The sequence below is a fragment of the Triticum aestivum genome, chromosome 2D, assembly GCF_018294505.1.
Source record: "Triticum aestivum cultivar Chinese Spring chromosome 2D, IWGSC CS RefSeq v2.1, whole genome shotgun sequence".
NCBI classification, from domain to species: Eukaryota; Viridiplantae; Streptophyta; class Magnoliopsida; order Poales; family Poaceae; genus Triticum; species Triticum aestivum.
This window is the reverse complement of record NC_057799.1, coordinates 540008774-540064461: the sequence shown is the minus strand read 5'-3', so window position 1 is coordinate 540064461 and position 55688 is coordinate 540008774. Positions and strand designations below refer to the sequence as shown.

The 55688-nt window shown below is 47.0% G+C and overlaps 4 protein-coding genes and 1 pseudogene across 4 annotated transcripts; 4 read left to right on the top strand and 1 right to left on the bottom strand.

The window, feature by feature from the left end:
• The first annotated feature begins 24093 nt into the window (after positions 1 to 24093).
• LOC123054338 (oxygen-dependent coproporphyrinogen-III oxidase, chloroplastic) lies at positions 24094 to 28207 on the top strand. Its single transcript, XM_044478092.1, has 8 exons — positions 24094 to 24829; positions 25527 to 25602; positions 25986 to 26080; positions 26633 to 26716; positions 27017 to 27104; positions 27336 to 27460; positions 27546 to 27644; positions 27846 to 28207. The coding sequence occupies exons 1-8, from the start codon at positions 24287 to 24289 to the stop codon at positions 27912 to 27914; spliced, it is 1179 nt and encodes a 392-aa protein (XP_044334027.1). The 5' UTR covers positions 24094 to 24286; the 3' UTR covers positions 27915 to 28207.
• A 1335-nt stretch (positions 28208 to 29542) lies between these two features.
• On the top strand, positions 29543 to 30275 carry LOC123049857 (uncharacterized). Its single transcript, XM_044472723.1, has one exon. The coding sequence runs from the start codon at positions 29615 to 29617 to the stop codon at positions 29822 to 29824; it is 210 nt and encodes a 69-aa protein (XP_044328658.1). The 5' UTR covers positions 29543 to 29614; the 3' UTR covers positions 29825 to 30275.
• A 2350-nt stretch (positions 30276 to 32625) lies between these two features.
• Positions 32626 to 34552, bottom strand: LOC123055904 (uncharacterized). The gene is made up of 2 exons (XM_044479716.1): positions 34363 to 34552; positions 32626 to 33503 (listed from the first exon to the last, which is right to left on the bottom strand). The coding sequence occupies exons 1-2, from the start codon at positions 34550 to 34552 to the stop codon at positions 32626 to 32628; spliced, it is 1068 nt and encodes a 355-aa protein (XP_044335651.1).
• Positions 34553 to 38010: 3458 nt separating this feature from the next.
• LOC123049856 (uncharacterized) lies at positions 38011 to 38591 on the top strand. Its single transcript, XM_044472722.1, has one exon. It carries the CDS (start codon positions 38159 to 38161, stop codon positions 38366 to 38368), a length of 210 nt encoding a protein of 69 aa, XP_044328657.1. The 5' UTR covers positions 38011 to 38158; the 3' UTR covers positions 38369 to 38591.
• Positions 38592 to 39403: 812 nt separating this feature from the next.
• On the top strand, positions 39404 to 48786 carry LOC123055903 (uncharacterized; annotated as a pseudogene).
• Positions 48787 to 55688: the final 6902 nt, after the last annotated feature.

The following is a 55688-nucleotide window of genomic DNA, read 5'->3' as shown; positions in this document are numbered from 1 at the left end:
CTCAAATATTTCATCTCTGCGATCTTATCGTAGAAACTTTTATTTTCTTGTTACGATGATTCTCCACTTCACTCTGAAATTCTTTGAACTTTTCAAATGTTTCAGACTTGTGTTTCATCAAGTAGATATACCCATATCTGCTCAAATCATCTGTGAAGGTCAGAAAATAACGATACTTGCCGCGAGCCTTAACACTCATCGGACCGCATACATCAGTATGTATTATTTCCAATAAGTCAGTTGCTCGTTCCGTTGTTCCGGAGAACGGAGTCTTAGTCATCTTGCCCATGAGGCATGGTTCGCAAGCATCAAGTGATTCATAATCAAGTGATTCCAAAAGTCCATCAGCATGGAGTTTCTTCATGCGCTTTACACCAATATGACCTAAACGGCAGTGCCACAAATAAGTTGCACTATCATTATTAACTTTGCATCTTTTGGCTTCAATATTATGAAAATGTGTATCACCACGATCGAGATCCAACAAACCATTTTCATTGGGTGTATGACCGTAGAAGGTTTTATTCATGTAAACAGAACAACAATTATTCTCCAACTTACATGAATAACCGTTTTGCAATAAACATGATCCAATCATATTCATGCTCAACGTAAACACCAAATAACACTTATTTAGGTTCAACACTAATCCCGAAAGTTATATGGATTGTGCGATGATGATCACATCAATCTTGGAACTACTTCCAACACACATCGTCACTTCATCCTTAACTAGTCTCTGTTCATTTTGCAACTCCTGTTTTAAGTTACTACTCTTAGCAACTAAACCAGTATCAAATACTGAGGGGTTGCTATAAACACTAGTAAAGTACACATCAATAACATGTATATCAAATATACTTTTGTTCACTTTGCCATCCTTCTTATCCGCCAATTATTTGGGGTAGTTCTGCTTCCAGTGACCAGTCCTTTTGCAGTAGAAGCACTCAGTCTCAGGCTTAGGTCCAAACTTGGGCTTCTTCACTTCAGCAGCAACTTGCTTGCTGTTCTACATGAAGTTCCCTTTCTTTCCCTTTGCCCTTTTCTTGAAACTAGTGATCTTGTTAATCATCAACACTTGATGCTCTTTCTTGATTTCTGATTTCATCATCATGAAAAGCTCGGGAATCATCTACGTTATCCCTTGCATACTATAGTTCATCACAAAGTTCTACTAACTTGGTGATGGTGACTAGAGAATTCTGTCAATCACTATCTTATCTGGAAGATTAACTCCCACTTGATTCAATCGATTGTAGTACCCAGACAATCTGAGCACATGCTCATTGCTTGAGCTATTCTCCTCCATCTTTTAGCTATAGAACTTGCTGGAGACTTCATATCTCTCAACTCGGGTATTTGCTTGAAATATTAACTTCAACTCCTGGAACATCTCATGTGGTCCATGATGTTCAAAACATCTTTAAAGTCCCGATTGTTGGAAATATGCCCTAGAGGCAATAATAAAATGGTTATTATTATATTTCCTTGTTCATGATAATTGTCTATTGTTCATGCTATAATTGTGTTATCCGGAAATCGTAATACATGTGTGAATACATAGACCACAACATGTCCCTAGTGAGCCTCTAGTTGACTAGCTCGTTGATCAACAGATAGTCATGGTTTCCTGACTATGGACATTGGATGTCATTGATAACGGGATCACATCATTAGGAGAATGATGTGATGGACAAGACCCAATCCTAAGCATAGCACAAAGATCGTGTAGTTCGTTTGCTAGAGCTTTTCCAATGTCAAGTATCATTTCCTTAGACCATGAGATTGTTGTTGGAAATATGCCCTAGAGGCAATAATAAATGGTTATTATTATATTTCTTTGTTCATGGTAATTGTCTATTATTCATGCTATAATTGTATTGTCCGGAAATCGTAATACATGTGTGAATACATAGACCACAACCTGTCCCTAGTAAGCCTCTAGTTGACTAGCTCGTTGATCAACAGATAGTCATGGTTTCCTGACTATGGACATTGGATGTCATTGATAACGGGATCACATCATTAGGAGAATGATGTGATGGACAAGACCCAATCCTAAGCATAGCATAAAAGATCGTGTAGTTTCGTTTGCTAGAGCTTTTCCAATGTCAAGTATCTTTTCCTTAGACCATGAGATCGTGCAACTCCCGGATACCGTAGGAGTGCTTTGGGTGTGCCAAACGTCACAACGTAACTGGGTGACTATAAAGGTGCACTACGGGTATCTCCGAAAGTGTCTGTTGGGTTGGCACGGATCGAGACTGGGATTTGTCACTCCGTGTGACGGAGAGGTATCTCTGGGCCCACTCGGTAATGCATCATCATAATGAGCTCAATGTGACTAAGGCGTTAGTCACGGGATCATGCATTGCGGTACGAGTAAAGAGACTTGCCGGTAACGAGATTGAACAAGGTACTGGGATACCGACGATCGAATCTCGGGCAAGTAACATACCGATTGACAAAGGGAATTGCATACGGATTGATTGAATCCTCGACACCGTGGTTCATCCGATGAGATCATCGTGGAGCATGTGGGAGCCAACATGGGTATCCAGATCCCGCTGTTGGTTATTGACCGGAGAGGCGTCTCGGTCATGTCTGCATGTCTCCCGAACCCGTAGGGTCTACACACTTAAGGTCCGGTGACGCTAGGGTTGTAGAGATATATGTATGCGGAAACCCGAAAGTTGTTCGGAGTCCCGGATGAGATCCCGGACGTCACGAGAGGTTCCGGAATGGTCCGGAGAAGAATTATATATAGGAAGTCAAGTTTCGGCCACCGGGAAAGTTTCGGGGGTTACCGGTATTGTACTGGGACCACCGGAAGGGTCCCGGGGGTCCACCGGGTGGGGCCACCTATCCCGGAGGGCCCCGTGGGCTGAAAGTGGAAGGGAACCAACCCTTAGTGGGCTGGGGCGCCCCCCTTGGGCCTCCCCCCATGCGCCTAGGGTTGGGAACCCTAGGGGGGGAGCTTCCCCCTTGCCTTGGGGGGCAAGGCACCCCTTTTCCCCACTTGGCCGCCGCCCCCCCTTGGAGATCTGATCTCCCAAGGGCTGCCCCCCCCCAGGGGTCCTATAAATAGTGGGGGGGAGGGAGGGCAGCAACACACAACCTTGGGCGCCTCCCTCCTCCCCTGCAACACCTCTCTCTCTCTCGCAGAAGCTTGGCGAAGCCCTGCCGGAGACCCGCTACATCCACCACCACGCCGTCGTGCTGCTGGATCTCCATCAACCTCTCCTTCCCCCTTGCTGGATCAAGAAGGAGGAGACGTCGCTGCACCGTACGTGTGTTGAACGCGGAGGTGCCGTCCGTTCGGCACTCGGTCATCGGTGATTTGGATCACGGCGAGTACGACTCCGTCATCCACGTTCATTGGAACGCTTCCGCTCGCGATCTACAAGGGTATGTAGATGCACTCCTTTCCCCTCGTTGCTAGTAGACTCCATAGATGCATCTTGGTGAACGTAGGAAAATTTTAAATTATGCTACGATTCCCAATAGTGGCATCATGAGCCAGGTCTATGCGTAGTTACTATGCACGAGTAGAACACAAAGCAGTTGTGGGCGTTGAGTTTGCCAATTCTTCTTGCCGCTACTAGTCTTTTCTTGTTTCGGCGGCATTGTAGGATGAAGCGGCCCGGACCGACCTTACACGTACACTTACGTGAGACAGGTTCCACCGACTGACATGCACAAGTTGCATAAGGTGGCTAGCGGGTGTCTGTCTCTCCTACTTTAGTCGGAACGGATTCGATGAAAAGGGTCCTTATGAAGGGTAAATAGAAATTGGCAAATCACGTTGTGGTCATACGTAGGTAAGAAATGTTCTTGCTAGAAACCTACAAACCACGTAAAAAACTTGCAACAACAATTAGAGGACGTCTAACTTGTTTTTGCAGCAAGTGCTATGTGATGTGATATGGCCAGAAGATGTGATGAATGATATATGTGATGTATGAGATTGATCATATTCTTGTAATAGGAATCACGACTTGCATGTCGATGAGTATGACAACCGGCAGGAGCCATAGGAGTTGTCTTTATTATTTTGTATGACCCGCGTGTCATTGAATAACGCCATGTAAATTACTTTACTTTATTGCTAAACGCGTTAGCCATAGAAGTAGAAGTAATCGTTGGCGTGACGACTTCAAAAGACACAATGATGGAGATCATGATGATGGAGATCATGGTGTCATGCCGGTGACAAAGATGATCATGGTGCCACGAAGATGGAGATCAAAGGAGCATGATGATATTGGCCATATCATGTCACTATTTGATTGCATGTGATGTTTATCATGTTTTGCATCTTATTTGCTTAGAACGACGGTAGCAAGTAGGATGATCCCTTATAATAATTTCAAGAAAGTGTTCACCCTAACTGTGCACCGTTGCGAAGGTTCGTTGTTTCGAAGCACCACGTGATGATCGGGTGTGATAGATTCTAACGTTCGAATACAACAGGTGTTGACGAGCCTAGCATGTACAGACATGGCCTCGGAACACACGCAATACACTTAGGTTGACTTGACGAGCCTAGCATGTACAGACATGGCCTCGGAACACGGAGTACCGAAAGGTCGAGCATGAGTCATATAGAAGATACGATCAACATGGAGATGTTCACCGTTCTTGACTAGTCCGTCTCACGTGATGATCGGACACGGCCTAGTTAAACTCGGATCATGTTTCACTTAGATGACTAGAGGGATGTCTATCTGAGTGGGAGTTCATAATCAGATGAACTTCATTATCATGAACATAGTCAAAAGGTATTTGCAAATTATGTCATAGCTTGCGCTTTAGTTCTACTGGTTAAGATATGTTCCTAGAGAAAATTTAGTTGAAAGTTGGTAGTAGCAATTATGCGGACTGGGTCCGTAAACTGAGGATTGTCCTCATTACTGCACAGAAGGCTTATGTCCTTAATGCACCGCTCGGTGTGCTGAACCTCAGCGTCGTCTGTAGATGTTACGAAACATCTGACATACACGTTTTGATGACTACGTGATAGTTCAGTGCGGTTTAGAATTGTGGCACCAAAGACGTTTTTGAAACATCGTAGAACATGTGAGATGTTCCGAAGACTGAAATTGGGATTTCAGACTAGTGCCCACGTCAAGAGGTATGAGACCTCTGACAAGTTTCTTAAGCCTGCAAACTAAGGGAGAAAAGCTCAATCGTTGAGCGTGTGCTCAGATTGTCTGAGTGCCACAATCGCTTGAATCGAGTGGGAGTTAATCTCCCAGATGAGATAGTGATAGTTCTCCATAGTCACTGCCACCAAGCTAGTAGAGCTTCGTGATGAACTATAACATATCAAGGATAATTATGATGATCCTTGAGCTATTCGCGATGTTTGACACCGCGAGAGTAGAAATCAAGAAGGAGCATCAATTGTTGATGGTTAGTAAAACCACTAGTTTAAGAAGGGCAAGGGCAAAAGGGATACTTCATGAAACAGCAAGTCATTTGCTGCTCTAGTGAAGAATCCCAAGGTTGAACCCAAACCCGAGACTAAGTGCTTCTGTAATGAGAGGAACGGTCGCTGAAGCAGTACTACCCTAGATACTTGGTAGATGAGAAGGCAGGCAAGGTCGACAGAAGTATATTGGATATACGTTATATGAATGTGTACTTTACTAGTACTCCTAGCAGCACCAGGGTATTAGATACCGGTTCGGTTGCTAAGTGTTAGTAACTCGAAATAAAAGCTGCGGAATAAATGGAGACTAGCTAAAGGTGAGATGACGATATGTGTTGGAAGTGTTTCCAAGGTTGATGTGATCAAGCATCGCATGCTCCCTCTACCATCGAGATTTGGTGTTTGCGTTGAACATGATTGGATTATGTTTACCGCAAAACGGTTATTCATTTAAGGAGAATAATGGTTACTCTGTTTATTTGAATAATACCTTCAATGGTCTTGCACCTAAAATGAATCTCGATCGTAGTGATACACATGTTCATGCCAAAAGATATAAGATAGTAATGATAGTACCACATACTTGTGGCACTGCCACTTGAGTCATATTGGTGTAGAACGCATGAAGAAGCTCCATGTAGGTGGATCTTTGGACTCACTCATTTTTGAAAAGATTGAGACATGCGAACCATGTCTATTGGTATATATGCATGAAGAAACTCCATACAGATGGATCGTTTGGACTCACTTGATTATGAATCACTTGAGACATGCAAATCATACCACATGGGCAAAATGACTGAAAGTCCTCGTTTTCAGTGAGATGGAACAAGAGAGCAACTTATTGGAAGTAATACATTTTGATGTACGCAGTCCAATGAGTGCTGAGGCACGCAGTGGATATCGTTATGTTCTTACTTCACAGATGATTTGAGTAGATGCTTAGTGTATTTACTTGATGAAACACTAGTCTGAATTATTGAAAGGTTCAAGTAATTTCAGAGTGAAGTTGAAGATCGTCGTGACAAGAAGATAAAATGTCTGTGATATGATCATAGAGATGAGTATCTGAGATACGAGTTTGGCACACAATTGAGACATTGTGGAAAGTGTTTTCACAATTAATACCGCCTGGAACACCATAGTGTGATGGTGTGTCCGAACATCATAACTGCACCCTATTGGATATGGTGCATACCATGATGTTTCTTATCAAATTACCACTATCGTTTATGGGTTAGGCATTAGAGACAACCGCATTCACTTTAAAAGGGGCACCACGCAATTCCGTTGAGACGACACCGTTTATAGAAACCTAAGTTGTCGTTTCTTAAAAGTTTGGGGCTGCGATGCTTATGTGAAAAAGTTTCAGGCTGATAAGCTCGAACCCAAAGCGGATAAATGCATCTTCATAGAATACCCAAAAACAGTTGGGTATACCTCCTATTTCAGATCTGGAAGCAAAAGTAATTGCTTCTAGAAACGAGTCCTTTCTCGAGGAAAAGTTTCTCTCGAAAGAATTGAGTGGGAGGATGGTGGAGACTTGATAAGGTTATTGAACCGTCGCTTCAACTAGTGTGTAGCAGGGCACAGGAAGTTGTTCCTGTGGCACCTACACCAATTGAAGTGGAAGCTTATGATGGTGATCATGAAACTTCGGATCAAGTCACTACCAAACCTCGTAGGACGACGAGGATGCGCACTACTTCAGAGTAATGCGTGATCCTGTCTTGGAAGTCATGTTGCTAGACAACAATGAACCTACGAGCTATGGAGAAGCGATGGTGGGCCCATATTCCGACGAATGGCTCGAGGCCATGAAATCCGAGATAGAATCCATGTATCAGAACAAAGCATGGACTTTGGTGAACTTGCCCGATGATCGGCAAGCCATTGAGATAAATGGATCTTTAAGAAGAAGACGGACATGGACGGTAATGTTACCGTCTATGAAGCTCGACTTGTGGCAAAGAGTATTTTCACAAGTTCAAGGAGTTGACTACGATGAGTTTTTCTCATCCGTAGCGATGCTTAGGTCCGTCGGAATCATGTTAGCATTAGCTACATTTATGAAATCTGGCAGATGGATGTCAAAACAAGTTTCCTTACCAGTTTTCGCAAGGAAAGGTTGTATGTGATACAATCAGAAAGGTTTTGTCGATCCTAAGGATGCTAAAAGGTATGCTAGCTCCAGCGATCCTTCCATGGATTAGAGCAAGCATCTCGGAGTCAGAATATACGCTTTGATGGGGTGATCAAAGTTTTGGGTTTATACAAAGTTTGTTAGAAACTTGTATTTACAATAAAGTGAGTGGGAGCGCTACAACATTTCTGATAAGTATATGTGAATGACATATTGTTGATCCGAAATGATGTAAAATTTCTGGAAAGCATAAAGGGTTGTTTGAAAGGAGTTTTTCAAAGGAAGACCTGGATAAAGCTGCTTACATATTGGGCATCAAGATCCATAGAGATAGATCAAGACACCTGATGATACTTTCAAAAGAAAGCACACCTTGACATGATTTTGAAAGGGTTCAAAATAGATCAGCAAAGAAAGGAGTTCTTGGCTGTGTTACAAGGTGTGAGTATTGAGTGAGACTCAAGACCTGACCACAGCAGAAGATAGAGAAAGGACGAAGGTCGTCCCCTATGCTTTAGACATAGGCTCTATAGTATGCTATGCTGTGTACCGCACATGTAGTGTGCCTTGCCATGAGTTGGTCAAGAGGGTACAATGGTGATCCGGGAAAGGATCTCATGACAGCGGTCGAACTTATCCTTAGTACCTAGTGGATTAAGGAATTTTCTCGATTATGGAGGTGGAAAGGAGTTCGTCGTAAAGGGTTACGTCGATGCGAACTTTGACACTAATTCGGATGACTCTGAGTAGTAAACCGGATTCGTATAGTAGAGCAATTATTTGAAATGGCTCCAAATAGCGCGTGGTAGCATCCACAAGATGACATAGATATTCGTAAAGCACACAGTTCTGAAAGGTTCAGACCCGTTGACTAATAACCTCTCTCACAAGCATAACATGACCAAACCAGAACACATTGAGTGATAATCACATAGTGATGTGAACTAGATTGTTGACTCTAGTAAACTCTTTAGATGTTGGTCATATGGTGATGTGACCAGTGAGTGTTAATCACATGGTGATGTGAACTAGATTATTGACTCTAGTGCAAGTGGGAGTCTGTTGGAAATATGCCCTAGAGGCAATAATAAATGGTTATTATTATATTTCTTTGTTCATGGTAATTGTCTATTATTCATGCTATAATTGTATTGTCCGGAAATCGTAATACATGTGTGAATACATAGACCACAACCTGTCCCTAGTAAGCCTCTAGTTGACTAGCTCGTTGATCAACAGATAGTCATGGTTTCCTGACTATGGACATTGGATGTCATTGATAACGGGATCACATCATTAGGAGAATGATGTGATGGACAAGACCCAATCCTAAGCATAGCATAAAAGATCGTGTAGTTTCGTTTGCTAGAGCTTTTCCAATGTCAAGTATCTTTTCCTTAGACCATGAGATCGTGCAACTCCCGGATACCGTAGGAGTGCTTTGGGTGTGCCAAACGTCACAACGTAACTGGGTGACTATAAAGGTGCATTACGGGTATCTCCGAAAGTGTCTGTTGGGTTGGCACGGATTGAGACTGGGATTTGTCACTCCGTGTGACGGAGAGGTATCTCTGGGCCCACTCGGTAATGCATCATCATAATGAGCTCAATGTGACTAAGGCGTTAGTCACAGGATCATGCATTGCGGTACGAGTAAAGAGACTTGCCGGTAACGAGATTGAACAAGGTATTGGGATACCGACGATCGAATCTCGGGCAAGTAACATACCGATTGACAAAGGGAATTGCATACGGATTGATTGAATCCTCGACACCGTGGTTCATCCGATGAGATCATCGTGGAGCATGTGGGAGCCAACATGGGTATCCAGATCCCGCTGTTGGTTATTGACCGGAGAGGCGTCTCGGTCATGTCTGCATGTCTCCCGAACCCGTAGGGTCTACACACTTAAGGTCCGGTGACGCTAGGGTTGTAGAGATATATGTATGCGGAAACCCGAAAGTTGTTCGGAGTCCCGGATGAGATCCCGGACGTCACGAGAGGTTCTGGAATGGTCCGGAGGTGAAGAATTATATATAGGAAGTCAAGTTTCGGCCACCGGGAAAGTTTCGGGGGTTACCGGTATTGTACCGGGACCACCGGAAGGGTCCCGGGGGTCCATCGGGTGGGGCCACCTATCCCGGAGGGCCCCGTGGGCTGAAAGTGGAAGGGAACCAGCCCTTAGTGGGCTGGGGCGCCCCCCTTGGGCCTCCCCCCATGCGCCTAGGGTTGGGAACCCTAGGGGGGGAGCTTCCCCCTTGCCTTGGGGGGCAAGGCACCCCTTTTCCCCACTTGGCCGCCGCCCCCCCTTGGAGATCTGATCTCCCAAGGGCTGGCGCCCCCCCAGGGGTCCTATAAATAGTGGGGGGGAGGGAGGGCAGCAACACACAGCCTTGGGCGCCTCCCTCCTCCCCTGCAACACCTCTCTCTCTCTCTGGCAGAAGCTTGGCGAAGCCCTGCCGGAGACCCGCTACATCCACCACCACGCCATCGTTCTGCTGGATCTCCATCAACCTCTCCTTCCCCCTTGCTGGATCAAGAAGGAGGAGACATCGCTGCACCGTACGTGTGTTGAACGCGGAGGTGCCGTCCGTTCGGCACTCGGTCATCGGTGATTTGGATCACGGCGAGTACGACTCCGTCATCCACGTTCATTGGAACGCTTCCGCTCGCGATCTACAAGGGTATGTAGATGCACTCCTTTCCCCTCGTTGCTAGTAGACTCCATACATGCATCTTGGTGAACGTAGGAAAATTTTAAATTATGCTACGATTCCCAACAATTGTGTAACTCCCGGATGCCGTAGGAGTGCTTTGGGTGTACCAAACGTCACAACATAACTGGGTGACTATAAAGGTACACTACAGGTATCTCTGAAAGTGTCTGTTGGGTTGACACGGATCGAGACTGGGATTTGTCACTCCGTATGACGGAGAGGTATCTCTGGGCCCACTCGGTAATGCATCATCATAATGAGCTCAAAGTGACCAAGTGGTTGGTCATGGGATCATGCATTACGGTATGAGTAAAGTGACTTGCCGGTAACGAGATTGAACAAGGTATTGGGATACCGACGATCGAATCTCGGGCAAGTAACGTACCGATTGACAAAGGGAATTGTATACGGGATTGATTGAATCCTCGACATCGTGGTTCATCCGATGAGATCATCGTGGAACATGTGGGAGCCAACATGGGTATCCAGATCCCGCTGTTGGTTATTGACCGGAGAGTCGTCTCGGTCATGTCTGCGTGTCTCCCGAACCCGTAGGGTCTACACACTTAAGGTTCGGTGACGCTAGGGTTGTAGAGATATTAGTATGCGGTAACCTGAAAGTTGTTCGAAGTCCCGGATTAGATCCCGGACGTCACGAGGAGTTCCGGAATGGTCCGGAGGTGAAGAATTATATATAGGAAGTCCAGTTTCGGCCACCGGGAAAGTTTCGGGGGTTACCGGTATTGTACCGGGACCACCGGAAGGGTCCCGGGGGTCCACCGGGTGGGGCCACCTATCCCGGAGGGCCCCATGGGCTGAAGTGGGAGGGGAACCAACCCCTGGTGGGCTGGTGCGCCCCCTGGGCCTCCCCCTGCGCCTAGGGTTGGAAACCCTAGGGGTGGGGGCGCCCCCCACTTGGCTTGGGGGGGAAGCCACCCCTTGGCCGCCGCCCCCTGGAGATCAGATCTCCCAGGGGCCGGCGCCCCCCCAAGGTCCCTATATATAGTGGAGGGGAGGGAGGGCAGCCGCACCACAGCCCCTGGCGCCTCCCTCTCCCTCCCGTGACACATCTCCCTCCTCCCGCAGCGCTCGGCGAAGCCCTGTAGGAATCCCGCTACTTCCACCACCACGCCGTCGTGCTGCTGGATCTCCATCAACCTCTCCTTCCCCCTTGCTGGATCAAGAAGGAGGAGACGTCGCTGCTCCGTACGTGTGTTGAATGCGGAGATGCCGTCCGTTCGGCGCTCGGTCATCGGTGATTTGGATCACGACGAGTACGACTCCATCAACCCCGTTCACTTGAACGCTTCCGCTCGTGATCTACAAGGGTATGTAGATGCACTCATCTCTCTCGTTGCTAGATGACTCCATCGATTGATCTTGGTGATGCGTAGAAAATTTTAAATTTCTGCTATGATCCCCAACAGTGGCATCATGAGCCAGGCCTATGCGTAGTTTCTATGCACGAGTAGAACACAAACTTGTTGTGGGCGTAGATGTTGTCAATTTTCTTGCCACTACTAGTCTTATCTTGTTTCGGCGGCATTGTGGGATGAAGCGGCCCGGACCGACCTTACACGTACGCTTATGTGAGACAGGTTCCACCGACTGACATGCACTAGTTGCATAAGGTGGCTAGCGGGTGTCTGTCTCTCCCACTTTAGTCGGAACGGATTCGATGAAAAGGGTCCTTATGAAGGGTAAATAGAAATTGGCATATCACGTTGTGGTTTTACGTAGGTAAGAAACGTTCTTGCTAGAAACCTATAGAAGCCACGTAAAAACATGCAACAACAATTAGAGGACGTCTAACTTGTTTTTGCAGCATATGCCTTGTGATGTGATATGGCCAAAAGGATGTGATGAATGAGATATATGTGATGTATGAGATTGATCATGTTCTTGTAATAGGAATCACGACTTGCATGTCGATGAGTATGACAACCGGCAGGAGCCATAGGAGTTGTCTTAATTTTTTGTATGACCTGCGAGTCATTGAATAACGCCATGTAAATTACTTTACTTTATTGCTAAACACGTTAGCCATAGAAGTAGAAGTAATCGTTGGCGTGACAACTTCATGAAGACACGATGATGGAGATCATGGTGTCATGCCGGTGACGAAGATGATCATGGCGCCCCGAAGATGGAGATCAAAAGGAGCAAAATGATATTGGCCATATCATGTCACTATTTGATTGCATGTGATGTTTATCATGTTTTACATCTTATTTGCTTAGAACGACGGTAGCTTAAATAAGATGATCCCTCGCAATAATTTCAAGAAAGTGTTCCCCCTAACTGTGCACCGTTGCGAAGGTTCGTTGTTTCGAAGCACCACGTGATGATCGGGTGTGATAGATTCTAACGTTCGAATACAACGGGTGTAAGCCAGATTTACACACGCAATACACTTAGGTTGACTTGACGAGCCTAGCATGTACAGACATGGCCTCGGAACACGGAAAACCGAAAGGTCGAGCATGAGTCGTATAGAAGATACGATCAACATGAAGATGTTCACCGATGTTGACTAGTCCGTCTCACGTGATGATCGGACACGGCCTAGTTGACTCGGATCATGTTTCACTTAGATGACTAGAGGGATGTCTATCTGAGTGGGAGTTCATTGAATAATTTGATTAGATGAACTTAATTATCATGAACTTAGTCTAAAATCTTTACAATATGTCTTGTAGATCAAATGGCCCACGTTGCCCTCAACTTCAATGCGTTCCTAGAGAAAACCAAGCTGAAAGATGATGGCAGCAACTATACGGACTGGGTCCGGAACCTGAGGATCATCCTCATAGCTGCCAAGAAAGATTATGTCCTAGAAGCACCGCTAGGTGAAGCACCCATCCCAGAGAACCAAGACGTTATGAACGCTTGGCAATCACGTGCTGATGATTACTCCCTCGTTCAGTGCGGCATGCTTTACAGCTTAGAACCGGGGCTCCAAAAGCGTTTTGAGCAACACGGAGCATATGAGATGTTCGAAGAGCTGAAAATGGTTTTCCAAGCTCATGCCCGGGTCGAGAGATATGAAGTCTCCGACAAGTTCTTCAGTTGTAAGATGGAGGAAAACAGTTCTGTCAGTGAGCACATACTCAAAATGTCTGGGTTGCACAACCGCTTGACTCAGCTGGGAGTTAATCTCCCGGATGACGCGGTCATTGACAGAATCCTTCAGTCGCTTCCACCAAGCTACAAGAGCTTTGTGATGAACTTCAATATGCAGGGGATGGAAAAGACCATTCCTGAGGTATATTCAATGCTGAAATCAGCGGAGGTGGAGATCAGAAAGGAACATCAAGTGTTGATGGTGAATAAAACCACTAAGTTCAAGAAAGGCAAGGGTAAGAAGGACGGCAAGGGAGTTGCCACGCCCGGTAAGCCGGTTGCCGAAGAAGCCAAAGAATGGACCCAAGCCTGAGACTGAGTGCTTTTATTGCAAGGGAAGTGGTCACTGGAAGCGGAACTGCCCCAAATACTTAGCGGACAAGAAGGCCGGCAACACCAAAGGTATATGTGATATACATGTAATTGATGTGTACCTTACCAGTACTCGTAGTAGCTCCTGGGTATTTGATACCGGTGCGGTTGCTCATATTTGTAACTCAAAACAGGAGCTGCGGAATAAGCGGAGACTGGCGAAGGACGAGGTGACGATGCGTGTCGGGAATGGTTCCAAGGTCGATGTGATCGCCGTCGGCACGCTACCTCTACATTTACCTACGGGATTAGTTTTAAACCTCAATAATTGTTATTTAGTGCCAGCTTTGAGCATAAACATTGTATCAGGATCTCGTTTAGTTCGAGATGGCTACTCATTTAAATCTGAGAATAATGGTTGTTCTATTTATATGAGAGATATGTTTTATGGTCATGCCCCGCTGGTTAATGGTTTATGAATCTCGAACGTAATGTTACACATATTCATAGTGTGAATACCAAAAGATGTAAGGTTGATAATGATAGTCCCACATACTTGTGGCACTGCCGTCTTGGTCACATTGGTGTCAAACGCATGAAGAAGCTCCATGCAGATGGACTTTTGGAGTCTCTTGATTATGAATCATTTGACACGTGCGAACCATGCCTCATGGGTAAGATGACCAAGACTCTGTTCTCCGGAACAATGGAGCGAGCAACCAACTTATTGGAAATCATACATACTGATGTGTGCGGTCCAATGAGTGTTGAGGCTCGCGGTGGCTACCGTTATGTTCTCACTCTCACTGATGACTTGAGTAGATATGGGTATGTTTACCTAATGAAACACAAGTCTGAAACCTTTGAAAAGTTCAAGGAATTTCAGAGTGAGGTTGAGAATCAACATGACAGGAAAATAAAGTTCTTACGATTAGATCGTGGAGGAGAATATTTGAGTCACGAATTTGGCACACACTTAAGGACATGTGGAATAGTTTCACAACTCATGCCGCCTGGAACACCTCAGCGAAATGGTGTGTCCGAACGTCGTAATCGCACTCTATTGGATATGGTGCGATCTATGATGTCTCTTACCGATCTACCGCTCTCATTTTGGGGCTATGCTTTAGAGACTGCCGCATTCACTTTAAATAGGGCTCCGTCGAAATCCGTTGAGACGACACCGTATGAATTATGGTTTGGGAAGAAACCTAAGCTGTCGTTTCTAAAAGTTTGGGGATGCGATGCTTATGTCATGAAACTTCAACCTGAAAAGCTCGAACCCAAGTCGGAAAAATGCGTCTTCATAGGATACCCTAAGGAAACCATTGGGTATACCTTCTACCTCAGATCCGAAGGCAAAATCTTTGTTGCCAAGAACGGGTCCTTTCTGGAGAAAGAGTTTCTCTCGAAAGAAGTGAGTGGGAGGAAAGTGGAACTTGATGAGGTGATAGTCACCCCTTCCGAACCGGAAAGTAGCACAGCGCGGGAAGATGTTCCTGTGGTGCCTGCACCAACTGGGGAGGAAGTTAATGATGATGATCATGAAGCTTCAGATCAAGTTACTGCTGAACTTCGTAGGTCCACAAGGACACGTTCCGCACCAGAGTGGTACGGCAACCCTGTCATGGAAATCATGTTGTTAGACAACGGTGAACCTTCGAACTATGAAGAAGCGATGGCGGGCCCGGATTCCAACAAATGGCTTGAAGCCATGCAATCCGAGATAGGATCCATGTATGAAAACGAAGTATGGACTTTGACTGACTTGCCCGATGATCGGCGAGCCATAGAAAATAAACGGATCTTTAAGAAGAAGACAGACGCGGATGGTAACATGACCATCTATAAGGCTCGACTTGTCGCTAAGGGTTATCGACAAGTTCAAGGGGTTGACTACGATGAGACTTTCTCACCTATAGCGAAGCTGAAGTCCGTCCGAATCATGTTAGCAATTGCCGCATTCTATGATTATGAGATATGGCAAATGGACGTCAAAACGGCATTCCTTAACGGCTTTCTTAAGGAAGAATTGTATATGATGCAGCCGGAAGGTTTTGTCGATCCTAAGAATGCTAACAAGGTATGCAAGCTCCAGCGCTCCATCTATGGGCTGGTGCAAGCATCTCGGAGTTGGAACATTCGATTTGATGAGATGATCAAAGCATTTGGGTTTACACAGACTTATGGAGAAGCCTGTGTTTACAAGAAAGTGAGTGGGAGCTCTGTAGCATTTCTCTTATTATATGTGGATGACATACTATTGATGGGAAATGATATAGAATTCTTGGAAAGTATAAAGGCCTATTTGAATAAGTGTTTTTCAATGAAGGACCTTAGAGAAGCTGCTTATATATTAGGCATCAAGATCTATAGAGATAGATCAAGACGCCTCATTGGTCTTTCACAAAGTACGTACCTTGACAAGATATTGAAGAAGTTCAATATGGATCAGCCCAAGAAGGGGTTCTTGCCTGTATTGCAAGGTGTGCAATTGAGCACGGCTCAATGCCCGACCACGGCGAAGATAGAGAAAAGATGAGTGTCATCCCCTATGCCTCGGCCATAGGGTCTATTATGTATGCCATGCTATGTACCAGAACTGATGTAAACCTTGCCGTAAGTTTGGTAGGAAGGTACCAAAGTAATCCCGGCATGGAACACTGGACAACGGTCAAGAATATCCTGAAGTACCTGAAAAGGACTAAGGATATGTTTCTCGTATATGGAGGTGACGAAGAGCTCGTCGTAAAGGGTTACGTCGACGCTAGCTTCGACACAGATCTGGATGACTCGAAGTCACAAACCGGATACATGTATATTTTGAATGGAGGGGCAGTAAGCTGGTGCAGTTGCAAGCAAAGCGTCGTGGCGGGATCTACTTGTGAAGCGTAGTACATGGCGGCCTCAGAGGCAGCGCAAGAAGCAATCTGGATGAAGGAGTTCATTACTGACCTAGGGGTGATTCCCAATGCGTCGGGCCCGATGACTCTCTTCTGTGACAACACTAGAGCTATTGGCCTTGCCAAGGAGCCCAGGTTTCTCAGGAAGACCAGGCATATCAAGCGTCGCTTCAACTCCATTCATGAAAGTGTTCAAAATGGAGACATAGATATTTGTAAAGTACATACGGACCTGAATGTAGCAGATTCGTTGACTAAACCTCTCCCTAGAGCAAAACAGGATCAACACCAGAACTCTATGGGTGTTCGATTCATCACAATGTAACTAGATTATTGACTCTAGTGCAAGTGGGAGACTGTTGGAAATATGCCCTAGAGGCAATAATAAAATGGTTATTATTATATTTCCTTGTTCATGATAATTGTCTATTGTTCATGCTATAATTGTGTTATCCGGAAATCGTAATACATGTGTGAATACATAGACCACAACATGTCCCTAGTGAGCCTCTAGTTGACTAGCTCGTTGATCAACAGATAGTCATGGTTTCCTGACTATGGACATTGGATGTCATTGATAACGGGATCACATCATTAGGAGAATGATGTGATGGACAAGACCCAATCCTAAGCATAGCACAAAGATCGTGTAGTTCGTTTGCTAGAGCTTTTCCAATGTCAAGTATCATTTCCTTAGACCATGAGATCGTGTAACTCCCGGATGTCGTAGGAGTGCTTTGGGTGTACCAAACGTCACAACATAACTGGGTGACTATAAAGGTACACTATAGGTATCTCTGAAAGTGTCTGTTGGGTTGACACGGATCGAGACTGGGATTTGTCACTCCGTATGACGGAGAGGTATCTCTGGGCCCACTCGGTAATGCATCATCATAATGAGCTCAAAGTGACCAAGTGGTTGGTCACGGGATCATGCATTACGGTACGAGTAAGTGACTTGCCGGTAACGAGATTGAACAAGGTATTGGGATACCGATGATCGAATCTCGGGCAAGTAACGTACCGATTGACAAAGGGAATTGTATACGGGATTGATTGAATCCTCGACATCGTGGTTCATCTGATGAGATCATCGTGGAACATGTGGGAGCCAACATGGGTATCCAAATCCCGCTGTTGGTTATTGACCGGAGAGTCGTCTCGGTCATGTCTGCGTGTCTCCCGAACCCGTAGGGTCTACACACTTAAGGTTCGGTGACGCTAGGGTTGTAGAGATATTAGTAGGCGGTAACCCGAAAGTTGTTCCGAGTCCCGGATGAGATCCCGGACGTCACGAGGAGTTCCGGAATGGTCCGGAGGTGAAGAATTATATATAGGAAGTCCAGTTTCGGCCACCGGGAAAGTTTTGGGGGTTACCGGTATTGTACTGGGACCACCGGAAGGGTCCCGGGGGTCCATCGGGTGGGGCCACCTATCCCGGAGGGCCCCATGGGCTGAAGTGGGAGGGGAACCAGCCCCTGGTGGGCTGGTGCGCCCCCCCTTGGGCCTCCCCCTGCGCCTAGGGTTGGAAACCCTAGGGGTGGGGGCGCCCCCCACTTGGCTTGGGGGGGAAGCCACCCCTTGGCCGCCGCCCCCCTGGAGATCAGATCTCCCAGGGGCCGGTGCCCCCCAGGGCCCCTATATATAGTGGAGGGGAGGGAGGGCAGCCGCACCACAGCCCCTGGCGCCTCCCTCTCCCTCCCATGACACATCTCCCTCCTCCCGCAGTGCTCGGCGAAGCCCTGTCGGAATCCCGCTACTTCCACCACCACGCCGTCGTGCTGCTGGATCTCCATCAACCTCTCCTTCCCCCTTGCTGGATCAAGAAGGAGGAGACGTCGCTGCTTCGTACGTGTGTTGAACGCGGAGGTGCCGTCCGTTCGGCGCTCGGCCATCGGTGATTTGGATCACGACGAGTACGACTCCATCAACCCCGTTCACTTGAACGCTTCCGCTCGCGATCTACAAGGGTATGTAGATGCACTCATCTCTCTCGTTGCTAGATGACTCCATAGATTGATCTTGGTGATGCGTAGAAAATTTTAAATTTCTGCTACGATCCCCAACACCGATTCTAAGCCGTTAAGCATGGTGCACTAAACTATCAAGTAGTAGTCATCATATTGAGCTAGCCAAACGTTCATAACGTCTGCATCTGCTCCTGCAATAGGTCTGTCACCTAGCGGTGCATCAAGGACATAATTCTTCTGTGCAGCAATGAGGATAAACCTGAGATCACGGATCCAATCCGCATCATTGCTACTAACATCTTTCAACTTAGTTTTCTCTAGGAACATATAAAATTTAAACGGGGAGCAACATCGCGAGCTATTGATCTACAACATAGATATGCTAATACTACCAGGACTAAGTTCATGATAAATTAAAGTTCAATTAATCATATTACTTAAGAACTCCCACTTAGATAGACATCCCTCTAATCCTCTAAGTGATCACGTGATCCATATCAACTAAACCATGTCCGATCATCACGTGAGATGGAGTAGTTTCAATAGTGAACATCATTTATGTTGATCAAATCTACTATATGATTCACGCTCGACCTTTCGGTCTCAGTGTTCCGAGGCCATATCTGTTATATGCTAGGCTCGTCAAGTTTAACCTGAGTATTCCGCGTGTGCAACTGTTTTGCACCCGTTGTATTTGAACGTAGAGCCTATCACACCCGATCATCACGTGGTGTCTCAGCACGAAGAACTTTCGCAACGGTGCATACTCAGGGAGAACACTTATACCTTGAAATTTAGTGAGATATCATCTTATAAAGCTACCGCCGAACTAAGCAAAATAAGATGTATAAAAGATAAACATCACATGCAATCATAATATGTGACATGATATGGCCATCATCATCTTGTGCCTTTGATCTCCATCTCCAAAGCATGGTCATGATCGCCATCGTCACCGGCATGACACCATGATCTCCATCATCTTGATCTATATCAATGTGTCGTCACATGGTCGTCTCGCCAACTATTGCTCTTGCAACTATTGCTATCGCATAGCGATAAAGTAAAGCAATTATTTGGCGCTTGCATCTTATGCAATAAAGAGACAACCATAAAGCTTTTGCCAGTTGCCGATAACTTCAACAAAACATGATCATCTCATACAACAACTTATATCTCATCACGTCTGGACCATATCACATCACAACATGCCCTGCAAAAACAAGTTAGACGTCCTCTACTTTGTTGTTGCAAATTTTATGTGGCTGCTACGGGCTTAGCAAGAACCGTTCTTACCTACGCATCAACACCACAACGATAGTTTGTCAAGTTGGTGCTGTTTTAACCTTCGCAAGGACCGGGCGTAGCCACACTCGGTTCAACTAAAGTTGGAGAAACTGACACCCGCCAGCCACCTGTGTGCAAAGCACGTCGGTAGAACCAGTCTCGCGTAAGCGTACGCGTAATGTCGGCCCGGGCCGCTTCATCCAACAATACCGCTGAACCAAAGTATGACATGCTGGTAAGCAATATGACTTGCATCGCCCACAACTCACTTGCGTTCTACTCGTGCACATAACATCAACGCATAAAACCTGGCTCGGATGCCACTGTTGGGGAACGCAGTAATTTCAAAAAATTTCCTACGCACACGCAGGATCATGGTGATGCATAGCAACGAGAGGGGAGAATGTTGTCCACGTACCCTCGTAGACCGAAAGCGGAAGCATTAGCACAACGCGGTTGATGTAGTCGTACGTCTTCACGATCCCACCGATCAAGTACCGAACGCACGGCACCTCCGAGTTCAGCCCGATGACGTCCCTCGAACTCCGATCCAGCCGAGTGTTGAGGGAGAGTTTCGTCAGCACGACGGCGTGGTGACGATGATGATGTTCTACCGACGCAGGGCCTCGCCTAAGCACCGCTATTATCGAGGTGGACTATGGTGGAGGGGGGCACCGCACACGGCTAAAAGATCAAATGATCAATTGTTGTGTATCTAGGGTGCCCCCTGCTCCGGTATATAAAGGAGCAAGGGGGATGGTGCGGCCGGCCAGGAGGGGCGCGCCAGGTGGAGTCCTACTCCCACCGGGAGTAGGACTCCCTCCCTTTTCCTAGTTGGATTAGGAGTGGAGGGGAAAGAGGAGGGAGAGAGGAAGGAAAGGGGGGGCACCGCCCCCCTCTCCTTGTCCTATTCGGACTAGGGGGGAGGGGCGCGCGGCCCTGCCCTGGCCGCCTCTCCTCTTCTCCACAAAGGCCCACTATGGCCCATTAAGCCCCCGGGGGGTTCCGATAACCCCTCGGTACTCCGGTAAAATCCCGATTTCACCCGAAACACTTTCGATATCCAAATATAGGCTTCCAATATATCAATCTTCATGTCTCGACCATTTCGAGACTCCTCGTCATGTCCGTGATCACATCCGGGACCCCGAACAACCTTCGGTACATCAAAACATATAAACTCATAATATAACTGTCATCGAAACGTTAAGCGTGCGGACCCTACGGGTTCGAGAACTATGTAGACATGACCGAGACACGTCTCCAGTCAATAACCAATAGCGGAACCTGGATGCTCATATTGTCTCCCACATATTCTACGAAGATCTTTATTGGTCAGACCGCATAACAACATACGTTGTTCCCTTTGTCATCAGTATGTTACTTGCCCGAGATTCGATCGTCGGTATCTCAATACCTAGTTCAATCTCGTTACCGGCAAGTCTCTTTACTCGTTCCGTAATACATCATCCCACAACTAACTCATTAGTTGCAATGCTTGCAAGGCTTAAGTGATGTGCATTACCGAGAGGGCCCAGAGATACCTCTCCGACAATCGGAGTGACAAATCCTAATCTCGAAATACGCCAACCCAACAAGTACCTTCGGAGACACCTGTAGAGCACCTTTATAATCACCCAGTTACGTTGTGACGTTTGGTAGCACACAAAGTGTTCCTCCGGTAAACGGGAGTTGCATAATCTCATAGTCATAGGAACATGTATAAGTCATGAAGAAAGCAATAGCAACATACTAAACGATCAAGTGCTAAGCTAACGAAATGGGTCAAGTCAATCACATCATTCTCCTAATGAAGTGATCCCGTTAATCAAATGACAACTCATGTCTACGGCTAGGAAACATAACCATCTTTGATCAACGAGCTAGTCAAGTAGAGGCATACTAGTGACACTCTGTTTGTCCATGTATTCACACAAGTATTATGTTTCCGGTTAATACAATTCTAGCATGAATAATAAACATTTATCATGAAATAAGGAAATAAATAATAACTTTATTATTGCCTCTAGTTCATATTTCCTTCAGAAACCTCCCCCCGTTGAGGCATTCCAGAGTTGGGTGGGAATCGTTGATAGAAATTTGGATTTTCCCTGAGGTACGATAGCGTCTGAACTAAAGAAAGGGCTGGTTGGGTTTGGTTGACGACATGAAGTCGTGCAACAAAGACAACAAGGAAACTGATTCTTGCGTGACAGACGAGGTTAGGTGATTCCACAAGTTAGATTCTACAACGACACACAAAAATGAGGCCACCCTGACGCGTTGTTTGGTGGAGTGTGAGTACATATGGGGAAGGCAACTGCGAGGGGGTGTGATGTAACCAACCAACCAGGTGTTGAGCTAAAAGTAAGCGTTCTGGCATTATTAGCGAGGACAAAGGAGATTTTCTGTAGTGGAGGAGCTTGTCGGTTGATAATTTTGCATAAAAATGAGTTGTTCGTGAGCGGTGAAATGAAGACGTTAAGATGTTGTAGGTTTACCTGGTCCAGTCAGGGGAGCTGGTAGGCAAGAGCGATTTAACGACAAACTTCGTTAACATGTAATTGTTTGTTGATGCAAGTTTTTTCAATACCCAAACAACCAAACCTTTTCAGTTTGCAAACATTGTTCCAAGAAATTAGTCACTCAGCACCGGTGCATGCTCTTAAACCACTCAAAAGAAGGTGTGACGAAAGGCATTGATAGTTTTTAACACTTTTGTAGGGTCTTGAAGACAAAGATAAAGGTGATAGCTAGGGAATCGGTGATCAAAGATAGGAAAATGAGCCCGCCACCCTTGGATAGGACCTTGGCCCGCCAACCTACTAGGAACTTATGACATCTTACCATGATAGGAAGGAAGGCATTAGGTGGTAGTCTTACTGGCGATAATGGTATCCCTAGGTAAATTTTTTTTGGGGGGGGGGGGAGTGAAGGGAGGAGATCGGGCACAGGCACTGTACAATGGTAGCTTTGGTGGTTGCCTGATCCATGGGTTAGTGTAGCGGTGCAAATGTGTTTTTTTAGAAGTTGATGGCAAGCGCAAAGTCCCTGAGAATGCTTTTTAGTAAAGAAACTACAACAGTGGAGGCCTCGACAATGATAAGGGTGTCATCGATGTATTATAGCGTAGTGGGTGGAACATGGCTGCAGTTGGATGGTGCATTACGAGTGTTTTTTTTCTTCTGATTAATTGTTGTAGAAGGTCCGCAACTATGATGAAGAGAAAGGGAAAAGGGAGCCGTCCTTTTCTTAGTCCTTTTTTTAGGTTAATCCAATTTCTTGGGACCCCGAAGTAGAATGGCAGTCTTGTCGGTGAAAAAGATGTTATTACATGAGCAACATAGGACGGGGAGTAGATCCTATATTGCAATCTTTCTGAGTAAAGGAGGAAAAATAATAATGTTTGAGAGCGATATTTCCTATCGAATTATTCTTAACAGTAATCCCAAACATTCGTTGTACAAACCAACACCAATGACTATGTAATGAAATTAGCCGTGTTAAACTGCAATGAACCGCCTAGTTTTCATGTACAATACACAAGAAGAGTCAAAGTTATGAAATTTGCACCACTTTATTTGTTTAGTACAAATCAACAGAGTCATTTCATCTTTGCATGGCCCCTTTGATTCAAAAGAACCATTAAGATTCTTATTAAGAACCATTAAGATTCTTATTCCTTGTGGATTTTTCCTATCGAAATATTTTGTGTAAGGATCCTATGACAAATCGAATGTTTTTCATGGCAAATTATATTCGACAAGGATGCCAAGTTTAGTCGGCGAGCATGACAAATCCATCTTAGTTTATTTTTTGGTCAAATTTTTTGCCATGCTTGCAAACTAAAATTGCCATCACCCCATCAATATAATTTGCCATGAAAAAAGTCAGCTTTGCCAATTTATCGTTTCCGTTTTCTTACATAGAGTACTGTGCATGTAATTATATAAAAAAAAGGAAAAGATACATTTGAGTTTACATTCTGGATTTTTTGTATATATGATGACTATGGCAAACCTCTATTCACTCAAAATTAGTCTTGTGTTTATACCCTTTGTATGACCAAACAACTTCTATTATGTTTTCAATCTACAAAGAATCATATCATGAGGTTCATGACATCTATTTTTTCACTGGAAAACCATTGATTGTTGCATGTACTGTGCTTGCATCTCTTTCATGAAATCCGGCCAAAACATGATCCATTTCCTTATCCCCTGGAATCCAGCGGCGGCATAAACCAGCTCCCCGCACCCCTCCTCGCCCGCTTTCCCTTCCTTTGACTCCTCCCACCACCAAAACCGCGGGCCGCATCCCGCGCCGCCCACCGGCGGCAGAGCCACCGCCGCTTAATAAACCGCCGCGACCGGCGCACACCAACCCCCACCAAGCGATGGCGTCCTCTCTCCTCACCACCCCGTCCCAGACCCTCGCCCCCACGCCCTCCGCGGCGCGCGCCCGCGGGTCCTCCCCGCCGGCGGCGGCCCAGGTGTCCTTCTCCTCGCCCCGCCTCCCTGCCCGCCGCGCGCTGCGCGTGCGCGCGTCGGTCGCGATCGAGAAGGAGGTGCCGGAAAACGAGGCGCCGACGACGTTCCTGCGGGAGGACGGCTCCGGGGCCGGGTCCGGGTCCGTGCGCGAGCGGTTCGAGGGCATGATCCGGCGGGTGCAGGGCGAGATCTGCGCCGCGCTCGAGGAGGCCGACGGCAGCGGGAAGCGGTTCGTGGAGGACGTCTGGTCGCGCCCCGGGGGCGGCGGGGGCATCAGCCGGGTGCTCCAGGACGGGAACGTGTTCGAGAAGGCCGGGGTGAACGTGTCGGTCGTGTACGGGGTCATGCCCCCGGACGCCTACCGCGCGGCCAAGGGGGCCGCGAAGAACGGGGCGGCCGATGGCCACAAGGCTGGGCCTGTGCCCTTCTTTGCCGCTGGCATCAGCTCGGTAAGAGCTTGTTTCCTTGTGCATTGACATGAAAAGTTGGATCTGCTTTGAATTAGGATGTAATGTCCCGGTTTTGGACATTGTAATGCCTTGCAATTTTTAGGATGTGTGACCAGAAGTGTGTTTATTTGTGGTACATTGTAGTTGCATGTAACTTATTTGGCCTTTAGACAATAGGGTGTGTGCAAACTGTCAGCAGATCGTCGAAGCCTGTTCTCTGCAGCTTGACAACAAGAGTCTAGACTCTTCACATTTCTGATCCTATGAACCTATTTTATCTTCATCGTGTCCGTAGCACTCAAATATTTCATCTAATCTGCAGAGTTAATCTTGTGTGCGGTGAGTGAACTGCAGTTATGGGGCTGATCTATTTGCTGCTACTACTTTAAAAACATAAGTCCAGAACAGTATTTGCTTCTCAGAGATGATTCTTGTTGATATCAAATGGATCTGATCATTTTAGAAGTTTAGTGGTAACTGTCGCATTTAGGCAGAGGTACCCTGAATTAGGGTTGTGTTTGCGCCATCTTATCATTTTTGGATTCCAAGCACTGGCCCGTTAATCATTTACTTTTGTTCTACTGCTTATGTTTATCTCCTATCAATTTCTTTTGCTAAGATTGTCTGTTAGTTCAACACTTTTTAGTATTATACCATATTTGGGGGTGTATTAATGGTTGATTGTTTATACTTTCAGGTTCTTCATCCCAAGAACCCGTTTGCTCCAACATTGCATTTCAACTATCGTTATTTTGAAACGGATGCACCAAAAGGTATTTATGCTAGCAAATTTCGAAATATCGTTTTGTAATTTATGTAGCGTCATTTCATCCTATATTTTTAATCATTATCCAAGGTCATCATCTAATTTTCTGTCTGCAACTTTTGATATGTACACCAGTTCATGTATAAAGGCCCATAATACACAGCAATTACACTCTTCTACTTTTGCTTTATGATAATGTACAAGATTTGGCTCCCCAAATACCTCTATTGGAACTCAGCAAAATTACTAGTGTCTAAATTCAAATTTTAAGCATGGCCATCGCTGTTAAATTTTTAGAATTAATTGGCATTTAGTTTAAGTCACTCAAATGTTCTTCATTGTTAGGAACTGTGATATTTAATATCAATAGGCTATAATTTCCAACTGTAGATGTACCTGGTGCACCAAGGTCATGGTGGTTTGGAGGTGGTACTGATTTGACTCCTTCCTATCTCATTGAAGAGGATGTGAAGCATTTTCATTCTGTATGTCAACACTTCCTACACCTTTCAAATCTATGCATCCTACTCATAGGGCCCCAACCCACTTCTGATCATATTAGTAGTATCATGCTATCTGGGCTCCTTTCTAGTTATTATTTCTAATGCTATACCTATTTCTGAATTAATTGCTGTTTTTTCTATCTTAAGCCCTGTATTACACATGCTTAATAAATCAAACGGGTTGTTTTTGACTTGCTATGGCATAATTAGTTTTTTATTCACTCACAGAGAGAAACACCTTACAGTCCTATAGTTGGCAATCCAACCTATTAGGCATAAGACAGACCACCTTGATCTTCTTGAATCCATATTTGCACAATTGTGTATGTGATTGCTGGCTTGATAGGAGTGATGCCTTAATGGGCAAGAATCTTGTATGATGTTGTTAACCTTGGGAAGAATTAGAATAGCAGAACCTGAAGAGAGTGCATGCTAATTAATGTTAATTTAGGCACTCTTGACAGTGATACACTTCAGATGGCGAACCTGTGTGTGGAATATAACTCATTTTGATGTTTTGCCGTCTGATTTCAGGTTCAAAAACAAGCTTGTGATAAGTTTGATCCAAGTTTTTACCCAAGATTCAAAAAATGGTGCGATGATTATTTCTATATTAAGGTATGATGAGTTTTTTACTTGGTGTGATATTCTTCAATTTTATAATGTAGAGAATTTGATGGATCTTCTTCTGCAATCACCCGTGTTTATTACAAAAGTATCTATCGTTTGATGACTTGGTATGAACACCTACAGTTTTTCCTGTAAAAAAAATCAAATATTGATAATGTTGACTTTGTGATTGTATCGGGTAATTGGTAATCCTGGAATTGAGATTTTGTTTGTTATCAGCCCGGTAGACTCTTGGTAAACTATTAATGCTTGAAGGTTCCAGTGCTCATAGTTTGTCTTACAATGCAGCACCGTAATGAGAGACGTGGGCTTGGCGGAATATTTTTTGATGATCTTAATGATTATGACCAAGACATGCTTCTGAACTTCGCTACAGGTAAACTCCCTATTCCTTGTATGATGAGCAAAAATGGAGTGTATTAGCCTGGTGCGCTGGTTCCTGAGTCACTCTAGTTGGGATAAGTTCAACTTGTAGGGCTCCATAACTTTGGACTTTGTTCCTCCTTTTTTAAATTAGTCCGGCGAACAAAAGGAGAAACTGCTCTGAATTGTAGGCCTATAGCTATGAGCTATAATAACAAGACTTATTTGCCTTTCCTTTCTGCAGAGTGTGCCGGTTCTGTAATTCCTGCATACTTACCCATCATAGAACGTCGCAAAGACACTCCATTTAATGAGGAGCAGAAGGCATGGCAGCAAGTGCGGAGAGGTCGCTACGTGGAGTTCAACCTTGTAAGCAAGCTTACGTGAACACAATCAGAAGTGGTAGTCTTGCTGCGGTTTCTTTCTTTGGTTTTGATAAATGTTTCCTCTGAAGGTTTACGATCGTGGCACCACATTTGGACTCAAGACTGGGGGAAGGATCGAGAGTATACTCGTCTCTCTACCACTCACTGCACGGTGGGAGTATGACCATGTAAGCTAAAATTTCCCTGTTTTCTTTTCCACTTACAAGCTCAATATGTAGCATCAAAACTGTTTCATTTTTATTTTTTTCTGCGTTAGAACAGTAGAACGTTTGTTTTCAGATAGTGATACTGTACTGTCTGAATTGTTGAAATTTCAATCATTGATCTCAAGGTCCTGCAAGTTGGCTAACATGTCATTTCGGTTGCAGAAACCTGAAGAAGGGAGCGAAGAGTGGAAACTTCTCGACGCGTGCATAAACCCGAAGGAGTGGCTGTGATTAGCTGAGGTTGTTTGTTCTTTCAGTCTTTTTGTTAGTATTTCTCACTCTGTAGCCTTGAGATGCCTGGCCATGTCTAGTTACTTTTTTGTTGTGTAGAGTTTTTGATAAGCACATGAAGGTGTAACGGTTTAGTTCCATCAAGATTTGTACCTGCTGTACATGTTTCCTTCTGAGATGAATGAAGGATAAACCGTGCAGTTGTAATTGTCCTTGGTACTCTTTGTACTGAAATTTTGGCTCTCCAACATACTCCTACTTCTGTTAATGATATTACTAGAGCTTTTCTTCAACCTTCTGTCCAAACAGAGGAGCTGTTCTTCAATTTGGGCATTCTGGTGCTACTATCCAACATGCAATTTTTCCTGATGGATAATCTGGAAAGCTCACAAGTCACAAGGATCAATTGTCCAACAGGAAGAGCAGCTCTCCCCTAGAGGTTCGACATGCCGCCGGAGCTGTGACGAGCAGAGTACAGCCGAATGAAGGCCCCCCACAAACGTGAAAGTCTTACCAGGTCCATCAGCATTGGTTCTGATCTTCTTTTGTAAGGAGACTGTTGGTTGGAGGACTCCCTACTCCTCATCCACTAGATCAGTCTCCAGTCATGCAGTAGAATTAGGTTAGATAACGCTATGCGTCGACCGGGTGATGTTTGAATTTGATCGGCCGCCTTCACCGCAGATAGAACATGAGCCGTGTGATCTCCACTGCTTTAATTGACAACGCCCAGCCGTTTGGAACATGAGCCGTGCTGCGACCCTTCCAAAAAATGCAATCCCAACTCTCTCTGAATCCAACTTTCTCTGAAACTGAACCCAACTCTCTCTAAGTCACAACTCTGTTGTACCCACTCTCTCTGACCCTCTCTGCAGTTTGGCGACCCCTCCTTACCCACACGCTCTGATTGGTCGACCGACGCTGAGCACCTCCCAATAACTATCTCGGTGCTTCCGGGAAAGGGGAGGCGTGAAGAAAAATTTCACATGAAAAATTATATTCCCTCTGTTCACTTTTATATAAGTAGTTTAGGACAGCTAAGATTGAACTGTTTTAGATGCTATGTTAAATGTCTAAAAGGTCTTACAAAAGTGAACGGAGGGAGTACTTTTGTTTAATTACTGTATAAATTTCACTAAGAAAACTGATCCTGTAGAGACCAGTGGTGCGCATGTCATCAAGACTTAACGTGCATGTGCAAACGTGAGGCCGAGTGCGCAAAGGCGTGAATGCAGCAGTATGGGTTCACAGTTACGAAAATGCATTCCCTTCCTTCACTCGGAATTTATACATCAAAAAGAGACGGTACAACCCAACATGCATAAAGCTTATGATTTTTTTCTTGACAAAGTATATCAAAGGCCATACCGGAACAGCTTTGTTGGGAAGTTAAGATAAGAAACTACTCCTAAGTATCCATTGCTGCACCACAAGTAGCAACATATCTGAGTACAGATTAGTCACGATCAGCTTTATATATACTACATGAACAACAAGTAGCTAAACTTGGGACAAACATGCGTGAGCTGGCAGCACATGTGTACCAGTAGTGTCACACTCACATTAGAGAAAACCCCAGAGGCCATATATACACGGCCACACCCTCTCGTGGCCTCACACTCCTGCCACTCTCCACTGGTCGGTCCTCCTACGTAGTACGATCTCAGACTCGGAGCAAGTGTGCCGGCCGGGGAGGAGACATGGCGGACTGGGCCCCGGTGTTCATCGCGCTGGTGCTCTTCGTCCTCCTCTCGCCGGGGCTGCTCTTCCAGGTCCCGGGCAAGAACAGGTTCCTGGAGTTCGGCAACAAGCAGACCAGCGGCGTCTCCGTGCTCTTCCACGCCGTCATCTACTTCGCCCTCATCGCCATCTTCACCCTCGCCGTCCGCGTCCACGTCATCCTTGGTTGACAGGCATGGCAGACGCCGGAAACCACAGTTTGAATTTTCATGTACACTACTACTACTTGTGATGATCCGCTGTGTGCGATCTTTAATGTCTCTTAACACGAACTAGAGGAACAGTCGTGGCCCGGTTATAGCTTTGTTTGGCCTTTTCTTGTTGCAGGGGTATGTTGTCAAATGCAAGAAGCATCCTTGCTTGTAATGGCGTAGTAATTGATATTGCAACATCATTTGTGTGACTTGTGCCCAATTTTTTTTTTTTGCGAGGGGTGACTTGTGCCTAATTGATATTACAATGTTGCAATCCGGAGCACCCATTTTCTGTATGTGCCATCTGACACCTAGTCCAGTTCGATATTTCCAAGCAAAAATAAATAAATCTAGTGTGATACTGTATGTCATGCCATGTATTTCAAACCTTGTAGACTCATTGTTTCAGTTGTTAGAATAAATCCAAGGTACGCGGTCGATCCATCGAGGAACAAGCATGATGACATCGAGATTTGTTAACGAGGTTCGGCGAACTCGCCTACTCCCTGAGGCAATGACTACGGGCGCTCCTCCCCGAGATACTGCAACACCGGCCACCCGGGCGCCGGCACAAGCCGCCAACACCCCCTTGCGAGCCTGTCGCTATCTAGTCGCCATGGGTTACAACGTGGGGTGCCTCCTCATATATAAAAGGCCAAGGGTACAACGTGTCCGACTCCGACACTACAAGTATCCTACCCACACTACAACACCAAGTCCAAGCGTAACCCAACTAGTACAAAATATTCGACACAAACACAACAAACTCCACCTTGGCGAATATTCTCCACCACCTTGAATTTGTCCATGCGTCAAACTTCCATGTACTTCGGACTTGTGTTGTCTTCTTCGTAGCTCACCGAGAGCTACTCGACGAGTCTGCCCCAGACCCGCCGCCGCCGTGAGACCCCGCTGCTACTCCCGCAACTCCAGTCTCCGTGACTCCACCTGCAATAGTGCTCCCTTGCAACTTGTAAAGATGCGAAGCCGTCCTCTCTCCAATCATCACGGTCACCTCATCTTCCATGATTCTCATGGTCTTCTTATCCCGATCACAACGGAATACCATACCACCATCATGAAGAACTCCAAGCGAAATTAGATTCCTCCTTAGCCCTGGCACGTGCCTGACTCCCCGAAGCATCCGCTCAACTCCGTCAAACATCTTGATTTTGATGTCACCTACTCCAGCAACACGATAACCTGTGTCATCGCCCACATAGGCTAAACCAAACTCACCAGACTTGTACGAAGAGAACCACTCCCTGTTGGGTGTCGCATGAAAAGAGCAAGCTGAATCCAACATCCATGCTTCACTTTTGGTTGACCGCCTGTCTGATACTATGAGGACATCACTACTGCTGTCTGAGTCATCACCATGAGTTGCCACATTAGCACTTGCCCCACCATTGAGTTCTGGACAGTCCTTTCTCATATGTCCCCACTGCTTACACTTGTGACACTGTATATTCTTTTTCTTTTTCTTGTTCTTCCCTGCCTCATATCCCTTCCGCCACTCCTCTCCCTTGACTAGCAAACCTTCACCATGAGAGGCTTCCACCACGTTTAGCAATGGCGCAGTAATATCCTCATTTTTGACGGTCTCCTTGCCATGCGTCAAAGTAGTGATCAAATGGTCATAGGATGATGGCAATGAACAAAGAAGCAGAATTGCCCTATCCTCGTCGTCAACCGTCGCACCCAAGCTTGCTAGATCCGTCACGACTTTATTAAAGGCGTTCATATACTCCACAAGATCTGACCCCTCCTGCATCCTCATCCCATACAACTTTTGCTTCAGATACACCTTGGTCGTCGCAGTCTTGGACATAAACTGACGTTCCAGCTTCTCCCAGATCTTCTTCGGCGAATTCTCATCCATCACATGATAAATAACCTGGTCCGACAGACACAATCGTATAGTCCCGGCTGCTTTCAACTGTAACTCCTCGCAGTCATCAACCTTCATCTTAGCTGGCTTGGCTTCCTGCAACAACGCCTTCAAGCATCCCTGTTGTGCCAACAAATCTTTCACCCTTGTCTGCCATAGCCCAAAGCTTCCAGTTCTGTTGAACTTCCCCACCTCAAACCTGGTACCCGATGGCGCCATGATTCTTTGTACGGCTGACCCTGCAAAAAATATCTGAGCTTTGCACGCGATGCCCCAAGTACACGAACAAGATCTCCGCATACTAATAGCAAAACCAACCAAAAATTCCTTCCGGTCTTCACGTGTTCTGCTCCTGGCTCAATCTCCTATGCTAGCAATTGTCTTCTGCCTCAAGCCCTACGCTAGTAGTTCTCCCTGATGGATGCGCAACCCCTGTACGATCTGATGGATTTTTCTCTTCGCTGATTGGATCTGTTGCTTGCCTCTGTCTCGTACTATGCAATACCCGGCCCTTGCTGCTGTATATAATACTAGCGCACCACCAGGTATCCGTGTCGAACACGAGGACTTCCCAGGACTCAGGGCCGGCTCTATATTTTGCGGGGCCCTAGGGGCGAAGTTGAAAAATAGCCCCCTACACTGATAATATATGTACACATCTATAGATATATAGGCACAAAATATTAAAGTTTACATCTAACCACACATTCTTATTTAGAGACGTCTATAAGTAACTGATAAGCGCTTAAGTTATGTCATATCATGGCAGAAGGAATAAAAGACCCAATCCTGATGTGTCATCAACCTTTAAGAACTCTAGGAAAAACTCCTCCACTCTCGGAATGTTACTTGACATATTGAAACAACGCACAATTAGCGTCATTTGCTATTCATGGCTCACATCCGGGGTACAGTCCAATATAACAGAGAAATACTTGGCATCCTTGATGGTGCGTAAGATAACTTTTTTCACTGCGTCAGCAAGGAGAGAAATCAACTCATTCGGAATAGTGTGGCCAAGATAATGATGATGTATTTCATTACTTTGAATGCGCCTAATATGTTCTTGCATCACATGATCGAATTCAGCAATCATTTCAACCGTGCCAAAAAAATTACCATTATTATCTTCATACAACTTCTCCTTTGTTCCTCGAAATGCCAAATTACGTTTTGCAAGAAACTTCACTGCAGAAATTATTCTTAGCAAAACTTGTCTCCACCGCTCCTTTTCCTTTGCAATCTCCCGCTGCATGTCATCATCAATTGTTTGATTTTTGCTTAACCTCAACCTTAGATCATTCCATGTGTTCATGTTTGTTAAATGCTCAACACTGCTCTCATGTTCTTGGAGTCTTCCACTGAGACGCTTCCAGTCCTTTAATCCATCAGACGCTAGCAAAGACCTGCTCTGGTTTGATTTGAACAACTTGCAGGCAAAACAAAAAACTTTGTCCAACTCTTTAGAGTAAACCAACCACTTTCTGTCCATAACCTCTTTATTAGCTAATTTTCTGGAATAGTAAGCATATGAAAAACGTCTACCTTCGACATCATCAGGGCGGGCAGGGAACTCCAGGCCCAATTCTCTCACCGGCCCCTTTTCAATTAAAATGTCCCTTTTTCGATTATCAAGATTATCCCATGTCCTAGGATCATATATAGATAAAGGAGAATCATCTTGTTCATCACCATTCCGAGCATCAGGTGAAGGCTGTGAATTTTCCTCTCCCATATTGTCCTCATTAACATCAACATCAATATCTGCATTTAAATACAACAATATGTTGTTACTTACTTACTCACTTCTACTAAAATCGACGCTAGTTAGTTACTTACTGTCATCCAAGGAATGTTCATTGACTTCAGGATCATCATTTGAATTATGATCATCATCTTGTCCCGGTTCAGATTCTTGCCTTTGATTATCAACACTAGTTACCACCGGAAAGAACCTATTTAAAGAACCTCTTTGTTTTTCAATGAGTTGATTCTCTCATTTTTTTTGTTTTCTTTTCTCAGCACCGGACTTTTGTCTTGGCGGCATTGTAACACCTAAGATTTTAAAGAATAATCAGATCAGCTGGTCTAAGAGGACTAGGGCACTAGGCAAATATGTACGTACGCAGTGTTCAGAACTTCAGAAATTCAGATTACCTTGACTCCTTGTCTCCTTGAGCAAAGCATAGCAGGGCGAATGGGCGATTAGGGAGACGGATTCACGGCCTGGGCGATCTCCACTGCAGGATCTCGGGGGTCAGGGCCGGAGGCGCAACCGCGCAGCGACGCAGGCAGGCGGCCGAGGCGAGGCGTCGAAGTCGAACAGACAAGCGAACCAGGAGGCGAGACGTCCTGCGTGCGTGGTCGATCGATACTGTGCCTTTTCCTCTCCCAATCAGGGGCCTTTTCCGCTGGGCCCTTTAGCACAAACCTTTTTTTCAGCCCGTATAAAAGCATGAGGTATACATACACATATGCGGTGATGCCCCCCCTCCCCAAACATGGGCCCTTGGGCGTCGCCCATGTTCGCCTAGGGCCAGAGCCGGCCCTGCCAGGACTCGATCCTGTTTTTGATTCCAAAAAAACTTGGTCGCTACAGCTCAGACTTGATTTGCCAACGCACCTTCGGCCGCACGCCCGCGCCCGACTCGGTCGGCTCGCCTCGCGCAGCTGGCCCCACGCGCGTCTAAGCCTTTCCATCGCTGCACGGCTGCCCGCTCTTCCGGTCCGAGCCGCTCCTGCTGCCTCCGCGTGTGATGCTTTCCGATTGCATCGTCGACGGCATCCAGCCGCAAGATCAATCTCCTCTGCATCAACCGAACGAACCACCTCGTAACCTAGCTCTGATACCATTTGTTAGAATAAATCCGAGGTATGCGGTTGATCCACCGAGGAACAAGCAATCACAGCACAATGACGACACCGAGATTTGTTAACGAAGTTCGGCGAACTCGCCTACTCCCCGGGGCAATGACTACGGACGCTCCTCCCCGAGATACCGCAACACCGGCCACCCGGGCGCCGGCACAAGCCGCCAGCACCCCCTTGCGAGCCTGTCGCTATCTAGTCGTCATGGGTTACAACGTGGGGTGCCTCCTCATATATAAGAGGCCAAGGATACAACTTGTCCGACTCCGACACTACAAGTATCCTACCCACACTACAACATCAAGTCCAAGCGTAACCCAACTAGTACAAAATATTCGACACAAACACAACATCAGTTATAGATGATAGATTGGCGCGGAAGGCAAACAACAAGACATGATAGTACAATGCACAATGTGTTGGAAAATTTGGCAATTTCATGATTAATTCTACAACATAAATCATGATTAAAACAATTTTTAGCATGCATAACTCTAGCATACCAGATGAGTCGAACAACATGAGCAACAATATTGCACATGCAACAACAGCCATAATAAAAGATTGGATCAGATCACGGCACACATACTGATTGGTTGTAGATGAAGTAGCGGTGGCTAATATTTTTTGCCGTAACTTCCCGGAAACAACGGTTATTTTAGAGATAGGGGAGCTCTTGGAGTTGCTCTTAACAGTTGACTCTCCCTCCCGCTACACTTTCAAATGAAGCACCAAAAATTCTAGAGGAGGTCTCTAGATTATTGGTTATGTTCTTGTTTGCATGTCCAATGAATTTTGGTGTCATTATCAGTGACCCAGAGACACATAAAGGAGTTACCTCATGTAAAAACTACGTGCCTTCACATGCTCCTAGGAAGAGCATATACTCTACTAAGGGAATGAGAAAGAAACAAAACATAGTATCTACATGTCATGAAAATTGCAAGACGCAGACCATTGCCCCACTCTAGATCTTTATTGCTCATCTACGTATTAAATATCAGGGATAACAGAAACAATGACAAACCGAAGGAGATGGGAAGTGGTGCTTCACAGAGTGCCATTTATTCTTTTTTTTTGGAAAAGGAGGACATCCCCGGCCTCTGCATCAGAATGATGCATGCAGCCATTTTATAAATACGAAACAAAGTAAAACCAAGTCTGCAATCCAGTACAGCTCGCAAAAGGAGCGAAAATCAACCTGAAAAAACTGAAAATAACAGCAAGCCACAACTGACAATTCATAGGACTCAATGACTGAACACCTATCCTATTAGTGGACCGCCATCCAAACCGGTTGAAGATATCCCGTGCTACCATCTCCCACCGGTTGCACCCAGTAACCAAAAGCTCCCTGCAGTCCGTATGAGTGAGTAACGACCATGTACGGATCCAAGCAGTAGCTCAGAAGATAACCTGCAAAAAATTAATGAAGTTTTTTCTATTAAAGATCATATCATTTCTGCAGTTCCATATAGCCCATAGTAATGCGCATATTCCTATCCGAATACGTCCCGCAGTAATTGGGTCCACACCAGTTAGCCATGTCCCAAACAACATGGCAATGCTAGTTGGAGGTCTAATGTTAAAGGCTATATGAATCATGCGCTATAGGATCTTGGCTAGGGGGCAGTAAATGAAGAGATGTTGTATTGTTTCATCCCGGACACAAAAACAACATCGAGGGCTGCCGACCCATCTTCGCCTCAGAAGATTATCCTTAGTGAGTTCTTTTGCTGCTGAAAGATTAATTTTGCTGAATTTGAGCTGCATTTCACTCATTGTTTTCAAATCTTCCATTGGACATCACATGTCAAAGTTTTCTATAAGACTTGCAAAAGAAGGGAAAACACCAACTTTTTGCATAGAATACATACATAAATTCTTGGAAAATCTATAAGGAATACTTGCCATAACAGGAATACAACCGAGGCCTGATCATTTCATTAAGATTAAGGCCCTCTTCGATTTGTAGTATTCTCAAAACGTAGGAATAGGAAAAATACAGGATTGGAATGGCATGACCACTTGAATCCTGCAAGATTAGTAGAGAGTGTTTGATGCCACAGAAAAAAACAAAGGAATAATGTAAAAAGAGGTAGGAGTGGATGCTAAATTTCCTTTGAAATGTACTACACATGAATCCTTAGGAACAATTCCTATGAGATTCAATCCTATGAATCAAATGACTAACATAGAAAAAATTCCTATGAAAATCCAATGAAATTCCTTTGAATCAAAGAGCCCTAAATTAGAACATTATTAACGCAATTTCGTTGATAGATTCTAAAGCATTATTTAAATGCAAAGGAAAGTTATTGAATTACCGGTTGATCAATACAACTATTGCTACTTGTTTTACACTTATCTTGAAATGTTTTTTTTTGTCGGTGAAACATGCAAGGATATTAGTTAGCTAGCTGCTAAAGTAACCAACTACAAATGAAGCATAGAAGAAACCTTTTTCATTCGAGAAGGCATGCATGGATGCACACAGCACACCCCAACATGCATAGAGCTTCTTATTTTTCTTGACATGGAGTATATCAAAGGCCATATCGGCACTGTTTTGTTGGGAAGTTGAGACCAAAAGCTGGGAAGTATCCATTGCTGCACAACATGTCTCAATATATCCGAGTACAGATTAGTCACACGACCAACTTTGTATATGAACCACATAACGAGCAGCTAAACTTGGAATAAAGTAACAAACCACACAAACATTTGTGTGATATCAATGGCAGCACACTAGAGAAAACCCTCCACGGCCTTGGGTATGGCGGTCTGCATGGTTTGCTCTTTAGCGGTCATCATGTCGGCGGTGGTGGTTAGGCCTCTTGGCCGCCGGCACCTGGGCGGCGAGGGGTATAATGGCGGGCGGCTTGAACTCGCTCTCTGTCATTGGCAGTAGCGACACCCAGATCCGAATTTGGAGGCCTGTACTCATTGCCGTTGTCCTAGGTACCTCATGGCGGAACGGGTGAGCCGCTGAGCGAAAGCTCCACGCTTTGGCGCCGACGGCGGTGGCACCCGTGGTGTCGCTTTCTTCTCGAGGATGTCGTTGCAGTTCTCTTCTCCATGCCAGGGTTCCGGGTGAAAGCCCTTGTTCATCTCGGACTCGACAACAGCGACGCTTAGCGCTGTTCCTCCTCCCGAGGGCATTGTCGTGGATCTTATAGGTGTTCTAGGGTGTGTAGTGGCATAGTTTCACCAGTTATTCCAGGATCTGCTTTGTAAGAGGGCCTCTACGCTACATTGTATTGTTCGGACGTGTATTTTTGTTTGTGCTTTATTTATAAAGTGGGGCGAAAGCCTATTTTCAGAGAGAAAACCCCCCGCACCATGATCACACCATCACATGAGATCAGCATGTGCTTCCCACCCACCCACCTCCCCAATTGCTTCGTGTCCCAGTCATGTCCATCACCTAAAGGCGACATATACACGGCCTCACCACCTCGTGGCCTCACACTCCTTCCACTCCCCACTGGTCCAACTATCACAGTCACAGATCAGGAGTATCAATCAGAGAGGTGGTAGATAGCCAGAACATGGCGGACTGGGCCCCGGTGTTCGTCGGGCTGGCCCTATTCATCCTCCTCTCGCCGGGGCTGCTGTTCCAGATCCCCGGCAAGGGCAGGATCATGGACTTCGGCGGCTTCCAGACCAGCGGCATCTCCATGCTCATCCACGCCGTCATCTACTTCGCCCTCATCACCATCTTGCTCCTCGCCGTCCGCGTTCAAGTCTTCCTTGGTTGACCAGCAACTGCTTCCTTATCACTTTCAAGCCTCCTGATTTTGCTTGTAGAGGGGCACTGGCGCCCAGTTTGATGTTCAGTGGGCCATTTAGTTGATGATTTGCTATTTTCTAAAGAATGTATAGTTTGAGTTTTCATGTACACTGCTTCTGATGGTCCACGGTGTGTGATCTTTGATGTCTCTTAGCAAGAGGTTTACTAGCAATTGAGCATTCATTAGCATAGTCACTCCTGATCACAAACTGAACTTTTTTTTGCGATCAATAGCAAACTGAAGTTTGTTTAGGAATCTCATCTTAGAAAGCATATGGTAGGTACACTTCCCAGCTGCAATCATTGATGAGTGCTCGTACTAAGGGCATCTCCAACGCTGACCACTAAGCCACCCACATCGGTCTGAAACAGGTGGTTCAGACGCTATTTGCCACCCAACATAGTACAACATTCGTCCACGGATCAGTCCGGATGTCTGTTTCCTTGCAAATCAGAGCAAACAAGGGGGCTTTGCGGGCGTCCGGACCGCTGCCACGTACACGACGGACACCCCGAACCCACCCACAAACCTCTCCCGTGTCCGAGCCCTCTCCCACACGAAGCGGTAGCCGCGCATTCATGCCGGTCAACACTGCCAGAAAGCGCCAACGCCACATTCATGCTCGAGCAGAGCAGACACGACCTCTCAATGGCTCCCACATTGAACATGCGCGGCGCCCGCATCTCGGTCTCCGCGCCTGTTCAATGCCATAGCGACGAGACTGGACGGGACAGGACGACTAGCTATGCATTCAAACGGGCTGCCCGTTCATCTACTGTCATTAAAAAGGCATGTCGGTCAAGAAAGCCACTCCGACGCCCTCATTCAAATAACTATCGCGTCATTAAAAAGGCGTGCCGGTCGAGAAAGCCACTCCGATGCCCTCATTCAAATAACTATCGCTTGGCCTGGACGAAGCCCACTATTTATACCTGACCATGCCGACACGATCCACACCACACCACCACTGCTCCCGCTCCTCCTCACTGCACCACCTTCGCCATGACCACGAGCTCTAGCGCATTATGGGCTAGCCTCATGATGGAGAAAAAGATAGAAATAGCCGTCCTTTCGGCCGACTGGCAGGGCCGCCGGGCACGACGGATAGAGGATGACATACTGATGAGCTCGCTAGAGGTCTCTGACGACTACCTGATGATGGAGGATGCCTCCGACAATGAGCCAGAGCCACTGCCCGCGCCGGTCCATTCCGGCTTCACCATGGAGCAGACGCAGACACATTTCAACACCATCACGTCGGAGGTGCAGCTAGCACCATAGTTGGTGTGGGCGTTCAGGCAAGTGGAGGTGGAGCAGCACTACAACCCCCGTCTTCTCGATGAGCATCGGCTTGCGGAGGGCCAGATACACGACAAGTTCGCAAGCGAGGTGGCCATGAAGATGGAGAACCCAAACTTCGCCGAGGAGTAGTAGGTGCTCCATGCGGCCGCATGCAATGCTTGCACAGCAGCCTTAGACGTGTCCACCATCAGCTGAGTGTCATTGGCCTCATGGGACACGGTCTGGCCCACATTGGCGCCACGAGACTCGTGTCCCATGTGGTCCAGTTCGTGTCCCATGTCCTATTGTTCCTCTTCGGTGACCTCACCTTCACTTCCCGGGGCTCACGGTCACCGCACATAGACACAAAGGAAGGGAACAACAAGGCAGTGGAGGCCGGAAGCTTTCCGGGGCTCGCGGACGCTGTCGAAGATTTAGACTAGGTTAAAATATGCCAGACACTTTGGTTTAGTTGAAATATGTAAAAAATGTAATGAATTTGGTCTGGTTTAAATAAAAATCATCAGTATTGCATGAAATCTGTTCATTTTGTTCAAATTTGCTTTCAACTGTATGCGGACATGGTTGGATGGTTGGCTCCCACATCACTATCCGTAGACTAGTCAAAAAGTGTGTCCGTTCTGGGCACCGGCGTTGAAGATGCCCTAACACTCTTTCCAAATTCTTCATGTCCTTCCCAAATTCAGGCTACTTAACCATCCTACTTGGATGCCTTGAAATACACTTCGCTTCCGCAACGCTACTCCTCTTGGCGTGACACGGGAGGAGATGAGACCTAGCGCTGCCAGGCCCTCCTTCCCCATCTCAGGGACTGAGATCCAGTGATTTGCTAGTCACCAGTCACCAATGAACAGTACGATGACTTGCCCTCCTCTTCACACCATTCGATCAAGAATCTGTGGACAGAGATTGTGAACAGTGACTAAGCTACAATACTCGGTCTACAGAAACTCGTCCACAGTATGTCGCTACAGCGATTCGTGCAACAGTGTCATCTACAATATTTTATCTACAGTGTTCAATCTGGCCTGTCCAACCTTCATCCAAGGACCGGCTTCCTGTCAGTTACGGCGTGACTTGGCAGAGGCCAGTCACTGGATCCCTGTCCCCATCTCAGATACGCGCCGACATGAGAGTGAGCACTGGCAAGCTCACGCGCGACGAGGACGACGGTGACCGAAAGTTCTTCGCGTGCTACTCTTCGGTTGGTGCGCAACACTTCCTAGGTCCTCAACCCTGGGGTGCTCTAGCAAAACCCCTGGCGGTGGTTCCTTTTGGATCTGACTCGGGAGGGGTTGCTGCTCTACCCGGGGGACGTCACGAGGTGCGGCCGTTCTCGTTGAGAGTTGGCTGGTGCCCCCGGATCCCATTTCACGTTGCAGATGCAGATCCACCTTACCTTCGGGGGTGATGTTCAAGGTGGTGTGGCTGGCTGAGTGACTAAATCGACAGTCTTCCTGTCATCTTGGTGGTGCTGTGGGGGAATATGGAGGCTGGGGCGGAAATCCAGAGGGAGATGGCAGCGCTGTCCCTGCGGCAGGAGGCTGATGCGGGTGCTCCACCAGTTCTCTTCGGCCCGCGTGGGTGGGGAGGAGCCGGTGGTTGGAGTCAGGGAAGTCCAGGTGCCCCGTCAGACATGCGTCTTTCTGAGGAGTCCAGCTTCTAACCTTCTTTTCTCATCTTCTCATCAGATTTGGTCACCCTGGTGCCTAGGATCGCAGATACCGGTTGATGGTCGGAGGGAGGTGCTAGGGAACTCGAGTCCGGGGGAAACCCTTGGCTGTTGATGGCAGCCACAATGATAACAATGCCGCGGGCCCGCACTACTTCATGGAAGTGTTGTTGAGGTCCCCTTCCTCACCCACCACCCTTGCTGATTGGGTGAAAACCTTGGTTTTATTTGGGGTGACGGCGACGCTCCAGCGCCGTTCCCTACCTAGAGGCGCACCTCGTAAACCTTTAGAGGTGTCGAGTTGAGGTGGTCATGGTGGTTGTTGGTAGTACATCTTTGGTTGTTTGGATTGACTATGTGCTGCCGCAGAGCCGACACGCCAAACATCTCTATATCTGCTACTTCCCTATTGGCCAGAAGGTCATCGCCGTCGAGCCTAGGCGAGAGGGGATGTGGTTCCCCTCTATGGCTACAGTGGATCATATCAGGTTTATTCCGCAACGTGTTTGTTGTTCTTCCTTTGTCGTGTCTTCTTTGATTAGCTGTCTTCGCTTGGCAGCTTGCTTCTACTTTGTGGCGATGCCTTGGGCAATAGCTTGGTCTAGTGTGGAGCTCAATTTGTGCAGTGGCGGTCCAATTGGCTCCCCCCGGGCGCCCTGCTCGCTCATCCGTGTTCTAGGGTGAACTTATGTCATTGCAGACAGTGCGGCATCCTTCGAGCCAGGAAGAGAGGCAGAGATCCTTCTGGGCGGCAAAAATAGATTGATTATAGCCTAGGTGTTCTTTCTAGGGTAGCCTTGATCGCGTCCCAAGGGCGGTTGAGTCTCGCCCTAGCCTTGTGTGGTCAACGACGCAAGCGGTGTTTCACTCTTTCTTTAGTTTTCTTGTTAGGTCGTGGCCTATGAGATGTCTGTAAGCACCATGTATCTGCTATTTTATTTCTCTACTTGTTGGTTATTGGTCGTTGTAGTTCCTGTCTGGTTGATGACTTTGCTAATTCAAAGCCGGGCTCCTTTTGAGCCCTCCGTCTAAAAAACAACCATTTTATTTGTACTTGCAACTGTTCTCTTTCTAATGTTACTTCTTTGTGTACTTATGTCTTTTTTACTAGAGTTATTCTACCATTCTATTTCAGTGGGCAAGTAATAGCTCAATTATGTTGTCTAACCTACGATCGTCATCCGGCAGGTGAGGACTGGAGGTTGAGCGTCTGCCGCTTGCTTCTTAGTTGTCTTTAGTGAGCTGCGTCTTTTGGCTGTTGCAAAATTGTGTAATGTTCGGTAAGATCTTTTAGGATGCATACTAAACATTGCAAGCCATCTGTCCAAATGATCCAAGGGGCCATATCCTGATATCCACTAATACCGCTTGTCAATGGGAGTAGAATTTTTGGTTTAGGGCCTCTCTGATTCACAGAAATCTAAAAACACAGGAATATGAAAAACATAGGATTGTGATGTCATTCCTATTCCAGCGACGAGGAGGAGGAGCGGAAGTTCGCCCTCCTCGCTTGTCGTCCCGAGGAGGATACCAAGCACCACTGCTTCAACTACCTCGAGGATTCAGACGAGGAGGAGGACACCACCAAGGAGTAAACGAGGTCAGTGTCATATTAGTAGCCAGCAATGTCGAATAACAACAATTGATGTTTTTAACCACCACTTACAAGTTACATCGCCATCCTCTGTGCTCCACTCGTGGTTGCTATTGGTGGGCAGCCGGCCTACCCGCGGTGGCGGTGGGGCGCCTCTTCCGACCCTCTTGCCTCTTTGCTGCTCTCTGTCAGGTACATCGCCCCCTACCGCGGCGGTGCTCCGCTGTAGCATCTTGGTGGTTCCTGGTGTGTATCAATCTCCGGGATCAGCACCGCAGTTGCATCGACCCACTCTTTAGAGCATCTCCAACAGACGCGCGGTAGCGCGGTGCGCTAAAAAAAGTTTTGCAGCGCTGAAATAGTGTTTTTGCACGCGGGAGGTTTACCAGACGCACAAAAACACGGCGCCCAACCCGGCGGCCCCACATGTAGTAGCCCACCTGCACAAGCCGGCACCCCAAATTTGCAGCCCCACAGCCCGCGTGCGCTAAATTTACAGCTTTATTTTTGTGCGTGCTCTATTTTACAGCTTCTACTGGAGCGCTGTTTTTGGTCTCACGTGTGCTATATAGGCATCTTTTCTAGTGCGCGGCTTATATAGCGCCTCTGTTGGAAATGCTCACTGCTCCGCCCGCTAAAATTTGGGTTTTTTGGGCGCTGTACAGCTCCAGCAGAAGTTGTAAAATAATGCGGGCGCAAAAAAGGGCTGGGCGCGCGCTGAAAAACGCTATCAAAAGCTGCAAATTTGAGGTGCCGGTTGCGCGCGCTTCACAGTTTACACTGCGTGGTTTTTTGGACGCGCGTTTTTGGGCATCTGCTAAACCAATGTTCGGTCCGGCACACTAAAAGTGCTACAGTGGCGCACTAAAACTATTTTAGGGCATGGAATTTTTGTGCGACTGTTGGAGATGCTATTAGATCACACCACCGAATAGATTGCATGAAGAACCTCATGTGCGATCTCATCTCTAAAAATATGCCAATATTTTTTATAAAAAACGTCTGTAACCCATCCAGGCCCGGAGCTTTAAGGTCTCCTATGCAACTGCACTCTTCACATCCTCGGCAGTATACTTAGCAAGGACGGTTTCATATGCAAAGTTATGCTGTAAAATAAGTTGGAGTTATACTAAAAAAAAAAATCTCTTACAGAGACTAGTTGGCCACCCGCTTTGGCTCAGCGGCATGCATGTGCAAACGTGAGGTCGAGTGCGCAAATGCGTGAGTGCACAATTACGAACGCGCAAAAGGAAAGTCACACTACTCAGCATGCATAAAGATCGTGCTTTTTATTTTGGAATACATCGAAGGCCTTACTGCTGGCTCATCTTTGTTGGAAAGTTAAGAAAAAAAGAGTTATGAAGCATACATCCATTGCAGCTCGATCAAATGCCGAATAGCTCAGACGCAACAAGCACCCCACCAACTTGGAAGCGATTAACAAAGTTATAGATCACGTTGCTCCTACCTCGCAAAAATAAAAGATCACGTTGCTCGTCCTCATTGTGTGCCGAGTTCGCGGAACGTCGGTCTGCTAGTACACGTGTTCAAATTAATGTAATAACACTAACTAATGAGCTGTGTTCTTGGCTAAACTGTGCCAGCAGAGACTGACCTGGAACCTAAGAGCATCTCCAGCCGTTGGCCCCCCAGGGGCGCCTAAAATCGCCGCCTGGGGTGACCCGGCGAAAAAAATGGGCCTGGGGCGAGTTGGCCCCCAGCCGCCGCCCCAGGGCCGGCCCCAGGCGCGGGGAAAAAAAATTGTGTAGCAAATTTACGTAAAGTTTGGCTAAAACACGCCAAATTTCGGTAAACTTGGGCTTATATTCGCGGATTTAAGTCGAGTAGTCGCCATTACATATAAAAACTAATAAAATTTTTTGCTGAAGGCCGAGAAGTCGCCGTCGTCGCCGCCATCGTCGGCCTTCTCCTCCTTGACTCGGGCGCCCCTGCTGGACCCCTCCCCGGCTGGTGGCGGCGGCGGCGCGTCGTCGTCGTCGTCGCTGTCGTCGATGATGACGACTCCTCCTTCGTCGCGGCCTCGGCGGCGCTGCTCGAAGCGCCGCAGGGCGGCGCGCTGGCGCTCCGTCGCCATCTTGATGGAGTCCTGGCGTGCCCATTCAAGGGCCGCGTCGTCGTCGAGCTCGACCTCGCCGTGCTCCGTCTTCACCGGCGCGAGCCCCGGCTCCGTCTTCACCGGCGCGAGCCCCGGCTCCGTCTTTGGCTTGACGAAGCGCGGAGGAGGAGCCGACGAGGAGGCGCGCCGGCCGCCCTCGTTGATGACGATGCCAGGCTCGGCCTTGACGCCGAGCAGCGTCGGAGTGCCGGAGGAGTGGGAGGAGGAGCGGGAGGAGGAAGAGGAGGAGGACGCGCCGAACCTCCTTGGCGCCCATTGCCCGTCGCGTCGGCGGTGCGCCGGGGCGGCCGCCCTCGCCGAGGGGTACGCCAACGGCGGGTTGTTGCCGCCCTCGAGGTGTGTCAGCACGCCCTCAAGTGTGCGGCCGGGGGCGCCCCACCACAGGTGGCGCCCCTCGCTGTTCTTCACGCCGCCGACCACCGGGGCCCCGTTGGTGGACGCCAGCCGCCGCCGCTGGCGGCACTCGAAGTATGCCGCCCAAGCCGCGTGGTTGTCGGCGGCGTACCGGGGGAGGGAGAGCTCGGCATCGGTGAGGGAGGGGAGGCGTCGGCGCGCCGCCCGTGAGGAATCAATGGCAAAGCTGACCTGCGGCAGCCTTGCCATTGATTTCCCGCGGGAAACCGAGGCGTCGGGAGAAGACGAGGCGGGCGGTGTCGCTGACGCGGCTGGCCCGCGGCGCTTTCGCGCCAAAAACGATTCGCTCGGCGCCCCCCAGCGCGCCGGGTTCGGGTTGGGTCCGCCGACGCCAATTTCGGCCCGAGCCGGCGAAAAAAGGGCCCCTGGGGTGTGACTGGGCCGATTTTTGGCGCCGGCGGCCGAAAAATCGCCTGGGGGGCCTTGTTGGGGGCGCGGCTGGAGATGCTCTAACGCGTTGCCCGTTGCGGTATAAGGGCATCTCCAATAGATTGTATGTTAGTCTTGTTGGTAAAATGTCCATGTCATCAACCAACGAGCTATCATACGAATACTTCAATAGGTTGTATCTAAGCTATTCAATAGATAATGAGAAAATAAATGTGATTGTTCTCTATTTCACATTGGAGCTTGTGCAAAGGTTGTTGGTTATTCTACATACAACTTTGCTCTCGCTCCATATTTATTACATGCCACATCATCGCTATGTCCTACTCCCTCCGTCCTTTAAAGAATGTACTTTCAACTTTGTTGGAGGGTCAAACTATCTCAAAGTTTGACCGAGTTTGTGCAAAAATATATCAATGTTTGTGAAATCAAATAGGTATATGATGAAAGTATATTTTATCACGAATCTAATGCTACTAATTTGATGGCATAAATTTTGATGTATTATTATATAAACACGGTCAAACATAAAAAAGTTTGACTTTCCAAGAAGTTGAAAGTACACTTTTTAAAGGACGGAGGGAGTAAGTGGCAAATTTACCAACACCTATCTTACAGCTGTTGGAGATGCCCTAAAAGCGCTTTGATCGAGGTGTTGGTTTCTTGTAACATAGTAGACCGGAGTTGAAAGCAACTTTACAAGTGGCATTACGAAGGCGAAGTACATTAAAAATGAGATAATCATCAAAAAATTGGAAGTTTCTTCCCGGTTGTGTTGCATGTTGAGAAAAGTTGAAAAGCTCCCTACCTCTGTTATGGCAATACGCATACATTATGGTTGCTTGGTTGATGTGAGTCATGCATGTGAAGGCCGGCTGCCTGTTTCTCGGCCGTCGGCGTATAGGTTGGTCTATATAAAGAGGAGCGACATCTTCTCATGCATGCATACGATAACCGATGTAATCTTGATTCTCAACTCATGTATTCTCTTTTCAGTCTCTTCTAGGACATTTGTACATGTTTCTATTCTGAAACCAGCAGTGTAATTTTTGTTGTAGCAATAGCATCCATCTAGTAGTTACTCTTAGTTTGCTAAAACAGGGAAGCACCTTACGACTATCAGCTGGCCGTGGCTGATTATTATTGGGAGGGGAGGCCGGCCATCGATCCAAATGTATGGGTTCCCGGCGTCCCTTTGGAGATGACAGTTGCTGCTCCTGCCAGCCACAGTGGTCCGGTGGATGGCTCTACCGGACGGCAGCAGCTGAAGCTGGTTGAGGAGAGTATTGATCATCACTACGCGGTTCAAGTGTTCAAGCAAGCAGCACAATCACTTCAGGAGGAACGTGACAAGATGGAGACGAAGATCCACCTGTTCCCTCCAAGCATGGGGGATTTTTTGCAAAGCTATATGGTCTCACTAAATCAGATAAAACTCAGTAAAGGCTATGAAATGCTGAAAGGAAAAGAAGTCATAAGACAGGAGGGGTCGGAAGCTCGGCCACAACGCGGAAAGAGTATTCAGGAGCTAGGCCCATGGCCGCCACCCCCTGAGGGATGGATAGCAGTATCCGTAGACGGCTCCTTTGATGCGGAATCACACACGGCGGGAGCAGCTATGGTGGCGAGAAACAGTAGAGGAGAATACATCATGTCGGCGTGTTGGTTTATACCACACTGCTCGAGTGCTTACGAAGCGGAGTGTGTGGCCGCTCGGGAAGGCGTTACTACGGCGCTCTTGCAGTCAACACTGCCTCTTGTTATTCAGACTGATTGTGTATCCCTGGTAAAGGTTTTGGACAGTCCAGAGACAGATAGGTCGGGAGTAAGTCATCTGGTAAATGAGACTAAGGAGCTGTTGAGAGAAAGGGAGTTTGTCTCTAGGCACATTGGTCGTTTGCAGAATAGAACTGCAGATAGCCTTGCTAATCTGTCAAGAGTGGAGCAACGCACCGACTTGTGGTTGCGGGGGCCTCGTGATGCTCTTAAGTGCTATCTAGCAGGTGATTGTACAATTATTCTTTAATTAATAAAGCTCTCTTTCCAGTCGCAAAAAAAATAAAAATACGCCTTCCCCAAGGTGGTGGCCATCGGCCCTTACCACCACGGCCGGACCCCGGCCCTCCGGCAGATGGAGAGCACCAAGCACGTGGCCGCCTGGCACTTCATCAACGACTCGGGCCGCTTGGTCGAGGAGGTGTACGGGGCGGTGTGCGCGGTGGCGGACGAGGCCCGCAGCCACTACGACGAGGACAAGGGGCGGGCTCTCGGCGACGACGACTTCAACCCCATGATGTTCTACGACGGCTGCTTCCTGCTGCAGTTCCTGCTGCATTGGGTGGACGAGGCGGTGGATCCGCTGCTGAAGGATGCTTTCAGCTCCAACTGCACCAGCATCAGCTACGACATCGCGCTGCTCGAGAACCAGCTCCCATGGGTGGTGGTCCAAGAGCTGATGCGCTTCATGCCGACGCCCCCGGACCTGGTGCGGTTCACCACGGAATGGAAGGCCACCATGCAGCCCACCGTACCGCTCGTAGACAAGAACCCTCTTGCATGGGACGACAGCTACACGCCGCCGCATCTTCTCGAGCTCCTGCTACATCGTAGGAAGCACTACCGAGACGCCGGCCGAGCCGGATGTTCATAAAAAAGCGGAGAAGATATCGATTTCCGTCGGTGCCAGCGAGCTCGCGGAGATCGGGATCGAGATCACGGCCACCAAGCCTACGGCAGATCTGAAGGATATGGGCGTCAAAAAGAAAAGGTCGCTCCTCACCGGTGAGCTTTTCCTGGCGCCACTGTCCCTGGACGATGCAAACGCGAGCTTCCTCGTCAACATGGCGGTTCTGGAGCTATGCACGACCCGACTTTTCTGAAGTGGTGGAGGAGAAGTCAGCTGTCTGCTCCTACCTCTGCCTCCTGGGCATGGTGACGGACAGCGAGGAGGACGTGCAGCAGCTGCGGAAGAAGGGTATCTTGCTGGGAGGTGCAGGCCTCAGCAACAAGGACGCGCTGGAACTGCTCAACAGGGTGGAGAACCGGCTGCGCTCCGGAACCCACTATCTGAGGACCATGGTGCTCATCGAGAACTACAGGAAGGAGAGGCCGAGGCGGATCAAGTTTCACAAGTTCCATTACAACTACCGCAAAGCCATCATCTTGACCTTGTCTGGCATTGCTGGACTTGCCAGCTTCCTCGGGGCGCTCAAGTCTCTCAACAAATAGCTCGTTCACCTTACGCCTTGGAATTCCTTTACCCCGTGTTAAACATATAGCTAGCGTTTTTGGTGAACTTCACATCAAACCAAACGAGAACTGAGCATAGCTCAGTTGGCATGGCGCGGGAGTTCGCAGCCAGCCCACCAGGGTTCAAGCCTCGGCTTGAGCATTTGGTGCTCACGGAGTTTTCTTCTATAAAAAAAATGCCAACAGGCTAGTCTAGCCCGGGTTGGTCTCGTTTTTACATCAAACCAAACAAATCCCGACTGGAAAGAGAAGCTGCCCTTGGAGATCCGTGATGCATGGGCCGCAGGTGCCGCCGGGGTCATCTCTTCGTGGTGGTATTTGATGCCCTCTCGTGCGGTGCCCCACGCGCACCGGCTGAGCCCGGGTCCACATTTCAGTGTCCTCCTCCTCTCGTCAAGCAGCTTCACTCCCGCTAGCCGGGCACGACCGGCTGGCTTCGCGCGGCTGGCTCCCTGGCACGCTCCACGCCATCCGATCTGTGCGGCCGCGTCGCACCCGACCAATTTTTCTTGGGGGACCATGATGCATGCGCCGCGGGCACGGCCGAGGCCACCTCTCTATGGAGATTTTCATTGTGCACACGTGCATCGTCCCGCGCGGTGCATCACACATTGGGTGAGGCCGGGTCTGCATATCAATGTCATTCGCCCCATCGGGCTGCTTTGCGTGCGCCAGCTGAGCATGCACACATGCCCGACTCGGTATGTGACATCGGGGTGGTCGGAGAGGGTGATCTAGCCAGGGGCCGCGATCACAGGCCAACTGGCCCGAAGGTCAATCCGGCCAGGGGTTGCGACGGTAAGCCAACCGGTCATGAGGGCCAACCGGCCAGGGGTTTCGACGACAAGCCGCCGGGTGGTGAGCATCTCGCCGCATCCTAATGAGCTCCTGAGTCGGGGTGAATCATGGGTTGTTCTGTCTTTACTTAAGGCAGTTGTGTTTTTCTATAAGTTGGACGCCGATAAGTGGCGAACATTCGGGTTTACTGGAGTCCGGTCCGAACTAGTTGTTCGGAGCGGGAGCATCACGTGCCGAACAAAAGTGTTCGGGCAGTCAATCATAGGGCCCGAACGCCTGCACAAGCCCCAGTAACCAGGCGGTGACCCCGGTCCTACCAGACGCTGGATCCAACTGGCCGCCCCCTACCTCTCTCGATCCAAGGATCTATTTCCCCTGCCCGCCACTCCATCGTTCCCCTTCCCCCCGCCCCTCCATTGTTGCCCTGCCCCTACCCAGTGGAAGTTGCCATGGCAAGATCTGACGAGAAGTAGGCCAGATCTGAGGTAATTGCAGGTTAGTTGTGGCCGCCGATGAGCCTTCCCTTGCCCCATCACTCATAATCTGTCCCCCGTCTCCCGTTAGTACCATACAAATCTTGCCATGTTACTCATCCATAGAGCTTCTGTTTGTGCCATCAACTACTTACCCTGGTTTGCAAAAAAGAGCATGCATGATGAATACAATGAAAAATCAAGTTCGTACTGCTACACAAATTGTTTCCAATTCTGTTTTGGTGTTCTTGCCATCTTCCTAATTGTTTAGTGAAAAGGTAGAATGTACTACACATAGGAGAAAAAAGTAGTAGCCTTACTGTATTGTTGCCATGCGAATGATTGTGGTTGCTACAGAGGCAACGGATTATAAATTTTGGACATGTGTATGATGATGGTTGTTAGCATATAAATGATGCTGGAAGAACTTGCTAGGGGAAGCAAAAGTTTGAGTTGAAACTAGGTGTGCACTGATGGACATTGCCATGTGTGTGCTGCTAACATTGCCATGATCTAGTCAAATGCTGATGTTGCCATGTGTGGACAACTGACATTGCCATGTGTGTGCTGCTAACATTGCCATGATCTAGTCAAATGTTGCCATGTGTGGACAACTGATATTGCCATGTGTGTGCTGCTAACATTGCCATGATCTAGTCAAATGTTGCCATGTGTGGACAACTGATATTGCCATGTGTGTGCTGCTAACATTGCCATGATCTAGTCAAATTTTGCCATGTGTGGACAGCTGATATTGCCATGTGTGTGCTGATAACATTGCCATGATCTAGTCAAATGTTGCCATGTGTGGACAACTGATGTTGCCATCTGTGTGCTGCTAAATATTGCCATGATATAGTGAATGTTGCCATGTGTGGACTACTGACGGTGCCATGTGTGTGCTGCTAATATTGCCACGTTGTACTGAAAACATAGAAAAATGTTTTAACGATATGTTTTCGCATATATTTGAAGGGGGGAAACAAAAAGGCATTCATTAGGAGGATGGACCAAACAAATGGAGGGAACCCCTGGTTCTATGGCTCACTGCAAATGACACCATGGGGTGTGCAGGATTATGAGGATCTAAACTCAAATGGACCTTTGCTACCACTGCTGCAACAGTACATGGACAAAGGTACTTGATATGCATAAAAATACATTAAGAAAAGAATTTAGAAAAAAGAACTTCCGTACGGACGAAAATCTTATTCTCTATAACTAAAATGCAGGTGGTTTGTACGCATCCACATCTGCCATGGGATACGGGACAAACGTACAAGGAATGCCTAGTGGAAGCACACAAGCAATACAACAGCAGCAGTTCCCAATGGCACTGTGTTGTGAGTTTGGAATTTTAAAGAACAATGCATGTTGTAAGTAAGAAAAAGGTAGGGTCGTAGGCAAGAAAACTTACGGTTTTAAGAAAAATGCAGGAACAGAGGATGATGCCGTGGGGAGGACAATGGTGACAGCAACGCCTGCATCATCGTACGCAGGTGAATGGTCTATAAACATACCTAACTTGCCATAGGAATGTGGATGCACTTGACATCTTTGTGGGAAAAAAGAAGAAGCTATATTACAATGTATTTCCCAAAAAAAGAGAGAATACAATGAAGTACATTAATGGAAGTTGCCATGTGTTGGACGTACGACTTGTCATGGGCATAAATATAAGAATAATGAGAAATGTGAATTCTGTACTTGTAAATTGCAGGGCCTTGTACTTCGCACCAAGGGGCGGCGACTGCCAGGACTACTTCACTTTCACACGAACAACAGACCTATCAATCAAGCAAACAAGGACCGCTTGTTATCAACATGGCAGGCACGTCAAGTACGACTGGATATGACACTGTTGAGACTGAAGTAAGCAACCCAGGATCTGATGATGGAAACTCTGATACAAAAAGAGGGGACGAACCTGATGGTGAAGATCAACAAGAGCCGCTTGAGGACGAGATGCAGTCTACAATGGCGCCGCCGGCAGCACCGTATGAGCGGATGAGATTTGCTACATTTGAAGATGCAAGGGAGTACTATCAGCGTTATGCAAAATACCATGGCTTTGCTGTATATACAGATCATCGCAGAATGCTTAAGTCAACTGGAGAGTACAACCGAGCAGGGATGAGGTGTCACAAGTCTAGGAGAGACAAACCAAAAAAGGGGGTGATGGTCCAGCAGTCCCGGAACGCAGACGAGATGTTTTGGTGAGAACAAACTGTCCTACCCGAATGAAGCTGAACGTGGAAGGGGCTTGGTGGGTGGTAACAAAATATGTTGGGCACCACAACCATGACATGATAAAGAAATTTGACCTTGTGAAGTTTCTGAGCGCTCACCGTGGGTTCACCCCGCAAGAGGAACAGTTCGTGAAGTTGCTGCATGACTGCAACCTCCAGCCTGGGAGAATGGTGCACATCCTCTCAATGATTCACAGCAAAAGCGGCAAGCTAAGCAGCCTGCCATACCTGCCTTCAGATGTGGTAAACCTGGTAGCAAAGTATCGCAGGGAAAGTCAATTATCAGACATGGACGACACAATTGCATACTTCATGCAGAAGGAGAAAGAAGATCCAGATTTCTTCTACAGAATAAAACTGGATGATGAGGACCGCGTTGTGAACATGTACTGGATAGATGGTGCAGCGCGCAGGTCTTACAGGCACTTTCGTGACTGTGTGTCGTTCGATGCGACGTATCTAACTAACATGTACAAGATGTCGTGCTGTCCATTCATTGGGATAAACAACCACAACCAGTCGCTACAGTTTGGATGCGGTTTTGTTCGCAACGAGGATACGAGCAGCTATGTTTGGCTGTTCAAAACATTTCTGGAATGCATGGGCGGCCTCGCGCCAATGAACATCATAACAGACCAGGATTTCGGGATGCATGGAGGCATTGAGGACGTGTTCCCAACAACCATACACAGGCACTGCAGGTGGCATGTCATAAAAAAGGCGGAAGAGACATTAGGCCCCTTCTTTGCTGAAAGGCCGGACCTCCACAAAGCATTTGAGTTATGTGTTGACCACAGCTTAACCCCATAAGAGTTCGAAACAAGCTGGAAGGCAATGATAGAAAAGCACCAAGTCCACGACAATGAGACCCTACAGAACCTTTGGAATAAGAGAAAATTCTGGGTGCCAGCTTATTTTATGCAGTGTTTCTACCCCTTCCTGCAGACTACCCAACGCAGTGAGGGGTTTAACGCTGTCATAAAAAGGTATGTGAACCCTAGCAATTCAATTCTCAGATTTGTCAAGCAGTACAGCACGATACAACAAAAAATCCTAGGCGCGGAGCTACAACAGTTGGCGAACACAGCACTCAAACCCCCCCAGCTATACTCATGTAATCCGTTGGAGAGACAGATGATGAGAATTTACACACGGCAAATTTTCTACAGGTTAGTGTCTTTCTTCGAAAGCGTATGTGAATTTCACTGATATTGGAAAGCATATATATTGATCTTGCCATGCATAGAAACAACTCAAAAAAATTAACTTGGCATGCATGTGGTAGTTATATTGCCGTACACGTAGTGCTTGGCCTTGTAAATGAGTGCATTGTTCTGAGATGCAAAACAGTTGACACACTAAACTTGCCATGCATATGGTAGTGTTGGTGCCATGCATGTGTCAATGAAGTTGCCAAAGTAGTGACGACCGATGTCGCAAAGTGCTAATATACGGAGAAAATGTCATGCAAATGCAGAATGAACTTGCCATGTGTTTGAAGCTAATGTTGCCATTAATGAAAATAATGAACTTGCCATTGTGCGTGCAAGTAATGTATGATAAAAAAAATCTTGCTAGTCATGTGGCAGCTATATTTCAGAGTTGGTGTGGTAGAAAGGTGGTGACATGTAGGCGAAGTTGGATGTAGGACGTGCGTGAGCCAGAATGAATTTGCCATGTACAATGAACTTGCCATGCATAGTACAATGAATTTGCCATGCATAGTACAATGAATTTGCCATGCATAGTACAGTGATCTTGCCATGCATAGTACCGTGATCTTGCCATGCATAGTACAGTAATCTTGCCATGCATACAACAATAATCTTGCCAGTCAGGTGGAACTTAAAAAAATATGACATGCATTTGTGAAAAGTTAAAATGCTGACATGTTTATACAACTGAAAAAATTGCCATGTAGTAGCAGCTAACTAAAGGTATTTCCTTGCAGGTTCCAGCATGAGCTAAAACTGTGCAGCGGGTACACTGTGCTTAGAATTGACGATTACAATTACAAAGTGTGCATGCTGCGAGACCTGTCCGACCCAGAAAATGAGGACCCGGACAAGGGCAGAAACTACATGGTGACAGTAGACATAGCGAATGGTGTGTACTACTGTCAATGTTGCAAGTTTGAAAGAGACGGGATGCTCTGCTGCCACGTACTAAGGGTCATGGACTTCAGTGCTATAAAAAAAGTGCCAGATAGGTACATACTTGAGCGATGGACTTGGAATGCTGATGAAGCACTTTGCCCCCATGATGCCCAGGAAGTGCTCGCGGTGCATGAAGATGGTCCGAACACAAGTATGGACACAGTGAGGCATATGGTAATGACAAGAAGATTTGAACACATAGCAGACGACGCATGCAAGCATGACGAAATGACCAGGGCAGTAGAGAGGCACACGAAAGCATTGGAAATGGAACTAGAGACAATAAAGAAGAGGATGGCAGAGGAAGCTCTACATCGATTCCCCAAAAAGACCAAAACTGCTACAACTACATCAACTGGGCCGTCAACAGATAACTCTGAGGTAGGCTCTGGCGCGTCAAACACGCACACACACGTCCAGAACCCTCCCAGGACAGTCACAAAAGGGCGACCGAAGCAGATTAGGTACAAATCAGCACTTGAGATCCAGGCCAAACACAAAAATAGTGCAAAGAAAGCAGTTACAGAAGAGTAGTGTCCATGGATGTGCATGTGGAACAATGTGAATCGTGGGGATTTTGAATGGTGGTACGCACTAAAATGAAAAATTTGTGATGAAGAAATGGTAAACTTGCCATGCATGTAAAACTGAATGTTGCCAGTATGTGACACAAAACTAGTTTGACAGCAAGCAAGCGGCAAAGAGTTTTTTGTAGAGGAAAAAGAACATTGATATGTAACAATATTGGCCGTGGAATGACTAGTTGAAGGTGTTGCTATAGATTTAGTGAAAATAGGCATCAGTTAGAATTATTGAAAACATGGTTTTAAGAAAATTGCCACTACAGTGCATGAAA

Coding starts and splice junctions, on each gene's coding strand:
- LOC123054338 (XM_044478092.1), top strand. CDS start 24,287: ATGGCGTCCTCTCTCCTCACCACCCCGTCCCAGACCCTCGCCCCCACG. Junction 25,603..25,985: donor TGAAACGGATGCACCAAAAG/GTATTTATGCTA, acceptor TTCCAACTGTAG/ATGTACCTGGTGCACCAAGG. Junction 26,717..27,016: donor ATGATTATTTCTATATTAAG/GTATGATGAGTT, acceptor CTTACAATGCAG/CACCGTAATGAGAGACGTGG.
- LOC123049857 (XM_044472723.1), top strand. CDS start 29,615: ATGGCGGACTGGGCCCCGGTGTTCATCGCGCTGGTGCTCTTCGTCCTC.
- LOC123055904 (XM_044479716.1), bottom strand. CDS start 34,552: ATGCAGAGGAGATTGATCTTGCGGCTGGATGCCGTCGACGATGCAATC. Junction 33,504..34,362: donor GCGCGGGCGTGCGGCCGAAG/GTGCGTTGGCAA, acceptor ATTTAAATGCAG/ATATTGATGTTGATGTTAAT.
- LOC123049856 (XM_044472722.1), top strand. CDS start 38,159: ATGGCGGACTGGGCCCCGGTGTTCGTCGGGCTGGCCCTATTCATCCTC.